Here is a 72,089-nt window from a genome sequence, read left to right as displayed (position 1 = left end):
ACATATATACACAATGAAGTCTTAGTCATGAAGAGGGATCCATTTATGGCATTTGGTGGAAAACAGGTGGAACTTGAAACCATCATGCTACATAAAATTAGCCAGATCTAGAAAGTCAAAGTGTGAATGTTTTCTCTAATATGTGAAAGCTAGGCTAAAATAGGAAAAGAAGGAGAAAGAGAGTAAGGGAATCGCAGAAGGAGAAGGGGAAGGGAAAGAGGAGGAGGAGGAAGAAGAGAAAGAAAAAGGAAGAGAGGAGAGGGAGGAGGAAAAAGAGTGTTGGAATTACATGAAAATAGAATAGAGATAGTGAACTAGAGTAAGGGGACTTGTGGGGAGGGAGGAATGACAGGAAAAGGGAACAATGGTGGAATGACTCAGACCTAACTTTCCTCTGTGAATATGCCACAGTGAATAGCGCCTTCATGCATATATACAAAACACTAATTAAACAAAAAGTAGAAATAAATAGAAAAATCAGAGGAATAGAGAGAAGGAAACTGGGTCAGGGAGGAAGGGAGGGAAAGGAGAAAAAATGATATTGTTTAATATTGGTTCCTGGTACATTCAGAGGCACTAAGAATTTGCATTTAGACAGGCTCCTCAATGGTATCCATACTCAAGGTCCCGCATGTTATACTCTGAGTAATCAAGAACGAGATTATACAACTTATCAAAGGTTACAAGTGATTTTCTGGTATTTCATTATGAAAACATTGACTCTAAAAAGCAGTTTGATTTTAACACAAATTTGCCTAGGAATGTAATGAAAACTGCTTTTCTGTTGCCCAATGGAAGTATGTTAACACAAGCTTCCATTGAAGAATATGTGTTCCTAAAAATTCAAAGAAAGAAAATTAAATTTTCAATCATATGTACCCAGCTACTATGTGAGACTTATAATACAAAGATCACAAGTCATTTCACTTTAAATATGAAAAATTTTTAACATATAAATGACCAAAATATTTGCAAATTTTAAAAACTACTTCATTTCCTCAATATTTGAAGTCAATGGAATAAGACAATCTTTAATTTATGTAGTAGTCTTTTGGAAAAGAATTTGAAATAATGGCTCCAATTTTGTCATTGTAGCTGTGAGTTTTTATTGGAGAATAGAGAAATCATTGGTAAGAAAGTAAGTAATATTGTTGGTATAGAGTCCAATCATCTTCACTCTGCATTTGTTGAAGCAATAGATGGTGTTCTACAGATAGTTTTTATGCATTTTAGCCATATCTGTGCATGGTTTACTCATCAAGAATTTACAGTCTTTTCCAATCCTAGATTAACAAAGTAATTAAACTTTGATAGGTGTATTTGCTTCTTGCTATCTTGATTTTCACAAATCTATTATAAAATCACCTGATTAGGTAGTTATAAAGACAGGTTGGGTCCATTTTTTTTTCAGCTTCCATAATGTGATCCCATAGTCAGCATTTCTTAAAAATCAAATGTGACATTTCCATGGGAAGCACACTGTCTCTCAAGGCTTCGATCTTAAAGTTGAGATGACTTTGATTTTTATTTTTCCTCTATTTTGTTCTTCAATAATCTGTTAAAAGGAAGTTGAGAGTTGGTGACAAGATATTGTTTTGCCTCAGGAATCACTGAATCTTCTTTAAGGCTCACATCACTTACTGATGGTTACTATTTAACATGGAGGAAAATTTAGAAATATACCAAGTCTTTCATTAATTTCAAATGAGGGCAGCAGTGTTCAGAGGTTTGTTCACATTTCAACAGCTGGTCTGGGTTGAGAAGGAGCAGGCAGGACTCCCACAGCCCAGCAGTGTCTGGACTCCCCATACTTCTCCTCACACTGAGGCAGGCTACAGGTTTTGACTCTCTTGAAATCTAATTTAAAATAAACACCTGTTATCTTTTACATTCTGAATATATTATTAATAGAGGTTTGTAATACAGATCAAAGAATTTTGAAATCATTTTCAAGAATATGAATTAGTCAGTATTTTGGTTTTGTTTATTAGTTGATACCTAGAATTATGTTGTGTATTGGCTAGTACTCAGAATATACTGGTTAAAGTGTCACATAAATAAACAAATGAAATATTTACAGTTTGACAAGTTATTGTTTTACTTCCATATTTTTTAAATTTTATATATATGACAGCAGAATGCATTACTATTCATATTACACATATAGAGCACAATTTTTTATATCTCTGGTTGTACACAAAGTAGAGTCCCACCATTTGTGTCTTCGTACATGTACTTAGGGAAATGATGTTATCTCATTCCACTGTCTTTCGTACCCCAATGCTTCCTTCCTTTCCCCCCTCCCCTTTTCCTTTTGCCCTATCTAGAGACAAGCTATTTAATGACATCAACTAAAAGAACCTTCCTCATATTAGAAAACATGATTATAATTGTGTTTGGTTGTTATTAGTTACAGTGCTGGGGATTAAGACCAGGGCCTGATAAATACTAGACAAGTGTTCTACCACCAAGCTGGACCCTCAGGCCTAGAAAACAGTTGCATTACTTTTTTCATTTTTTAAATATTTTGTTTTAGTTGCAGTTGGACAAAATACCTTTATTTTATTTTTATGTGATGCTGAGGATTGAACTCAGCACTGAGCACGCACTAGGTGAGCTCCCTACTGTTGAGCCCCAACTCCAGTCCAACATTACTTGTTCTTAATAGGTTTCATTAGATTCATAGGCATGAATTTATGTTTCTACATATTTTAATTGCTCTTTTCCTATTGTATGTGACAAGGTAAATAAATGCAAAAAATATAGAATTTAGGAAATGTTTACTGATTCTTCCTACTTCTCAGAGAACTAAAAAAAATGAAGTGCCACACCCTTGCCTGCCTTCTATGTGTGGCTCTTATAAATTGTGTATGTCTAAGAGACTGCTCTGCATCTTCATCATGACTTAAAGAGAAAATATCAGAACTTTTCACTATCAATAAATGTTAAGTGGTTTTATGAGTAATAGTGATTGTATTTTAAGTCTGCTATCCTGAAGTATTAACTAGTAATTAAAGACAACTTTTCGGATTGTTAAAGTGCACCAAAACCACTCCGTTCTTGAAATATCTTTACTGTGGTTTTGGAGTTTGAGTTTTAGTTACATATGGAAAAGTGTGCATTTTACTCTGTGTGTTGACTGACTTGAGAACTCACATTTCTTTGGCAGGCTTCATACATCATGGTTTACCAAAGCAATGTTACTTTCATCATACTTAATAACAATAGTTCTGAATCCCTAATGATTAGCCACAAGACTAAATATGTAACAAATATATGACCTTGTATTAGGAAAGACTGGCCAGAAGTTGTAACTGCAATTTAATAGCTCTGGTGCCAAGTGTAAAATACATAAACTTGTCTGAGTTTCATTTTCTCTTAATATATGAGGAACTAATATTAATTACACAAAATATTGAGTATTTAGTGAACATTATGAAAGTGTTGTATACATTTCAAAAATATATGTGTAATTTTTCAACATATCATTTTCATTATCTTCCTCAAAAAATGTTACAGGCATATCTGATTGTTTTTTCATTAATCTACAGAGAAAAGCAGCTCAACTCTCCCCACTCTCTCTCTCTCTCTCTCTCTCTCTCTCTCTCTCACACACACACACACACACACACACACACACACACTGCAATTTGTCATTCAGTTGCCTCACAAGTTCTAATAATGCTCAGAGCCTTTGACAGCTCATCATTCTATATCTCAAGCATGTATTTTGAAAGATTTGGGCAGATCCTTAAAGTTTTAACCAAGTGAAGATTAATTTCAGAAAATAAATTTTTTATATAAAAATGAAGTAAAATTAGAAGAGTTCAGTTTGCCTATTTCCTGTCCCAGTGCATCCTAGCTGCTATCCGAATGTCATAAACCTGTGTCTGAGAAACAACAGAAATGCACTTCTCACAGTTCTGGAAGTTAGTGAGGGTCACTTGCATTTTTCACAAGTGCCCAATTATTTTCAGTCTCTTCACATAGTAGAAGATGCAGAAACTTCTCCGGGATCACTTTTATAATGCCACAAATCTCATGCATGAAGACCCAGCCCTTATGATTTAATCACCACCCAGAGGTTCCACTTGCAAGCACCATCATCTGGGGCATTTATTTGAATAGATGAATTTTTAAGGGACGTAGCATTCTGAAGCTTCTCCCTTTGACTGTTATACTTGAATCATTTCATGCCAATAATTAGTTTCCATCCTTTCCGTTCACAAAATGTGTTTACTCAGCAAAATAAAAGAAATGATGAACATCATTTGATTATGGAGATGGAACAATATATTTGTCATCAGTTTCTAAGAAATCTAGGATAATACTAGATTATCTTGAATACTCATATCAGGGAAAATCACTTCAGCTTTCAATTTTTACTTCTTTTTGCTTGAGAGAAGATACCAGCTAATTGATATGAATTAAAACTTATTATAAAACCAAATGACATATTTTTCCTCTCAAATACTACTATTAAATATAATATCTTTCAATATCTTTAGAAACACTTATATACATCTCATTCATTATTAGAATATACAATAAGTGTATTGATTTTATTAAAAAGCTTGAGTGCCCAAAGAATTGCAAACAGTAAGAAACACAGTAAAGAGAACAGGATTTGCTCCAAAGATAGAACTATCATATGTTTAATTTCTAGAACACGAGGAAAGTTTTGCAAATGAACCCACATAAGTAAAGTTTTGTAAAGGTCATTTTCCAAATAAAAATAAAAACAAACAGGAATTTTACTTGGTCTTCTAAATCAACCAAAATTATAACACTTGTTATTTTTAATTTCTGTATAGAAGAAGCTAAAATTCCTTTTCTTTCTCCAGGTAAGGAACATTGTTAGCAGTACAACATTGTGGAGTCTAGTGTTTGGTAGTCCATTTTGTACAACCCAATCCTCAACTGTTATAATGTGCAATAGATTTGGAAAGAAATACACCAAAAATATGTACCAGTGTATGTTGGGGTATTGTCAGCAACTTCAAAAATTTTGCTCATGTTTTTCTGGACATCACTGAGTAGTGGTGTCAAAATATGAAGTTACAATAAGTTTACTGTGAATATTGACTTGTCTTTTATTTGAAATTCTAGAATTGAAACATAGTGCTATATAGTGAACAAATATGGCTGAGCACATAAGAGTCTGTTACTTAAGAACTTTTTCTTACAGTTAGAAGTTGCTCCACTTGCTTTTGGAAATAATGTCATATGTATGTATTTGTATAATTCATAATATAAGTATAAAATCATATGTATATATACACACACAGGAAAGTAGTCATATGGATGAGCACCACAGGAAAGGAAGTCTCAGGAATAGTTCAGAAAACTGTAGTAGGGGACATACCCTAAGGGCTTCCAGAGCCCAAGATCTCATAATTAGTAAACTTTTAGAGAAATTCACCTATGCTCAGATCTATTAGATTCCAAAGTCCATGGTAACACTGCATATTTGAGCCAAATTGCCTGTTTCACTTTCTTTTTGCTGTCGTGACAAATTACCAGAAACAAAACAGATTTGTGTGTCAAACTTGTAGGTCATAGGTTGAAAATGGATGCTTTTAGGATAGAATTAAGGAGCCACAAAGCTGCATTTCTGGAAGCTACAGAGTAGAATCTACTTTTCATTCTTTTCTAGCTTCTAGAGGATCCTTGAGTTTTTTAGCTCAGTGCCTGACTTCTTAATTTTCCAACCATTGATGAGTGCTTGAATTTTTTTCGTATCACATGACTGTCATCTTTCTGCCTTCCTTTTCCACTTTGAAGAGTTTTTGTGATTACAATATGCTCACCTGCCTAATCTCAATTTCAGATGATTGGCGACATTAATTCCATCTCCAACCTTAATTCCCTTTTGCCTTATAACTTGACATATTCACAGATTTTAGGAATTAGAATGTGAATGTGTCTGAGGGTTGAGAAATCTTAGTCTGCCTAAAATACTTCCTCATAATACAAAATATTTGTAACTGGTAGACCTAAGATCTGGCCTGTTCTATAAGGGAATGCCTTGCCAGTCCTATGACCCCTGTATTGTTCAAAGTATTTTCTCACTGCTTCTTGTATTTATTTCCTCCATTATTCTTAGAGATTTTTTTTATTCAGGAATTTCTAATGAACAGTATGATGACTAAACCATAATGATAATATCTAAAGTTTACATTTGAGCAATTCTCATTTGTAACATAACATATGCATTCCCATTTAATTTGGATCCAACTATTATGATAACACCTTCCAGATGAGAAAAGTGCGGTTTCATGATGATAAGCAAACTTCAAGGTCACAGCAGAATTAGCTTATGGGAATTAAGCTTTCTTTCTTGATGTTTCATTCTCTTTGCTTCCATGATAAAAACATTAACAAGATATTGTCTTCCTTTTGGCTATTCTCTTCCTCTTCATAGATTTTCCTGGACATCTTCATTTTCTCTCTCATAGTATATTATGGTGATATGAAGGATGTATTCTCAGCCTACTTCCCTTCTGAATGAAACATCATGTACAATGTCTTCTATGTTCAATGTGCTGAATACAATCAATATGGTGATAAGTTCCAAAGCTGCAGCTCTAGTATGCATGTTCTGCTTCCCAGTGTCAACTTATGCAAATAACTCACTTCTGAATTTCTGTAGTATAATTGCCTTCAGCCTGTCTATTTAATCTATTATGTAGTTTACCCCTTGAAGATCTGGAATGCAGCTCATCACTGTGCCTCCAGTGCCAAAGAGGTTTTATGATATCCATTACACAGTCACATGTTGTTTAATATTGTCAGCTGCTGTGTTTTCCTTTTGATAACTCAAGGAGATAAATACTGTTGGTTTTAATTTTAGTTAAAATAAATATGATGGACTATGGTAACAGACTACACAAAATGCTTTGATCATAGGCAAATATAGGAGGAGAAGGAGGATGTGATGGAGGAGCATTCAGCACAAACATCACTCCAAATACCAAACTTGAGTAGCATTGCTAAATCGTCTATGTAATACCACACTTGTGATAGACCCGTGAACCTTTAATGATATTTCTGTGAACACCATGGAATTTTCAAAGACCATGCTGGCCTTTATAGATGATCAGATATCTCTTTCCTTTACTTATAATATATCAGATATGTTCTGGTCCATCAATCTAAAATATCCTACTATTGTGACTGATATTAAAATCATAAGTATCCCAGGGTTTTCCTTTGGTTTATAACCCACTGTTCCTGTTTCCCACTGTCTTATAGAATCCCTGTTCCTAAACTGTTGAAGCAGAAAAGGAGAAAAATAATATGTACACTTTGACCTTCCAAACTCAGGTTCCATCATTTTAGTTTTATGGTAGCTTCAAATATTTTAACTTCCACTTGTTACCTGATAGGATATGATTGTTTGGTGGATCCTTGGAACATCATGTTGGTAGTTTGCAAAGTTGTGAATATCACAGGTCTGTTGCAACAGTGGCTAATAATTTTGGTTACAGGAATTAATGAAAAATAAGTGAAAGAGGAAAGTTATGGATTGAGAGAAAATAAAATGAAGGGAGGCAGTCATCTCACTTGTTCAAAATCACTAAAATCAGGTTCATCTTTAAAAATCAGTCATATTGCTGTCTGAGGAGGACTCAGGGAGCCAGTGTGCCTTTTGACCTGCCACAGCCACACTTCTGGATGTCTGCGACTTCTGCACCTTTGTCCAGCCCTCAGTAAGACTTCATGCCCCCAGAGTAAGCTAATTCTTCTTCCTTTGGTTCCTGCAATTGAACCCAGTGTTGCTAATCACTGAGCCACATCCCAGCCCTTGGAGACAGTCTGGCCTAATTGTCCAGGCTCGCCTACTATTGCTGCAGTCCTCTGGGGATTACAGCTTTGAGCATGCCCACCCTGGCCTCAGCTAATTGTTCACATGAAGATAAGACTAGCATATTGAGTCGCCAGTGGGGGTAGAGAACCCTGGTCTCATGGACCCTATTAGGCTACTAGGATGCCCACTAAAGAGGACGTGCAGGGGTGAAATGGGAATGTGGTTTCCCCTAGAGGCATTATTACTGGGTACCCTTAACTATAGGCCATTTTCAGAATGCCTAATTTCTAGTGGCCAGTAGGTTTGACATTCATGTTCCAATTGGGGAAATGTCCAATCCTAACCCTCAGCTACAGAGGGAATTCAGAGAGTTACAGACTTTCAGTGTTGCCTAGGTTCCCTGTGCCTTTGATTCTCCCTTTCCAAAGGGCCCCCAAGGGAGACTGGGATTGTGGGGAACTGCCAGAGCCTTAGCCATTGCTGAGATCTGCTTGGGAAGGTGGCTCCCTGCACTGGACATCCTCCGACCAGGGCCAAGTAGTTGGCATTGCAGGCAGGAACTACAACCCAGCTGAACATTGTCTTTAATAAACTGTTTTTTTTGAAAAAAAAATCAGTCATATTTTAATACTTAGTAGACCTTATATATCTTTTGTTCCACTGAACATATATTAGAGATTCATTTGGTTTTGCACAATAATGAAAAAGAGCATGTGTCTAGGATGATTATACCACATGAAAAGTCATTTTAATTGAATATGACTGTATTAATTAATTTATTTAAGAAGACATTTAAATTTATTGTATATCAACTGGGGAATATCCCTAATTCTCAATCTCAAGACACATAATGCATTGATTATTTGGTTTCTCCAACTTTGTAGTTCACAATCAATCACCAGGACACGAGTTCAAATGTGTGTTCCTAGGGCAGCCTCAGGAATTCAATCCATCAAAATGGAAAAAAGGATCAAGAATACTTGACCAGTGTAATTTCACATCATGCTCAATCACAAGAATGAGATCCTAATTAGAATAAGTTATACTCCATGTATGTCAAAATATATTCTACTGTCATGTATATTAAAAATAACAAAGCTAAATAATATGAAATAAGAAAGTATCTTCATGTTGTGGAGACAAAGAAAAAATTATTAAATAGCACAATGATCACTAAAATTTAAGTAATTTGTTGGTAAAGTGGACTATATTAAATTAAGAACTTTTGTTCATCAAATGTCACTAACAGAAGAGAACAAAGTTAGCCACAGAGAAAAAGCTATTTGCAACACATGTAAAGGATGGTCTGTCCACAATATATAAAAGTTTTTCAATCCCACAAAATATATACAGACAACTCAATATATCTTCTTTACAAATATATTATCCAAAAAACTAATAGCCTATGAGAGGTGCTTAGCCTAATTAAAAATTAGGGAAACACAAATTGAAAAAAAAAACCCATCTACCCATTAATTATCAATTCCAGCCCCGGCATATCCCCAGAGAAATTCAAGTATGTGTGTATAAAAAGACATTTTCAAGAATGTGTACAGCAATGTTATTTGTAACAACACCAAATTTGAAGCAACTCCAATGTACTCACAGTAGAAATTGTGGTGCACACCATTCAGTGAGATACTCTACAGCAATAGTGACTGAAAAAAAAATCTCAGAAACATACAACAGAAATAAATTTTCCAAACATTAATTTGAGCACAGAAATTCAATACAAGAGAACACATAGTATGTGACTTCACTTATATAAATACAGGAATAAGAAAAACTAAACCACAGGTTTGGAAGCCCACATAGTAATGAAATAGTGAGGGAATATTCTGTGAAGGGAACCTAAGTTTGGAGATGATGAAAATGTCCGATTGGTTCTAGTAATGGATTATAATGAGCAGTGTGCTTATGATATCTACACTCTTTTATGTGTGCTATATTTTATATTTTTTAATTCAGCAATTGTTTGTGGGATTGCACATTATTACAACTATTATGCAAATCAGTATGGAGGTTTCTCAAAAGACTAGGAATGAAAGCATATGACTCATTTATACCACTTCTTGTTATCTGTGCTAAAGAATTAAAGTCAGCATACTATGGTCATACATGCATACCCATGTTTATAGAAGCACAATTCACAATAGCCTAATCATTAAACCAGCCTAGGTGTCCATCAATGGATGAAAGGAAAAGTAAAATGTGTTTTATATATATACACAGTAGAGTTTCATTCAACCATAAAAGAGAATGAAATTTCAGGAAAATGGATGGTACTAAGAGCATTATGTTAGATGAAATACACCAAACTCAGAAAGCCAAGGGTTGTACATTTCCTCTCATATGCAGAAGGTAGAGAGAAGACTGAAAAAAATTGGGGGAATTTCCTGACAAGAGAAGGGAGACGAATAGAATAGAAGAAGAGGACCAGGAAGTTGGAGGAAAAAGGGAAAGGGAAAATATTGGGGAACAATGAAACAGATCAAAATATATTATTATATTGTATTCATGTACAAATATATAAGAATGAATCCCACTATTACACATAATTGTAATGCACCAATAAAAAAATTCAGCAATGCCCTAAAACAAAAAACAAAAAACAAAAAACAGAATTTGCATTTCAAACAAACTCCCATTTGGCACTTATTCTGGTGATCACATGTGTGACAATCTGAGTTAAAATGTCATGTGCTATATAGTTTATCAAAATATTACCGATGATTTTCTGATATCATTTCTGAGAACAAGAAATTATCTAATCAGCAGCAAGTAAGTGGATTTTTGCATAATTTTTCCTATGAATACTGTGAATATTTTCTCCTTTGTTCACTGTAATCATGTAAACACACAGACTCTGCTGAGGGACATGAGTCCCTAAGGATGCAAAATTAGTAAATTAAATTTCCAATCATAAGCACCCAGTTACTATGTGAAATATATGGCACACAGTGCCTTGGGTCACTGTTTACATGAGAACAGTTTTATCAGAGATCATCTCCTAATTACCGAATTTCAGCAAATATTTGCATCTAGTGCATGACTTTAAGTTTTCTAAAATGAATAGAATAAGGTAAAAGTTTCAAACAATGATCTGTAGGAAACACAATTGAGATTAGTAATGACTCAAACTCTGCCATATTGTTTATGATTTATTACAGAACAGGTAAAATATTGGTAAATGGTAACTAATATTATTGGCATAGAATCTTGCCATCTTGGAAGTACATTTGTTGAAACAGAGAACATGATGATCTACCCAGACAGTTTTCATCATTTCAACCATTTTGTGCTCTGTTTGCTCCAGAATGTGTTTCCCATTGTCTTCTCCTCACAAACATCCACAAATAGAGGGATTAAACTTTGTTGGGTCTATTCGTTTCCTGGTCACTTTGTTTTCATGAACTTTTATTGTAAAACCACATTGTTAAATTGATGTTAGAATCCATAGAGACAGATTTCCGGTGGTATTTTGAGTTTCCTTCTCATAGTGACCTCATACTGACATTATTTAGGAAAACAAAGGTGGCATTTCAGTGTCTTTAAATACACCAGCTCCCTAGGGGAGCACATCCTCTCTTCAGCTCAGCTTCCACTCAGTTCTCCTGACTCTTGAGTCTCATCTTGTATACAGGTAATGTACTTATGTACAAGGTAACACGAGGTCTCAGTTGAATCTTTTCATACTAAAATCAAATAAAAATAATCATGTGTATCATCTATTGATAATTTTTCATAAAGAAACAATTAAGGATTTGATGATTCCATGTCAGGATCTGAAGGTGAGTTCAAGACTCAATTCCTCTGTGCTGACCTCAGCAAACATTGTACCAAGTGAATGAGGTGGAATGAGAACCTGTGTGTTCCTTTTCCCTGTTTGGTAGGTTACTCAGAGTCTCCTTATTTTCTTGACTAGTTATATCATGTTCACTTTCTCAATAATGACTTTGATATGTGCCTTAGAGAGTAATTTTAAAGTTGATAGGAATATAATGTAAGTTCTTCATTTTAAAATGTTTTTCTCCATGTTGTAAGTTTTGCAGTTATTGTATTCCATCAGTGAATATTTTCCTTCATCTTTACATAGCCCTTTTCTGCATTGAAACAGATCTGTAATTCTTTAAAATTAACACTATATAATAGACTTCTCTGTGTTTTATATTTGTTTTCTTTATATTTTCTATTTCATTTTCCACTTTCCATAAAATAATATTTTTTTACGATTTCAAATTTTTGTCATTGTGTTTTTTGGGAAATATGTTCTCAAACTCCTTAAATTATGTATCAGTATATACTTATCTTATAGATGTATATCTATACATCTGTTTATTTATCATCTGTCCATCTTCTTCCATCTATATGTATAAAAAACACTTAGTTTTAATCTTCCCTTGATCCCCTATTTAAATTAACATGGGAATAAATTCCAGTTTCTCAAAGTAGCTGAAAGTACTTTTTTTCTGTACCTATTTTCAGTTAGAGGTTTCTTTTAACAATATTTTCAGTGGTCTAATTCTCAAGAAAGAAAACTGATTTGTCTTCAGTGACTCTATTATAATGCCTGTCCCTGTTGTTTATTGTGCTACTTTCTAAATTTTTTATATTATGCCTTCATAAACATCCATCATGGCATTATCAAAATTCACATAGTCTTACCACCATAGAAATGGTCTTCTTGAATCCAGTTCTGGCCTCCTCACATGCTGCACTATTTGCACTTTGGCCTGGTATCCTCTTTCACGTACTCTTATTTCTTATCAGTCTCCCCAAAAGTCTCTACTCATCCATAATCAACTCAAATTTTACTCTGATTATCTTTGTATATTTAAAATATCAACTCATGTGCTTTTATACTAATTTAATATTTTCATATCAGAGCACACCCTGTTAGTTGTCAGAGTTCCCTCCAATCCTTCTGTGATGTCGGGCCATGTGTTTCAACTATGTGTCAGAAATCTCTAGAATGTTTCTCAATGCTTTGAAGCACAGTGGGAATGCTAAATGCTTTTTACATGAGTACAGGAATGAAGAGTTATCTGATTCTCACTTGTGCTTTTATAGGACTCCAAAAAATATGAGGTTCCTGGTCTTTGCCTTTCTCCTGGCTCTCATGGTTTCCATGATTGTGAGTATGTCAGGGAATTGTGAAGAATGTGTTCTCAGTGACTATTCAATGCTTCTGAATTATTCCTTGTGATGTGAAATTTTACATTGCATTGATCAGAGTCTGACTTTATAAAATGAGTGTTTTTATATGTCCAGATTCTTTGAATTAAGCAATTTAACTTTACTAAGGTCATAGAATAAATCTTCAATGTATTATTCAAGGCACTCAAATCAAATTGCTTTATATAAAGGCAAAAATATTTAAAAGTGTTCCAGAAATAGTGAAACAGAGAGCTCAAGTGAAGTGTAGGATATAAATCTCTAGGTGATATGGAGTCAGAAGAGTTTGATCAAAGTCCATTAAAATCTAACCCAATTTTGTAATATGTCAAAAGAGGAATTTCAAGTCATTTTTCACATAGCTTATCTGCTCAAACACTCATTCCCAGCCTTGGAAATAAAATAAAATGAAGCTGCTGCTTTTCTTCCTTAAATAAGCTGTAGATCTACCAAAGTTCCAGTGCCAGGCTGTGTTGTGATTTACTGCTCTGTGTCACTGAGAAAGTCCTATACCTGAGGGAGATCTGTCTTCATATTCTAATTCCTCCTCCTTTCCTCTCCTCTTTTTACTTAGTGACTAATAGCATGTCTTCTAAAAAAGAAATCAGTCACTAGTTCTATGGATGTGTTGGGCAAAAAGTTGCTTATGAGACCACCATTTATCAAAATTTTTTAAAAAGGACAGAAGAGGAAAAATTAAAATCTAAGAAAAACAGAGAAAATAATAATAGCAGACTCTATCAGCCATTCAAATATTTGAATACAAGTAGGTTTTGAGTTACCTGCAGATTATCTATATTAAAATTTCATTTTCAATTTTCATCTCATATCTATGGTGCTATAATGTTTCTCCATTTCACACACATAGGAAATATGGGCTAAAGTAAAATAGGTATTTGGATATAATAAACTAATTATAGCAAAAGCTTAGTTTGTGCTCCTTTTAAAATTACATTGAACAAAAATAACAAGGTGAGTGTATCATCTACTCAAAATTTTACCTTCATTCTGCTTAATCATTATTGTGAGAAATTATGCCTTTCTATATTAAATCTAGATTAATAAAATTGAGATGTTAGCTAATTCCTCCTTTTCTTTTCTTCCTAGGGAGCTGATCCTTCTGACAGGGTAAGATAGTTCCAATTACTGAAAATATTTTACTACAGCATGTATGATATTTATTTCTTTGTTTATTTATTTATTATACTGGGGATTTAACCCTGGTTTGCTGTACTACTGAGCTACACCCCCAATTCTTTTCAATTTTTGAGAGAGAGTCTCACAAAGTTACTTAGGGTCTAAGTGGTGAGTCTGGTCTCAAACTTGTGATCTTCCTGTCTCTGCCTCCACAGCTGTCAGGGTTATACATGTGCACCATATCTGGCTCATCTGGCTCATAATTTCAATTTTAATCTTTTTCTTTCTTTTTTCCCCCACATTTTACAGAGACATCATAATCACAGAGGCGGCCACTATGTAAGTATTCCCCTGGTAATTTTGCAAAGTCCAAATATATTTTCTCCCTAGTGTCTATTCCATAAAAAGAAACACCTTTCTTTGAAATGTGTGTATATTGTGACTAAGTAATATAAATGTAGATTTCATTAATTTATAACACATTGGAAATGATCCAAATATTTTTTTAAAAATACTTCATCATTTATATATATATAAAATACATATAAATACATGAAATACATATATATTTTTGAAATATATATTTCATATTTAATATATGAAATATATATAATATATAATATGTATATATAATATATATACACATATATACATATATAAAATATAAATATATGAAATATATATAATATATATTAAATATATATAAAATATAAAATGTATAAAATATATATGGAATATATAAATATATATATAATATATTAAAATATATATTTATATAAAATATATAAATATATATTATATTTATATAAAATATATAAATATATATTATATTTATTTATATATTTATTTATATGTGGTGCTGCGGATCCAACACAGGGCTTCACACATCCGAGGCAAGTGGTCTCCTGCTGAGCTACAACACTAGTCCACATCCACGTATCTTGGATATTAATTTAGATGGACACACATAATGCTACTCAAAAGAAGCCAAACATTCGCCTGGAATTTAACTATTTTTATTTGATAGTTTTCTAGAAGTAATAAATGGTTTAAATTCTAATTCTATGAAATTTGAGATGTGCTTAATGAAGAATAGAGAAATATAATGACTTATTGAAAGTAGTGAATTTCTACCTTCTGATGATTTGAGGGTTATAAGTTTATTATTATTTATTATTATATACTATTATATATTATTAATTATTATAAACTAACAATATCAAATGATGTAAAATTTTCATTATTTGACATTTAACTGTAGTCCCCATGACCCTTTGTTTTGAATACTTTTGATTTTGATTTGACACCTAGTATTATACATATAAAAGGGATACAACATGGTTTTTCCTTTCTTCTCTTTTTATATTTGTAATTGGGTCTTTGTATGTTGCCCGGCAAATTTAGAGCTCCTGGTTCAAATGATCCTCCTACCTCAGCTTTCTGACCAGGTGGCACTGTAGGCACAGCCATCAGTGTTGCTTTATGTGATATATATATATATATATATATATATATATATATATATATATATATATATATATGGGTAATGATCAGACAGGGAGACTGATATATTTATCAGCTAAGACGTGTAGTACTTCTGGTTTAGGGAACATTAAAATTTTTCTATTGTAGCAATTTTGAAATATCTTTTTTAACCATAGCTGTTCTACTTATTCCATTGCAAACCTGTACAGTTAACCATCCTCTTTCCATCTTTCCATCTCTCTTACTGCTCCGAAGCTCTGTTAATCATTATTCTCATTTTTATTGCCTAAGATAGGACAAAATGTTTAACTTCCACATGTGACAGATGCAGTATGTTTCTCTCTGTTCCTGGTTTTTTCTTCATGTCCTTCAGTTCCCTTTATATTTTTATGCAAGACAGATTTTCATTATTTGTTTATTAAGCTAGAAAATATTCCATTGTGTATATATACATATTTTCTTTATCCTTTCATCTATTGATGAACACGTGGGCTGATTCTAGATATGGAATGTTGTGAATCACACGCCATGAAAGATGTCAGTGTAGATGTCTTTTTGGCATATTGGTTTCGGTTCCTTTGCATATACCCATTAGTATGATAGCTGGAACATATGGGTGTTCTATTTCAAGATTTTTGAGGAACCTCTGTACTGGTTTCCATAATGGTTATACTAAAATACATTCTTATCTGCATTGAACAAGAGTCCTCTTTTCCTTAGCAGCACCTGTTTTTCTTTGGGGGCGGGGGAGAGTACTGGGCATTTAACTTAGGGGCACTCAAACACTGAGCCACATCCCTAGCCCTATTTTATATTTTATTTGGAGACAGGGTCTCACTGAGTTGCTTAGTGCTTCCCTTTTGCTGAGGCTGGCTTTAAACACTGGATCCTTCTTTCTCAGCCTCCAGAGCCACTGGAATTATAGGCATGTGCCACCACACCTTGCCAATTTTTTTGTTTGTTTTTGAGAGCAGCCATTTTATCTAGAGAGAAGTGTCATTAATGTTTGGTTTTGATATGAATTTCTCTGATCTTAACGATGTTGAACATTTTTTAATGTATTTTAAAAAATTTGGATATCCTGTTTGAGAAATGTCTCTTCCGGTTATTCTCCAATTATTGTTATTATTTTTTTTATCAGATTGCATACATTTTGCTGTTATTTAGCTCCTTACATAGTCTGGAAATACGATGAATACTTTGCAAATATTTTCTCCTATTAGGCAAGTTGCCTGTTCATTGTGTTGATTAATTCTTTGGCTATTCAAAGATATATTATTTAGATATATATATTTTATGGCAATGTTTATCAACATTGCTTTTATAGCCTGTGCTTTTAGGTGGCCAGACTGGTATCCTGAAGCATTTCCACTATGCTTTCTTCTAGTAGTTTCATAGACTTAAGGATTAAGTTTGGGTCTTCAATCTATTCTGAGTCATACAATGAGAGGTATGGGTCTAGTTTCTTCTGCACATGTGTAAATAGTTTTCCAACCAACATTTATTGAAGAGATTGTTCTATCTTCCATAAGTTTTTTTCCTGTCTTTGTCCAACATCAGCTTGCCATGAATATCTGGCTATGTTTCTAGGTTCTTTGTTCTGCCCATTGTTCTAATAGCCTCCTTATGCCAATATCATGCTGTTTATGTTACTATTAGAATGTTTTGAACTCAGGTATTGTAATGTCTCTGGCTTTATCTTTTTTATATTATTTACTTATTATTCATGTATTTACTCACTTTTGCTTTGGAAAATTGGGGTCTTTTGGAATTCCATTATGATTTTCTGATTGTGTTTTCTAGTTCTGTGAAGAATGTCACTGGCATTTTTATAAGGAATTGCATGGAATCTGTTTTGCCTTATTTTGTTCTTATTCTATTCAATTCATCTAAAGCAGTTGAGAATTTAATCTATATTCACAAATATGACTGACAGACATATGTTCTAATTCTGTTAATTTGTTTTTGATAGTTCATATTGTATGTTCCTTATTCCCTCCTATTTACTTTTCTTTGGAACCCATTGCTTGAAGAGTTATTGGATTTCTTGGAAGCGTCTGTTATCTTGCTGCACAGGCCTGCCCAATTTTTATCTTAGTGCCTTTGCAGAACAAGCTGCTCAGTGTTGACCTCCCAGGTATTTCCATTATCAATGGGAACAGGCAGCATCTCTTGGCTGCTTAGCAAGGCTTAAGGACTGTGGAACTAATGGAGGGAGAGTCTTATTGCTTTCATAAATTCTTGGAAGGGTAGGGGTGGCAACATGGAACCTTTCATCAGAAGGCTGGGTGCAAAGTACAATGTTAGCTGTTCTCTTCTGTAGTAAAAGCAAGGATGTTGTAACCTATCATCTCCCTGATTGGATTGAGGATCTTTGAGGACCATAACCTTCTGCAGGGGTGAAAGCCCTATCTCAGGTGACTCTGGCATAAACAGAGACTACCAGGGGGCTCCAGCTCACTATTTCCTATCTAGTGAAGTCCTTGGTTTAGAGTTGATCTCAAAAAGTATGAATGTAGAAGTATGTGTGTTCTTCCCTTTATAAGCCAACATGTACTTCTGTGATATGAAATAATTCTATCATTTTCATGGCACTTGACACTCTGCCTCAAACATTTCATTCAATTTGGTGTTTTCTTCTTTTTATTGGCTTTCTTTTGTAGAGTGAAGTGCTTTAGGCACATATACGTATTTCTGATGTCAATAACTTATATTATTAGATTGATCATTTTAGTTTAATATGACTATCTCTTTACTAAAATATAAAATAGAGGAATTAAAATGGTACCACAAAAAGTTTAGAAGGAAGCATGAGGTTAATTAACAGATTAGGAAATTGTGTAGTAGAATCGAAAGCCAGTAAATACATTAGAATTAAAGAGAGAGATGGAAGGATTCTACAGAAGCTGGAAGTAGAAAATTTCTCCTTTCTCAAATAGTCCTTGATTGGCAAGAGACTAAGTTAGAGGTATCATCCTAAAGGAGATATAATGCCCAGAATGGTTGATTGTAATCACTGCTCTCACAATGTTGTCATTAATCTGGTTATGTTAATGCTTTGTCATTTTAATACTTTTAAACTTTTTTTAAAAAAATAAAACCTAATAAAATTTTGAAACTACAATCCTGTAATGGATATACAATTTCGTATTGATATTCATCACCTAATCTTTACATGACAATTATTTTGAAAAAGTCATTCTTACATTGTCTCAAATATCTCATGTTTTCTTCCATGCATATGCAGAAAAGGCATCCAAGAGATCTGAGCTTAGAAGATTCACCATTCTCATCATATTCAGACAATACAAATTCAGATTCATATTCCCAAGAATATCGTTACCCTCCTCCTCAGTAACCACTGTGCTTGATCTAAGAGGTAAGCTGGGTCTTAGACATTTTGTTTGTTTATTTTAAACTTCCTGGGCTCAGAATGCTGACAGTTAAAGGAAGAAAACAAAAATCCAACTTCAAATAAAAACACACCCAGTTAAGAAGTGTATCTTGGTAAAATTCTTCTGAAGAGCATTCAGTTACCTAAATGCTTCTGAGAGGAAGAATCTTCTGCTCTGGTTAAGAGACTGGTTTCTAGGGAGGGGGACACTTGGGTTTGTCCTGGCCTGTCAAACACTTGTCGGTTGACTTTGAGGGATTTTGAATGCTTTCTTAATATCAGCTCTGTCATCAACCAAATAGGTATTGTAATAATATCTAATCACTACATAGAATTGGTGAAACTTTTAAAAGATACAGAACTGGAAATCTCCTGACCCGATTGTGTCCTGTATAACTACAGGCTGACCTGCCAGAAGAGCTGGTTCTGGATGATGTTGGACACTGTTCCACCTAAAATACAATCTTTGAAAGTTGCTGCACAATCAGCATTTTAACAATATCCCTGTATGATCCTTCACACAATCAGTGTGAGAATTAAGGAATTCTAACATGGTATAGAAAGTTAATCCTTTTGCTTTGTAAAAAGTTTCCTATTTTATCTCTTTAGACAACCTATAAAGTTTCCAAATTCAAAGAAAGATTAAGTAGTTATATACAAATTCTGCCATATTTTTGGAGATAAAAGAGGAATGTCACAGATTTAAACATGTAACAGTCCATAGCAGTTCCAAAGTTAAATTGTATTTGTTCAGTTTTTTCCATTTAAACTTTCTGTTGCCACTCGTGAAGTAGAAGAGAGTCTACATGGTCTTGTGGCTAAAGATAATGACTCAAGCAAGGATATGTTAGAGTATTTGGGGGGTAAATAAATAAGATGAACTAAGTTATGTTTCAGAATGGGATGTACTAAAAATGATATAGATCTAGGAAATTTTTTACTTGTGGAAACTGGATGATAGCTTAAATTTATTCAGATTATTATTTAACAATTTTCAAGTGTTATCTCTGTGACATACTTTTTGGACACCAGGTTTCACTCAATAAAATTATCTAAAAATTTCTACTCAGCACTATATGAGAATATGAATGTTATAAAATAGCATTATAAACTTTATGGACAAGTTGTTATTTTCTTTTCCTGCACAGGCTTGACTAGAAAATCCAGTTACTACATGAGTTTTCTCATCCCTGGTATCACAGCGAATTTCCATAATGTTTTGACAGAAGGACCAACAACTGAAAAAACATGATTTGATAAATTCTCTGCCCTTGGTGACACTTGCCTTTCTAATTAATATTTGATAAGACATTTTCAATTTCAAATTGTTAAGCTGATTTTCCTAGTGATTCTGTGTGACGCAAATCCATTTCTTTTCTCAAAGCAATAAATTTGGAGCAATAAGTTTGATGTGTATGATCTTTATTTTCATTTTCATATTTACAGGCTTGATTGACATAATCATTGTATTATTTACTTCCTCTTCCCAGTTTTATATATAAGAGGACCTTGAAGCAGGGGTCAGGGGGCTAGGGAAGGACAGAGGGACTTTGGACTAGGCAGAGGAGAGTGAAGGAAGGGGGAGGGGGTATTGGGATAGGAAGGACAGCAGAATGAATCAGACATCATTACCCTAGGTACACATATGATTACATGACCAGTGTGATTCTACATCATATACAACTAGAAGTCTGAGAAGTTATATTCCATATATGTATGATGTGTCAAAATGCATTCTACTGTACTGTATAAATAATTAGAACAAATTTCCAAAATCATATATATAAAAAAAGAAATCGCTATATCCATGGTCTGTCATATTTCACATTCTCCAAATATATGGTCCCCAACATCAAGTAGACTCATTGTCAGAGTTATTCCAACATTTGATTTACTTGTTTATAATCTTCAGCATAAACTTCCAAGTCCCTCACATTTACTATCTCAGTCCCTACATGCAAAACAAAGGACCCAATGTCCCCTTCCAGTAGCAGGAAGGACTGAGAACAGACTCTGTCCTACCTCAAACAGTGGTGTCAGAATGGACTTTCAGTACGCAAGTGTATGTTGAGTGACAATAACCAGCAGCCATTGTTCTATGTGACACAGGCAGAGCACAGAATGAAACCCAAAATACTGCTTTTGTGGAGTTTGCTTGGCTTCTGAAAGAAGTAGACAAGTAAAATTATACATATTGTGTCAGGGAGGGACCTCAGTGCTTAACAAATGAAAGTAATGGTAAGGACACAGACACAGGTTTACATAGAATACTGTATTGTCTGAAATAGTGATTTTTGGTTTGGGATGTGAGGTGACCCCAAAAGGCCCTGTGTGAGACAATGCAAGAACGTTTAGAGGTGAAATGATTGATGTATAAGAGCTTTAAACTCCTCAGTGCTTTGATCAGCTGATGGGAAATAACTGGTGGTAACTGTAAGCAGGTAGGATTTGGCTGGAGGAGTTGGTTACATGTGTGCTTTTAGAGTACATGTTTATCCCTGATGAGTGAGGCACTCTGTCTGCTTCCTGATGGCCAAGTTCTGAGCTGCTTTCCTTCACCACACCCTTCAGCCATCGTCTTCTGTCCCATCTAGGGCCCAAAGCAATGGAGTTGGCTGTCTATGGACTGAGATCTCTAAATCATGAACACAAAATGCATTTTTCTTCCTTTAAAATTGTTCTTATCAGGTCTTTTGGTTACAGTGAGAAACTGATGTGATTCCATTTTTGAAAACAGCTTCTACTTCAAAGCCTGTCCTAAGGAAGGGGGTGTGACACTTGTCCTTGGAAAAACCCACAGCAGATAGCCACGCTGCTGAGTTGTTTGTCTGTAAATAACAGGAGAGGTCTGAAGCGCCAGGTGTCCCTGACTCAGTCAGGCTAGGTGAGGACCCATAGCAACCTCCTAGCAACTCCAATCAGCATAAAACAGGGAAAATACCTGGGATGCCAGATGACCACCCAGTAGTTTTTGGTGGTTGATAACATGTTGGGAAACCATGTAGTTTAGCACATACACCCCTCATGGCCTAAACCAATCAGTTCAAAGGAATCCCCCTCTTGTACTAACCAATCACCCCTACCCAGCTTGTTCCCACCAGTGAATGTGCTAATCAATGTTAAGAGTTGTTGTTTGATTTTCCCACTGTGTGGAATGATTTGGTGTGTGATGTTGTGACACATAGAGTATCCCCAAAAACCTATAAAATCTCACTGAACAAAAAACCAGGGCTCACTCCCTGGGATTGCTGCATAGGGAACGGTTGTGAGTCCAGGCTCAAGCTTGCAATAAAGATTATTGTATGATTGCATCGGATTTGGCTCCTGGAGGTCTATTGGGGTCCCAAGAATCTGGCATTACAACAGGATCAAATAAGGTGACTAAAACAGTGACATTTTTGAAAAGATATGAATTTAGGATGTGAGTGAGCACAGAGAAAGAAAATTTCACACAGAAGCAAGAGCAAGTGCAAATCCACTGTGGTAGAAATGAGTTTGCTGCATTAAGGGAAACTTCCAGGAGATCAGAATAGGGAGAGATGGCCAAAGTGGATAAAAATAACATTTCTTTCTTTTTTATATTTATTTTTAGACACACATGACAGTAGAATGTATTGTGGCAGAATTTATATACATAATGTATAACTTATTCCATTAGGTTCCCACTCTTGTGGTCATACATGATATGGAGTTACCCTGGTCCTGAATGCAAATATAAGGCTAGGAAAGTTATGACCAATTAATATTACTATCTATCTTTCCTCTCCCCTCACCATCCCTTCCCTTCATTACCCTTTTTCTAGTCTAATCTGTTTCTATCATCCTCCTTGCCAAACTCCCTTACTTTGGGCTAGACTCTACAAATCAGAGAGAATATTTGGCCTTTGGTTTTCTGGGATTGTCTTCTTTCACTCAGCATGATATTCCAGTATAATTCATTTACTTGCAAATGCCATAATTTCATTCTTTTTTATGGCTGAGTAACTTTCCATTGTGTATATATACCATATTTAATTTATCCATTCATTCATGAAGGACACCTCAGTTGTTTCCACAGCTTGGCTATTGTGAGTTGAACTGCAATAAATATGGATGTGGGTGTGTTACTTAGTATGCTGTTTTGATGTCCTTTGGGTATAGAAAGAGAAGTGGGGTAACTGGGTCAAATGGTGGTTGCATTGCAAGTTTTCTAAGGAATTTTCATACTCCTTTGCAATCTGGTTGGACCAATTTGCAATCCACCACTGATGTATGAGAATACCTTTTTCCCACATCCTTGCCAAGATTCACTGTTATTTATATTATTGATAATTGTCATTCTGACTGGAGTGAGATGGAATCTCAGTGTATTTTAATTTGCATTGCTAGAGATGTTGAACTTTTTTTCATATATTCTTTGAACATTAGCATTTCTTCTTCTGTGAAGTGTTTGTTCTGTTCTTTTGCAAATTTATTGGTTGGGTTACTTATTTTTCTGGTGTTAAGTTTTTTTGAGTTCTTTGTATATGATGAAATTAATGACTTATCTGAGATAATGGTGGTAAATATTTTCTCTCATCTGTAGGATTTCTGTACATGTTCTTGATTTTTTCTTTTGCTGTGAATAAGTTTTTTGGGCTGGGAGAGTACTTGCCTAGTAAGTTCAATTGCCCTGAGTTTAATTACCAGGAGAGAGAGAGAGAGAGAGAGAGAGAGAGAGAGAGAGAGAGAGAGAGAGAGAGAAAGAGAGAGAGAGAAATATAAAGGCAATAAAAATAACTTATTTTTTAATAAAATGATTTTGCAGGTTATTAAAGTTCTGTAGATGAAGTACAGATTTGAGTAAGATGGAAACCACTGGAAAAGAACATGACTTCATTTATATTTTGGAATGAAGGCAGGGTTTGAAGGAGTTTTACTTATACTTTGGCCTTACATAACACACAAGAACTTAATATTCCCATATCTGTTCATGCTAACCACTCATTTCTTATTTCACTTCTTTTTGGATAACAAATCCCTTTATTTCTTCATTCAATACATTATTAAAATAACTTCAACCAATTGGTTGAACATCAGACGTTAAGTGTTCCCATGGGCAAATTCTCCAGGCTTGACATTGTACCTATTGTTACATGGCTCCTTTCTCAGGGAAAGACAGATCTACCTGTAAATGTCCATTTATGTTTTCTAAGTGAAGAATACAACATAGCTTACAAAATCTTTCCTCTTATTTGGACCCACATCTTCACCTCTCACCCTTTTCCTACAAAGAGCTGTGATAATACATCATCAATGTGTGAAGCAGTTAACACATCTCAGCCAATAGTCAATTCCAGGAACAATCAATTTTAAAAATGATGTTTTTCACTTGGTATGATTACAAAAATCTTTCCAGTTCCACCCTTTAAGAATAATCCTTGTCTTTTAACTTCTAAATCTTGACTTCCATTGTTAATAATTGACATGACACTCATATTGTCCAAAAATGTTGTTTCATTTTTTCCCCATAATTATTGAAGAATTGCTTTCGGAAGATGTTCTTTCCAAGCTGGGTGTGATGGTGCACACCAGCAATGCAGGAGGCTGAAGCAGGAAGATGGAAAGTTTAAGGTCAGACTGGGCAATGTAGCAAAACCTTGTCTCAAAATAAAAATAAAAATAATAAGAAGAAAATGGGCTGCGGATGTAGTTCAGTGGCACAATACCTGTGTGCTCAATTCCAAGTAAAAGAGAAAAAATTTACTCTGAAGACTTTAATGGCAAAAATTAAATTATGATTTTGATGGTTAAAATAATGATTATGCTTTATTATTTATATCTGAGTAATTTTTATTGGAAATGTAGTTTGTACACATTTTTCTTTAATATGGCTACACCTTTGATGAGATATCTGCAGTTTAATGACATTGAGCAACCTCCACATTCAATTTAACATTTGCTCACGGGCACTATGTTTTCCTTGTTAAAATTTCACCACTTTGGCTTCCTTAACATACAAATTACCTGGAAATTCTCTTCTTTTCTCCTACTCTTTTTCTTTTCAGAGATTTTCAAGGGTTTCTTGATATTCTTTCACAATTGCATCAATGTTGTTTATGGGATCTGCCCTAGGTCAACATTCCTGGCTGATCAACAACCTGGGAAGTCCCAAATCAGCAGCTCCAAGTTGAACCTTTTCCCAATTTAAACTCATAATTAACTTTCTCTTTGGTTTCTCTCTGCAGCTGCCTTTACCCTTGCCTATTTCTCCAGTTGTACAGGAGGTCCCTTAAGAGAAGGAATAGAACTAGTCACCAGAGTTCACCAGCACCAAAGAGGTTCTTTGTCATTTAAGAGACATGTCACATATTTATTCATACATGTCATGTACAGAATTTTTTATTTTAGGAATTGTAACAAAAATAAGATTATGTTTAGTTAAATAATGATTGCAGAATGTTAATGCACTGGACCTTCTTTTAATCTCAGACACAATGAAGGAGCGGTAAGAGGAGGAAAAACACAGGATAAGGAAAGTTCAGTGGAAATCAGCACAAAAATAATTTCTTCCTGGGTTGCATCCTTAAGCCACCAAATTAATGACACTCCTGTGGAGCAGTAGCTGTTTGGTGATCTTTCCATTGTAGTAAAGTTGATGGCACTTTCCAAGAGCATGACATTTAGTGATAGAGGTTAATATATCTGTTTTATTTAATTATAAAATGTGAAGTAATGATCTCAGCCACAGATTTTATCCTAGAGTAAAATAGTAACTCTCATAAGAAGGATACTTCTGTTTACAGTTCATTTTTCTTGTTTCCCAAATTCATAACTGTATTTTCTAACATCTTATAGCAGGAAGTATGAGCCAAAGGAAAAAAAAATCCCCACTATTTTGTTGTTCCCACCTAAATATACCCTAGTGAAGTTTAATTCATGGCCGAGGCAGGATAATTTTACATTCAAATACAGCCTTGGCCACACAGACCCTAAGTCACTAAGTGAGACCTTGTCTCAAAATAAAAAATGAAAAGGGCTGGGATGTGGCTCAATGGTTAAGTGCAGCTGAGTTCCATCCTGGTACTAAAGGAAATATAAAAAGTTTACCTCTGTGTTTAAATGTATATAATTAACATTATCATTTTATTTATGTTGGTAGAATGCTGTTCTTTGTAGTGTCTTTAGAGCATTGTTGTTTAGAAGGCCATGAATATCAGAGATCTATTACAACAGTGCCCCCATAAAGTTCAGTAAATGAATTAGTGGAGAATGAGGGAAGAAAGTGAAACATACAATGTAAGAAAACTCTTGAGTTCCTGATTCTACTACCACAGAAATAAATTAACATGAAGCTGCTCATCCTTGCCTGCCTTCTGCCAGTTTTTCTTGGAAAGCATAAGCATAAGGAACTTTCATCATGTCTGCTCTGATTGCAAGAGAGAAAATCTTGGGATTATTTTCCATGAACAGAATACATGTTAGGAACACTGTTATCACTAGATCTGTTATCCTGATCTAGTGAGCAGCAAGACAACATAACTACTTCCTTTTCAGAGAATTAAAGTGTGCTAATTCCACTGTATTCTTAAAATTTTGTTGCTGTTGGTCTGGAGTTTGAGTTATAGTTTAATATGGAAAAATATGATTATACTCTATGTGTTGATTTTCTTGAGAACTCATGTTCCATTGGCAAGCTACATACATCATGGTTTGTCAAAATAATGTCATAGTTTCATCATAGTTTTAACAATAATTCAGTGTCCTTGATAGGTAGTCACAAAACGGCAATCTGTAACAGACATACAGCCCTTTTGGGGATGGATATATTGACAGGAAAATTTGCAAGTTAATATCTCTGTTGTCTAGTGAAAACTACCTCAAATTGAGTTTTGTATTTTGTTGTTGTTGTTGTTAATGTAGATGGACACATACCTTTATCTTATTTACTTATTTTTATGTGGTGCTAAGGATTGCAACCAATGCCTCCCATGCTAGGCAAGTGCTGTAGCCCCAAATTGAGTTTTATTTTTGGATCAGACGTGAGAAACTAATGTTTATATAAAATATTGAATATTTTGGTAGGTAAGGATTGGAATGTGTTGTGTGCATTTAAGAAACTAAATTAGTGTAATATCTCATCACATCTGTTATCCTCCTCAAAGACTATTACAACCATATCTTACAAATTGTTCCTTAATCTATAGAGAAAAAACTCAAATGCCCTTCCACCTCAAACTTGTCACCCAAATCTAGTCAGGTAAAAAATGTACTGAAGTCAGAATAATACAGAACATTAATGTTATATATAGGAAAGAAGAGGGTCCATGAAAATACCTGAAGGATAAAATGTAATCAAAGTTGTATAAGGAGAATTACCAAGCAGAAAAACATAACCAACATTATTGAATAAAATAGAGATGTCAGGGGCAAATTAATTTCTTTCTTCTGTAATTTTCACATCTGCAAGATGTTATAGTAATAGTTTTAAAAATAAATTGTGAAAATTGTATACATTTTCCTTTGCTTATTAAAATGGTCAGAGAATTTTAGGATACATATTTTCATTCTTATTTTTATTACCTGTAAATTCATTAAGAACATGGTTTATGTAAGGAACAAAAAGACAAGTTAGTTTTGAAATAAGAGAAAAATCAACATATTATTTGAAACTGGAGGGAAAATTTGCATTCAGATTAACTGTATATTCTGATAGGTAATTAAGCCTTCCTCTTGCACTCAGTAATAAAAAATAATGTACCTTTTTCCTTTGTGGAAATTATTGAGGTCATTAAACCTTCCAGACAAATCCTTTAAATATTTGATCATTTTTGGTGTTATTATACATGGGATTGTCTTCCTAATCTATTTTTTAGATAGTTCATTTTTTGTGTATGGAGACATATCTGATATTTGTATAGTGATTTTGCAGCCTGAAATTATACTGAGTTTGTTTATTCATTCTGTAAATTTTTTTTTTTGGGGGGGGGGGCGCCTTTATGTTTCTTATAAACAAGATCATGTCATCAGCAAACAGTGAGAAGTATGACAAGTTTTCTCCTTAGTTTTCTGCTTGGAGGGCACCTTTTATTTTTATTTCCTTCTTAATTGCTCTCTTTAGGGCTTCCAGTACTACACTGAGGAACTGTGATGAGAATGATCATTGTTGTCTGTTCCTGATCTCAGGGGAAAGTCTTTTAACTTTTCAATGTTGTGTATAATGTCAGTTGTGGCCTTGGTATATGTAGCTTTTATTGTGTGGAGTTATATTCCTTTTAGACATAACTTCTTGACAGTTTTATTGTGAAAAGATTTTGAATTTTGCCAAATGTATTTTCCACATCTATTGAGATAACTGAATGAGTTTCATTCTTCATTCTGCTAATGTATTAAACGAAATTTATTGATTTTTTAAAAATGATGAAACATATTGATGTCCCAGGAATAAACCTCACTTAAACATAGCATGAATCAAAACTGTTCTTCTTTAATTCATTCAAAAACTTTCCCCCATGTTTTTAAGCACCATAGCTATTAATGAGTTATATGGAAGCTCCTCAAACTCTGTTACAATAAGTATTTAATACATAGTTAATGAACACATATATACCAGATATTTATAAGCTTCACTTCTCAACTGAGGTTCAGTTCTAAATATCAGCCTACTTGACATTTATATTTGAAAGTCTTTCTGCTATAATCCTCTATTTAAGACTAGATTCCAAAATTTCTGTGAGCCAAGGAAACCAATAAGCACACTACAGAAATGGCAGGTGACTATGTTTTTCTGAGAATTTCCATTTTTTATTTCTGCATAGAACACTTTAGGAAAAGACTTCTCTACCTTTCTTGTGTATGAAATATGCAGGGATTCCTGTTAAATGTAGATCCTGATTCAATAGGTCTGGATGTGATTTTAGACTCTGAGTCTTCAATATGCTCCCTGTTGGGATGGTATTGGTGCTGCTGCTCTAAAAACTCACTACCTTTTAGACAGAAGCCTTTAAATAATGTCCATGGACAGTTAGAGGCAGGGCATCCCAAAGCTGCTATTATACACAATTCTGATTAAAGGTTTATATATACTAAAGTTAATATTCTTACCCATATGATGATATGATTAAGTATATTATGCCCATTTTTCTCAATGAGGAAATGAAGGTTTAAGAGAATAAGTTATTGGTCAATAACTTTAAGCTAGTAGCTATCAAAGACAAGATAAATGACTGATTCTTTTTCCTTCTAGAACCCATCCCTTAATCATAGAGTCATCAGCTTTTTCATGGAGTGTTCAAACATATAACAGTTCTCATTTTTTAATGAGAATATTTTTGTTTATTTGGTTGATTGCTTCCTTCTCTATCTCAAACAAATTTTTAAAATTTGTCCATTGTTGGGGAAGTATAATAAAAACAAAATCTTTTGTCACTCCAGAAACCTCTCCATAAAACCATAAGAGAAAGGAAACAGATTCTTATTCAATGAACTTTAAGACAGAATATGAAATCCATCACAGCCAACTCACTAAGCAAATTGAGAGGACAAGAAGAAATCTCATTGTGGTGCATGTCCAAAGTCCCTGTGAATTGGGAGGCTGAAGTAGATTCAAAACCAGCCTACGCAATTTAGTAAGATTTTGTCTTAAAAAAAAAAAGCAAAGAAATCTCACCAGGTAGACACAACTGTTTACATACATGTTCTTAAGATAAACAATAACTATTCCTCAAGTAAGACTTGAAGACACCATTTTTTCACACATAGTTCATCCCAAATTTGTTTGGTAATTGGGTGATCATCTTTGTTAAAGTGTTGGGTTGAGCCAAAGGAAAAATAAACTTCTCTGGCAACATGGAAGGAAGCAGATGGCCAAAGTTAAGTTCCTATCTTCCCACAAAAACTGGGAGATATGTACTATGTTCCTTGATAATTTCATTTCCAGTGATGGCTTTTAGATCCTTGAGAAAGTTATTCTTTTAAAGCTGGAAAGAGTCTTGTTTTGCTTTTAATAAGGTTGCTATTGTAGCTCATAATGGTAAAATGTTTAGGAGGTTCATGTATTTGCATGTGCACTCACACACAAAGATTGACATTATTTCAAAGAAAGAGAAAGAACGTATAAGATTTTTAAATTAAATGTTCTAAGAAAAAGGAGAAGTCTTTTTTTCCCTTCAAGGAACATTTAAGCTTTTAAATTTTAATTTGTGTTTGCCCTTACACTGCCACAATTTTTACTTCTATGGAGTAAAGGCATTTAATGCTAACATCATTAAACTCAGTTCTCTCCATAAGCATCTCCACTGCTTGTAGTGTGATAGTCAAGCCAAAGTGACTCCAGTTTGTTTAGTAACTCCGTTTTGTAAAAACCATGCCAAATAGAAAGGTCATGACTGGGGCAAATTGTTCTTTTCCTTTTGCTATAGAAACCCTTAGGAACATAGAACTACCTAATGGGGCATTGTTTCTGTAACTGGGGTGACTGGGCTAATTGTGACTGGCTAAGTATTCCGCCTCCTGACTGCACTCTTCTGCTTTGGTAACCTGACTTGCTTGCATTGGATAGACCCCCAAATGTCCCTTTTGTGGTTTTCAGGCTTATAAGGAGCACCCTTGCAATTGTTCAGGGCTGATAAGGGGAATAACTTTATTAAAATTAGTAATTATATTTTGCTATTTCATTTTCTTTCTTTTTTGGGGAGGATACTGGGGATTGAACTCAGGGGCACTCCACCATTGAACCTCATCCCATCCCTATTTTGTATTTTATTTAGAGACAGGGTCTAACTGAGTTGTTTAGTGCCTCGCTTTTGCTGAAGCTGACTTTGAACACTCGATCCTCCTGCCTCAGCCTCCCAAGCCTCTGGGATTACAGGCATGGGCTACCGTGCCCAGCTCATTATTTTTCCTTTATAACAATAAAATAGATATACCTCTTTCCAAAATTCAGCATCTTAATAAGTATGATTTAATAACTTTGCTCTCAAGGAAATATATGTCCTTAAGCATTATTCAAGGAAATACAACATATGTAGATTTTGTGATATTTTGGATAGAAACTAATATAAAAACAAAGACACTAAGAGGCATTTGGGAATTGAAGTTCCAAAGAACTGTTATTCTATAAAAGAAAAAGTTTAATGACCAATTTCAAATGTAGCTAGATTCCTATTTTAAAAATAGAGTTATTATTTATTCCTTCTTTTTAATTCACACTATAAAAATGTGAGAGTATGATCCACAGCCAGAAACAAGAAGAATAATAGTAAAGGAAATACTTTTTTTTTTCCGAATCTCATATTCCATGAAAAGTTGGCTTTAGCAGACATACGGGGAAGAACATGTCCTGCTGTTTTGCAACAAGGGGAAAAGGAGGCTGATTCATAGTGGAGTAAGGAGAAGGGAGCCTGGGATTGATGACCCAATCCATGTCTTGGAAACTGAAAAATTATTTTGGTTAGAAAGACAAATACATAATGAAGAGCTATTGCAGTTTTATAAGGATGGTGCCACAGGATGCAATATTGCCAAGATTTTAGTCTAACTTTGTATTTTAATTTTTTTAAATTACTTCAATGAGTAGAAAAACATCTCTTGACTGTCAACCTACACTAATGATTAAAATGGGAACCTAGAGACTCCTAGAAGAGAGCCCAATTCCTAGAAGACTATTTTATTATCTGCAAAAAACATCTATATAGAATAATATATTCCTCTTTTATTATAATAAAAATATAAACCTGAAAATTTATAATGACATGTGAGTTCACAGGGATGCCTTCTGTGTAAGAGGAATTCAATGTTACTCAAGGTGATTATATTTTAAATTGTGAAATATAAAAATTGAAATATCTAAGAGGGAAGTGGTATGTTAGTCCAAATTGGTAGGTAAAAATTCAGGATCATACCTAAAGATTTGTAGCTTTAACACTGAGCTACATCTGCAACCCTTTTTATTTTTTATTTTGAGATAATCTCACTGAATTGCTAAATCTCATTAAGTTGCTGAGATTGGACTTGAACTTGCTATCCTTTTGTCTCAGCCTCCAGAGTCTCTGGGAATACAGGTGTGTACCAGTACGCCTGGCTACAATTTTTAAATTGAAAAAAGGATAGAAAAAAAAATAGCTACAGTCAGAAAAAAAAATAGAAAAGAAAAATGATGAGTTGAGAACCCTACAGAACATCTATGTTATAAAACTAAACAAAACAAAACAAACAAAACCCAGTGAATTCAACATATGTGGAAGAAGTAGTCAAGGAAATAGAATTGTAAGCATTACTTTGCTGTTAAGACTCTAACAAAGGACCAAATACAGTAGTGCTCTTGGGATAAGTTACAATAGCCTCCACTGTGTGATTATTAGTGACTGTGAGAATGAATAGAGACAATAGAATATTGGTCACACTGCACCTGAAAATTACTCAGCAAATTTTATGTGTCAGTGTCATTAATGCTACATTCACTATAAGTGACTGTGGTGAAAGGAGTAATAATACAGAAAAGGAAGAGCTTTCCTAGGGAGTGAAAAGTGGAAGAGATGGTGGCTGAGGACAGGGGCAATGCTCATACTTAGAAAAAGTCATGAAGGGTCAGACTGGGGGGCTGATATCCTTGATGATGTTTTTTTTATTGATTTTTTAAAAAATAAATGACAGCGGAATGCACTACAATTCTTATTATACATATACAGCACAATTTTTCATATCTCTGTATATAAAGTATTTGACACATATTTGTGTCTTCATACATGTACTTTGGAAACTGATGTCTATCACATTCCACCATCCTTGCTAACTCCTGTCCCCTCCCTTTTCCTCCCACCCCTCTATGTTTTCTAGAGTTTGTCTATTCCTCCCATGCTCCCCCTCCCTACCCCACTATGAATCAGCCTCCTTATATCAGAGAAAAGATTCGGCATTTGTTTTTTTGGGATTGGCTAACTTCACTTAGCATTATCTTCTCCAACGCCATCCATTTATCTGCAAATGCCATGATTTTCTTTTCTTGCTGAGTAACACTCCATTGTGTATATATGCCACATATTTTTTATCCATTCATCTACTGAAGGGCATCTAGGTTGGCTCTACAGTTTAGCTATTGTGAATGGTGCTGCTATAAACATTGATGTGGCTGAGTCCTGTAGTATGCTGTTTTTAAGTCCTTTGGGTATAGACCGAGGAGAGGATAGCTGGGTCAAATGGTGGTTCCATTCCCAGTTTTCCAAGGAATCTCCATACTGCTTTCCATATTGGCTGCACCAATTTGCAGTCTCACCAGGAATATATGAGTGTGCCTTTTTCCCCACATTCTTGCCAACACTTATTGTTGTTTATATCATAATAGCTGCCATTCTGACTGTAGTGAGATGATATCTTATAGTAATTTTGATTTGCATTTCTCTAATTGCTAGAGATAATGAACATTTTTTCATATATTCGTTGATTGGTTGTTATCCTCTTTTGAGAAGTGTCTGTTTAGCTCATTGGCCCATTTATTGATAGGGTTTTTTTTTTTTTTTGGTGCTTTTTGAGTTCTTTACATACCCCAGAGATTAGTGCTCTATCTGATGTCCCCTGGTGTTCTCTCAGTGCTCAACTCTTTGGCACTTTTCCTTCACAGTATGTGTGCACTTGCTTCAGTGAATTTGCTTTTACTGTGTCTTCTATTGGACTTGTATTCCTCTCTTTCACACATTATTTCACTTCTCTGCTCAAACTCTGACCTGCCACCATTGTCTTTCTTGATCATGCTATCTAAAATACTCTCCCATTGCCTATTCTTTAGTGTGGTTATCATCACATGGCACTCTGTATTGCTTCTTTTCATATTTGTTCTTTTCCTCCAATGATTAAAATGTAAACCCCATTGAGTAGGGTCTTTGTTTGGTTTTCCAGTATAAAGCAACTAGAAATACACCTGGCATATCATAGTTGTATTATATGACATCTAGAATAATGCCTGATCAATGTTTGTTGAAAGTAGTCTAAACCCTTGATAGATGGCCTCTAAATGTTTCAGTACTCATTAGATCTTCTTCTTATGGTGTGATATTGTGTGTTACCATCTGTAAGCATAGGTTGTGATTTGAGACTTGAGAACTCTGGTGGAAGTTGCCTCAATGGTGCTGAGAATGTAAGTTATGGTTGAGGCCTCCAAATATGTAGCATTCAAGTACATCAGGTATGAGAGGCACACTTGCAATTAAGGGCCCCAAATACATACAAAATTATTTTCGTGCTATCCAAGCCAGTTTCAAAATTAAATAAAGTTAGTTGCTATAGAACAGGTTATTCTAGTAATAGTGATGTGGTCTTTGAGACTAAGGAATAGAAGAAAGACCATACAGCTAAAAGTGCATTTGATATTTTAATATTTTGGCAACATTATTGTGTTCTATATCTCAGAAATAGTGATGAAAAGACCTCAATTAATCATCAGTACAGTTAATATGAACACACAATCCAGGTCTGACATATCCAACATAAACCAAAAAGAATATTAACAATATAGAAAATATTCCACACAAACTTCTTGTAGTTCAATATTGTTGTCTTTTCAACAAGCACATCAAGAAATGTTGATAGTAGGAGATGATGTGATAGATGAGAAAACTATATAGAAATGATTTTTTGAGTCAAACCTATGAATAAAGAGAACATATTAGGTTATCCAAAATGTATATTCTGGAATATGTAGATATAAAATTCTTAGACATATTTATGTACATAATACACATATACATCAAACACATAGACAGATCTAATATAATTACTTATAGTTATCACTAATTAATGGTTTCTAGTACCAGATGAGTTGTTACTAAGAATTTATTTCACAAGTGACTAAATTATGTTTAAATAGCTAAATTCTATACAGTATCATGCAAAAAAATTTCTATTTAATAATTCTACTAAATTAAAATATAATTCTGAGAAAATGTTGAAGGAACATTTTAATTATTCTTAATTTCTAAGTAGTTTACTAGGCATAAAATATATTTAATTTCTAAAATAATTGACGATTTCTTGACTTATTTGGACTAATGATTTGTCAAATAATTATATTTAGCAAAATGTCCTTTCAGAAAAATTTACCAAAACTCTTCAAAAGTAAATCCTTCACAATCCATTTGATTGGAAACCTTTTTATTATAGTTTAGTTTCATAAATATTTTGCCAATTTCATTTACTTTTGCCTTAAAGTATTCTGACATCCTTTGTTTTGTTTACTTCTGGTTTTACTATTGGTTCAGGCCTTAATCAATTAACTTTTTCTTTCTACTACAATATTATGCTTATAAGTCTAATATTGCACCTAGTAAAATTCTTTGTAAATTTATTTCTCCTAGAACTGAGGTTAAGGAAGGTTGGGTCATTATTTCAGTGTTTTATATTGTTGGATCCATGATAAGCAATTGCAAAATAATGAAAGACTAAATAGCATTAAAGTGAATATTGTGATTTATGAAACTTAAATCTCAGCTTTCATCCTTAGTGATTCTGATGATTTTTCTCAATTTAATAATCTGGAAAATTTGCTGACCACTTTCTATTATCAGGAGACCCAAATGAAAGATAGGATTAAATTATACACATATATGCACACATAGCATTCCCTAACAAAAATAAAAATTTGAGTTTAGGGGTGTAAGGTGAAAGGAAACTGTCAAGAATGAACCAGTTTGGCCACCCATGTTTAGGGAGATTTCTTCTCAGAACCTTTTTGTTGGCTGGACACATCTATCCACAAAAGAAATTGTCTGTAATTTGCTTTTAAACATTTATAAAAAGCTCACATGTGCAAATTACACAGATACCTTCCATCTGTGAATCAAAGTTCATAGAAAAAGTTAAAATATCTGACAAATCAAACTATGACTTAAAAGTTTAACTAAATTTTTTAAATGTGATTTTTCTTTAGTGTTGTCTTTTCAGCTGAAAATCCTGTTTGAATCGATGCTTAATATCCAGGCCTAAAGGGACTTACCTAAGTTCAAGAAGCAGCTGTTAGTTCAAGAATGTTAGAAGTTCCTCTGAAAGAAAAATAAATTATGAGATATTTTAACTCACTAAAGATATTTGTGTGTCACTTGAATTATCTAGGGGATATATATATACGTATTTACACATGCACTCCATATTTAACAACATATTTAGGAAATTAAATTCCAATATAAGTACAATTCTCTGTCACCATTGCTATGATTATGTATATCATTATATTTGAAGCATATATTTTGTATTTCATTACTGGCCTTGACATATTTATTTCAATTCGAATTGATTTTTATGTGAGAATGTGGGATTATTTTATTTCATTTCTTTACATCATGTTATTGTTTTTATAAAAGATAATAATTATAATTTTATTTTATGATTTAAAAAAGGCAAACATACCACAATGGGAATATATGGGTAGGCAATGTTCTTAATGTGAGCCCAAGAATTTACAGCTATCCGCTGTGGATGAATAACCTGGAAATATTTGGGGACGGCGAATGTTTGAAATTGGTTGATCTTGATCTGCAAAGAAATACAGTTGTTAACAGTAACTTCACATTAAATCTCCTCCAGGGTTCGCAAGAAATCTAGACAGAATCAAATTAAATATAACTTTAGGTACTTAGGCAATTTCCAAGTAGGTCCCAATGAAAGCAGTTTACTAATATAAAAGTTGCTGTAAACCTTTCTATATTGTAGAGTGACTATAAAGTCCAAGAAATCCTCTAGTTAATTCAGGCACTCATATAAAAATTTCTAAGAGGAAAAAAAAAGCAAATGTGTATGTAAGAAGGTGAGAAAAAAATTTTTTTGAATAAGCAAGATAAGTGTATCCTTTTATCATTTATTTTACCATATTGATCTTTAGGACCAGAGAAGTTCAGCATAATTTCTCATGATTTCCCTCTCTGGAATGACTCTGATGCAGTTGCTTCATCTTTCTAAGCATCATTTACACTGCAGAATTCTAGTAGTTAATATTCAGAGAGCATTCTGAATAGTACCTGTCACATATTATATGTACAAGGTGTTTCCCTCATGTTTAAGTTTTTTAACAGTCTGTTTCATTTACCTTATCATAGATTATTGTAGGAGATAAATACAAAATTAAACTTCTAACTTCCTACAGTTGAATTTTCAGTTTTTGTGAGTGGAAAGATATTTTTGAACTCCCAGGGAATGACTGTTAAATGGCTTCACAGCAATGGATGGCAGGTAATGGATACAATGGTAGACTGCTTCTGGAGACACTCTGAAAAAACATAAAGGTCTTCACAGAAATCAGAACTTTCCCAAGCAAGGTAGCTCTTTATGTGGGAGGACTGTGGTTTCAATGAAGAAAATACTGCTTCTAGTATAAAAGTTTTAGAGGAAATTTCTAGAGTGTATAGCCGAATGATGATAACAATGCCTATGCTAATAATACATTCATTGTATTCCCAGCATTCTATTGTAGACTTTGCATATTATCTGAAATGATCATTACAAAAAGTCTTTAGAATTAATAGTGTTACTATGTTCATTTTTCAGTTGAAGATACTGTAGCTAACAGGAATTAAGTACTTAAAAATGTCACAGAACATATATGAATATACCACAGGGAATTTCACCATTATGTATATCCATAAGGCACTAATTAAAAAAAACCCTATAAGTAAATAGCAGAAAGATCAATAAGAGTAGAAGGCAGGGAACAGGGGGAGTACTGGGAATGGAATTAGAGGATATTATATTCCATGCTTTTATAAGTATGTTGAAATGAATCCTAATGTATTGTATAATTAAAAAGAATAAATAAAAACCAGTTATATTAAAAAAAATTAAAAAGGTGATGTATACAGAGCACCTGGCATGACCTGGCACAAGGTAAGTGTTCAATAGGCACTACTTATATTTTAAAAGGTAAATATATAACAAATAATTATTTCCACAAATACCAAGGCTCTGAGATGGGTTCAGTTTGTTTTTCATGGGGAAATAAGTGGACATTTAAAAATACTCAATAAACAATGTCACAGATAGAAAAGGCAGTGGACTTGGAGTTGGAATATAAATTGCCTGACTACAAACCTGTGTCTTTTTACTGAGACACTTATGTCTTTGGACCATAAGAGCTGGTTACAGAATTGCCTGTGGTTTGAAAATAGTCACTTAAACACCTTAAAACAATTTGAGAAATTAAGTCATATCATAGTATTCAAGAGAAGTAAGAATGCAGTTGTGTTCTATGGGTAATCTCATCTAGTCCATTTGAAATGAAAACACATTTCTGAGATTTGCATGTGTTCCAGAATCAATCAATAATTGCTCAAAAGTATTTTTCTTAAAAAATAGACCCTTATTTATTTTTAAAGAAATTCATACCACAGCAATAATGATAATTTATTTTGAAATTATTCCCATATTTCATGGGAAGAAAGTTATGATTTTATATACGTGTATATATATTCAATTACTTGAGTTATAAGTTTGTAAATATGTATTATCCATAGTATTTCTGTTATTTTTATTATATGTTTTGATGTGACTTTGTTAAAAATTGGCAGCTATTAATTTTCTGAAAATTATTGCAGTAGAAAAAGTGTTATTTCTTGATGGATTAGTTTTTTCTTTAACTTAAAACAAAGTGCCATTTATCCAGCCTCACTAGATGAGCTGCTAGAAGTGTCCTTGATAAATAAAAAGAACAATAAAAAGAATAAAAATATGAAGACCAAGTTAATTGAGGAGAAACTTTTTTCAAAAAACAATAGTGTGATAGAGCTTTTGGTTTTACCAACATGATCATCATTCTAATGGACAAAATGGAACAGCAAAAATGTATTTTTTTCTTCAAAAAATTAAAAATTCCATATTTTTTGTTAAAATAGTGTAAAACGTAGACAAGATGTATATGAAGATAGAAATCTTTAACTGAGAGAATTAAGAACAATTAAGAAAAATGTAGTCAAGGGGCCTAATAAAAATTGTGCTTTTATACAATGAAACTGATTTCCTTATTTATTAAAAGGAGTTCATAAGCATGTTTCTTCTTCCCATTAAATTTTAAATCAAATATAGTTGTATATAAATAAACACCCTTACCAAATCAGCAATCTTCTTTAAGGTTTCCTTAAATAAAGAATACACAAGTTAAACACATTGTTTAGTGTTTCCACTTTATTGATAAGACAGATTTTATTTTTGGATGTAGCAAGAAAAAAACCATTGAGAAAAATAATAATTAGTTTATTTTTAATGCTCAAATTATATCTGAGTTCTCCAAAGAAAAAAACACATATTCATGACTTTAATGGAATGTAACATGGAGTGTTTTGCCTTTTTATGCATTTTTGAATCCTCAAGATATAAAATCATGCAAGGGAAATAGTACTTGCTAAATGCATGCTTCTTAAATGAATAGATTGATAAGTTTAACTTAATTAATATATTAATATATTAAAGAAGAATTTAAATAATACTGCATTTATTGCAATTTCATTAAATAGGTATTTCTGTATTATTCATACATATGTTTTGGGTAGGGTTTATATAAAATTTCTGTTAGATTAAATATCATAAAAATATTTGGTAAATATTTACACAATTAAGCAGCTAGAGTAACAATAAATTTTAAAATTCTGGGAATTAATAAGAATTAAAACTGCTAAATAATAAGATCTCCATTTCTCATAGCAGGAATACTGAATTTAGTTCATCAATTAAGTACTGCATATAATCAAGTTAAGTAAACAATGCTTATTATGTATGACATTTTAAAAAAAACCTTAAAATTTATTTAATTGTATTAGTTAGGACTTACCTCTTGGGAGATTCTGGTAGGTTCCTTAGGGGAAAAAAATAATTACATATTTTTCAAATGTTGTTTCCTACCATGCTATTTTTGGTGTTTTAGAAGGAAAATAAAACCCAACAAAATTAACCAAATTTTTAAGTAACATTTAGGGTGCCTTTAGACATGTATTCTGAAGCATTGGTAGGAAGATTTCTGGAAATTAGCACTAAATGTATGAACTCAAGTCCTTACTTGGAAGCATAGAAGGGACCCTCTTGGTCAGTTTGTACAACCTAAAACAGACACCATGACTCCTGAAGTAATATGATTATTCAGTGACTTCCAGTAAAGGAGATGGTATTGAACATTTTTGCTAGTGTCTGGTAGTCACAAATATAATTCTGCTAACTTTGTTACAGTTTTAGGCTGCTCCCCTAAAATGACTTTTAACATTGCTACATTTTTAAATTTCCATGTTCTCTAATTCTATTACTCTAACCTTAACCATAAAATAATTTAAAGACAGTCTTATACAGAATTTAATATCTGGTACTGGATACAAAGATTTTATTTTCATGTGAAAGCACCTTACCTCTGTGGAGGAGTGTTCCTCTTTTTTCTATATGTAAAAAAAAAAGGTTCAATTTTAGGGCTTAATCAAATAGCCACCTGGAATATGCATTGTTTTCCATGGACAATTTATCTGAATCTGAGCTTTCTTTGCAAAATCCCATACTTTCCAATGATAGCAATAATACGTGATTCTGTGTGTGTCAAAAATTATGGGACTAACAATATATCTCTTATATTTAAGAACTGGATTAGGTGTTAGGTTATAGATTTTTAAGTTGTTGCATTTAAAAATATAAAATACTGTATATGGAAACCAGCTAAAGAGTATTACAATGTTTTAAGATATTATATATTTTCTGGTAAGGAAATATGCATTGTTTTATAATACATACTGAAAACAATAATATCCTGCACATATCTTCTAACATATAGTAAAGAGAAGCTTTGAACAAGCATTTTTGATATAATTATTTGACTTAAAATGCAAATATAGCAAAATAATAATATATTAGCTATTTTCAAGTAACTGGAATTTACTGTTAGTTAAATAAAAGTATTTTATTAAAAGATGTAATAGAGGTCATGTACAGAACAAAAAGTTAAGGAAGAGGTTGGTTAAGACTAGTACAATCAAAGAAGAAACTAATGTTCTATTAAACTCAGGGCAATTGATCACTGAACTATCTTCTCTTTTTTTAAATTATATATTTTTATTTTTAGGTGGACACAATACCTTTATTTTATTTATTTTTATATGGTGCTGAGGATCAAACTCAGGGCCTCACACATGCTAGGCGAGCACTTTACTGCTGAGCCACAACCCTAGCCCTCTTCTCTCTCTTTGTTTTTTTAAGAGATAAATGAAGTAGCAAAACTCTGAGATTTTACTTTTTGGGTCTGGATTGGAATTGTCACGCAGTAATTTTTATTTTATTTACACTAAAATTACTTAGGATTTTTCATATATATATAATTTATTAAATTCTCATGATGTTGACATAACTTCATATAGTTTCTTTGTTTATCAAAAAAATCACTTACTTACCTATATCATGTATTGAAATTGTGATTACTCCACTTACAAGAAAATAATGTTCATAAATATTACAGAATTGTTTTGCAAACAGTGGTCTAATTATACGTTAGTCCAGACTTTTGCTTACTAATTTCATTACTTTCATGCATTCTTAATTATTAAATATTTCAGATGATTATTAGCAAAATGGTGAAATTCTATGCTGATTTAAAGGCTAACTTTGAAATTTACCATTTTAGCTGTGGACCTTGCTCATGCTGCTTCAGGATTTGCCTGGCAGGGAAATGAATCCCCAGGAATAAAAACTAAAATGTATGCATTTCACCACCAGTGAATATAATTCATAGAACATGAAGGATAGTTAACTGACTTGTTTACCCTGTTTATGACAGGGTCACCACTTCCTTTATTTATTAAGAGCTGAGATCCACTAGTTAATCTATAGTCATTGATTCTCAACTCTGCCATCTTCTGGACATAATAAAATTGATTTTGTTCTAGAAGGAAAGAAATATATCAATACTTATGAGAACCGAATATGATCAGAGCATATCTGGACAAAATCAAATGAATTAAATTTTTTATTTAGATAATAGTTAAATTATACCAAATTGACCAAATAAAAGACATTTTAAATATAAAATTCACTATAAATATGAATAAAGTGAACTTCAGAATTGAAGCAAATCATCTGGATAATTTAGGATTCTAGTGAAGTAAAGTTTTTAATAAGTGTAAAAACGAAATAATGTATAAGAAAAAAAGTGGAGAATTATGTTGAAATTCATCTCACTTTGTCAATATTTTTTCCATATCTGGTTGAAGAAGGCTGGTGCTTAGACTGAGGGACAATTCAATTTATATTCTCCTTCGCCTGGGCTAGTTGTTGACCTCTCATGAGCGTCATTTACCTTGAAGTCTTGTATGAAAGACATGCCAAATGATTTGTATAGCACCTGTCATGTGTGTCCAGCTGAATAAATAATATAGTGTGCTCCTACTTTGATTTGGCAATGGCTTCTTGACCATAAGTTATTGTAGTAATAATTATGGAATCACCTAAAATGGCAATTTCATTTTTGGCTTCTACTTCATACAGATGGATAAGTAAGTTGATGTGTAGAATATCAATATGTTTTTAAAATTGGGCATAAATGTTGGCTAGACAGTGGTACAAGAAGAGAATTTGATTAGAATTTAGGGAAAAAATGAAAAAAAAAACTATTGGGAACTTAATTTTCTGTACAACAGTTTTATTTTAGAGTTTTTGTTTTGAACTACTCAATATGAAGCTATCTCTGTTTTAAAAGATTTAGAATACATTTTCTGCATATATATATAAATTTAATAATAATTGGTATCTTTTCATGCATTTTTTGAGGTTTCTGTTATATAATTTATGTATGTCTTCTGACATCACCCTATAAAGCCTGCTGAAATATTATTACTAGCTTCATTTTCATTTAAGGAAAACATAGTTTTAAAGAGATTAAGTAAGACCTTGGGGACCTGAAGTCGGAAATGAAATCACCTGACTTTGAAGTCTCATTCTTTCTTGTACTGTACATTTCTCTTGTCCACAGCAGCCAGGTAACATGACCTCATAGGGCTTAGAATGAGAGCACTTAGTAGCATTTGACCTTAACTAATCAATTCTTGTTGCTATTTTAAAAAGAAGCTGAGTCCTGTTATTTTGTGAAAACTTTGAATAAAAAGTGAATAAAAGTATCTCATGAAATTTTTATTGAGAAAAAGTAGCTGAGTGACTAATTATGTGATTATATGATAAAACAGTGGAGGCTCAAGTAAATTACTTAGTTTTCTGAGATTTGTAACTCTTCTAAGTTTATTTGGATTTTTTTTCAAAAAATGCTGTTTTCATTATTATTTATTAAGACTACATTTTCATGTCATAGTCATAATAGTAAAAAGTAATTTTATCATAAAATTGGTGCTAAATATTTTTATTGAGAAGAAATGATGTGATCATCTTGAAGAGAAAGAATTGTAAAATATATTGTTTTATTTGAAGTAATAAATTGCATAAAAAACTTACCAGCTGTTTTAGGTAGACATTTTCTTCCTCAGACTGCTCCTTTTTCTGTTAAAAATCAAAGCACATGTAAGAGAAATAAACAACAAATATATTACTAGTGATATTAATTTAATTGAATTGTGATTACTTACTTTTCTATTTTTGATGAAAACAGACTTTGACTTTTATAATATTCCTTAGTCATCTAATGCTCAAACTAACAGTATAAGCATATTTCCTTTAATGATGGTGGTTCCTTAATTTCTAAGGGCTACCTAGGAAAGCCATTCATATCCAATAAATAGGAAGCACAGAAAGGGGAAGAGCATATGCCCAAGGTCACTTAGGCTTTTAGTGAATGTGGAACCCAATCTTTAGTATTCTGAACCCAAATCTCAAGTTGTAATTTAGACCCCATATTCTATTTCCTCCTCTAGAACTTGTTCCTCATGTTTGAAAGAGTTCCTTAAGCCCAAAAGGCTTTATAAGATTAAAGGGAGATATTAACTAAAACTTTGGCAACTGATCTCAGTTTTTTAAAATTTCATTTCCTTTTTAAAAATGGAAATGATATTCTTTACTGCTATCCACTTCAGAGACTTGCTGTCAGAATCAAGTCAAAGACATGTAAGTGAATATTTAGGACAGTTGAAAACATTGTAATTACTGTTAGTTCTTTCTAATAGGTTTGATTTAAAGTTTGTTTTAGAAAATGTTATTGAAATTTGCTCTACTATCTACATTGATACTGACTGGATATTTTTCTTCTAGTTAACTTATTAAAAAATAATAAATAAAAACAAGCAAAAATGCACATCTCACCGGAATGGAAATAGCATGATTGACATTTTTCTTAAAGCTATTCCATGGGTTCAAAACTCTCTGCTGATGACGATAAACCTGACGGTATTGGGGGAAGTAAGCGTGCTGGTAAAATTGTTTGATTTTGTTCTAGAAGGAAAGAAATGTACATATGAGTACCGAATATGATCAGAGCATATCTGGACAAAATCAAATGAATTAAATTTTTTATTTAGATAATAGTTAAATTATACCAAATTGACCACATAAGACATTTTAAATATAAAATTCACTATAAATATGAATAAAGTGAACTTCAGAATTGAAGCAAATCATCTGGATAATTTAGGATTCTAGTGAAGTAAGGATTTTAATAAGTGTAAAAACAAAATAATGTATAAGAAAAGAAGTGGAGAATTATGTTGAAATTCATCTCACTTTGTCAATATTTTTTCCATATCTGGTTGAAGAAGGCTGGTGCTTAGACTGAGGGACAATTCAATTTATATTCCCCTTCGCCTGGGCTAGTTGTTGACCTCTCATGAGCGTCATTTACCTTGAAGTCTTGTTTGAAAGACATGACAAATGATTTGTAAGGCTCCTGTCATGTGTGTCCAGCTGAATAAATAATATAGTGTGCTCCTACTTTGATTTGGCAATGGCTTCTTGACCATAAGTTACTGTAGTAATAATTATGGAATCACCTAAAATGGCAATTTCATTTTTGGCTTTTACTTTCTACAGATGGATAAGTAAGTTGATGTGTAGAATATCAATATGTTTTTAAAATTGGGCATAAATGTTGGCTAGACAGTGGTACAAGAAGAGAATTTGATTAGAATTTCAGAAAAAAATGAAAAAAAAGCTATAGGGAACTTAATTTTCTGTACAACAGTTTTATTTTAGAGTTTTTGTTTTGAACTACTCAATATGAAGCTATCTCTGTTTTAAAAGATTTAGAATACATTTTCTGCATATATATAAACTTAATAATAGTTGCTATCTTTTCATGCATTTTTTGAGATTTCTGTTATATAATTTATGTATGTCTTCTGACATCACCCTATAAAGCCTGCTGAAATATTATTACTAGCTTCATTTTCATTTAAGGAAAACATAGTTTTAAAGAGATTAAGTAAGACCTTGGGGACCTAAAGTTGGAAATGAAATCACCTGACTTTGAAGTCTCATTCTTTCTTGTACTGCACATTTCTCTTGTCCACAGCAGCCAGGTAACATGACCTCATAGGGCTTAGAATGAGAGCACTTAGTAGCATTTGACCTTAACTAATCAATTCTTGTTGCTATTTTAAAAAGAAGCTGAGTCCTGTTATTTTGTGAAAACTGAAAAAAAAGTGGATAAAAGTATCTCATGAAATTTTTATTGAGAAAAAGTAGCTGAGTGACTAATTATGTGATTATATGATAAAACAGTGGAGGCTCAAGTAAATTACTTAGTTTTCTGAGATTTGTAACTCTTCTAAGTTTATTTGGATTTTTTTTCAAAAAATGCTGTTTTCATTATTATTTATTAAGACTACATTTTCATGTCATAGTCATAATAGTAAAAAGTAATTTTATCATAAAATTGGTGCTAAATATTTTTATTGAGAAGAAATGATGTGATCATCTTGAAGAGAAAGAATTGTAAAATATATTGTTTTATTTGAAGTAATAAATTGCATAAAAAACTTACCAGCTGTTTTAGGTAGACATTTTCTTCCTCAGACTGCTCCTTTTTCTGTTAAAAATCAAAGCACATGTAAGAGAAATAAAAAGCAAATATATTACTAGTGATATTAATTTAATTGAATTGTGATTACTTACTTCAGTGACGTCAGCAGATTCCTAAAGGAACAAGATGAGAAGTAGCTTTACTTGAATGCGTAGCAGTAGTTATCATTAAATAATTTTACAAGAAAATTAGAGACAATTCAAAAAAAAAACATTCAGAGTTTAACCCACTAGTAGTAAGATATTAAGTCATTTATTAATAATTAAGCAAGTTAAATATTTATTAAAACTTGGTCTCTTTGTTATTCTCTTTGTGCCAAAATAACAGCATGAGTTAAATATGTTTACTTTTTGAATAAAAAGTGAATAAAAATTTATGAATTTTACATTATTTAGAGAATTTCTTGTGTTTTATGGAGTAAGGCCAAGTGATACCGCCCTCCCCACACCAAACAAAAAATAAATAAAAGAGAGAAACAATATAGACCCGACTTGGTAAAGTGAGACTTAAATTGGTGAAACTGAGGTATGCTTCCTAAGACACTGACTATGAAGAATTTAGATGTTACTTATGGTCACAAGGCCATGATCCATGATGCTGCTGCCAGCTCTTTCAAGACTCCCTTGTAACCTGACTATTTCTATCAACAGAGGTGTTTCAGGTTTTGGCAATCTGCATAATTTCTAACCCAAACTCTGTTTAAAGTTCTAAAAAAAGGTTTCTCAAAGGTTAATGTGTATTAGTACCACCAGAAGCCTTGCTAAAATAGTTTGCTTATCCCCAATCCAGAGTTTCTCATTCTGTAAGTTTTCCCATAGGGCCCAAGATTTTGTTTTTCTCTTAGTTTTTTTAGAAAGTGCTGCTGATGCTACTTATCAGGGAACACTCTCCTGTTTGAGAACCTCACCTCTAAATCACATTAAGGTTTCCAAAGTAAAGCTATGCTTAAGGCAAATGACAATCCCTTGATTTCGCTCAGACTTGATTTAAAATCCAATTTCCTATGGAGTCAGATATATATAATATAAGAGGTAGAATAAATGATATTTCTTCTGAACATAGTCAATTTAAGTCTCCCCAATATGGTTTTGAGTCATTTGCAAGTTGTTCCCATTTCTTCCCTAAATATTCAGATGTGTATTTGCTAGAGATCATCACATTATGTAGAACAGTATTAGAAAGCTGCTATTTCCTGACAGCAATGTTTTTTGATTTCAAAGGAAATAATATCTTACCTCACTAGATGAACTGTGAGATGGTACCTTCAAAAATAAAAACAAAAATTTAAAAAATTTATAAGAAGAAGAAATGGAATCCTCAACAGTGTTCCTCAAATATCAGTACCTGTTTTAGGTATGTTCCATATTAATTATCTACCTAATCATTAATTAATATGGAACTTCAACAGAAAAGTTTAAATAAAAACATTAAAATCAGGCTTTATAGGTACTAATTGTTTATCACCTTTGAAACACAAATGGGAGAAGCAGGCATTATCTGTTATTTCAAAGGCAGTATCTCCATTGTGAGAGTAAGGGAAAACTTGTAATAAAACTAATGCAGTTGGAGTAAAATTATAATTTTTAAGGATTAAAGTATTACTTTCTGGTTTAGTAAAAGAGGAATACTATTAATCTTTAAAATTAAGCATAAATGCTGTCAATCTAATGATGTTAAGATTAATAAAAGCATTTTACCATTTCATCTATCTTGCTTGTTGCTTCCTGGTTTAAAAAGAGTTAGACATATCTTTATATCATTGTTTTTAAATGTAGTCTACTGAATATAAAGATAAAATCCATCTACCACAGAGAGAAGCATAATAATTAATTCATTTTTTGTGGGTATGTATAATTATATAAAAAATTTTCAATTGGAAAGAAACACGTTGTGAATGGTGAATTGAAATGTAAGTACTATGAGGGAGGAATTTTGTGGGCTGTATTCACTGTTTAAAAAACAAATTTACTTAAGCTTAAAAGAGTAAATTTTAATAAAAATATTTAATAATGTAAATAATTAAAGTCACAAAATGACTTAATCTCTGTTCTTTGTGGAAACTTAGGGGGAGGTATTTAGTGGGTTAGCTGGTTCATAGACAAATTAATATTTTTCAATTGAATTGTTCATTGAATTAGGAAGGGCAAGTGCCTGTTTCCTTCCTCATTTTCAAATTTCTTTGTCATTGAATACATTTTAATCTATGCTAATTTCAACTAGACTTATACAACACAATATGATCAGACTTGAAATCAAGGTAGCATGCCTACTGGATTAAAAAAATTGGGGGTAATTAAAGTCCTGATTCAAGAGGACTTTATAAATAAAAGAAGACTTTATTTATAATTTCCTATAATTAATTCAAGAGGACTTTATTTATAATTTCCTATAATTCCTGAATAGCATTTTTTGGCATAAAGTAATGCTTGGAAAATATAAAATGGTCGTTTAAAAAGTTCAGAATGAAGGAAAAGTGAGGGTCTATTAATAAGAATTCCATGGTGCTGGGGAGGTGGTTCAGCGGTAGAGTGCTTGCTTCACATGTGTGAGGCTCTGGGTTTGATCTTCAGCACCACATAAAAATAAATAAACAAAATAAAGGTATTGTGTCTATTTACAACTGAAAAAAAGTAAAAAAAAGTAATTTTTTCAGATGGATGACACTTTGAAAACACAGTCACAAATGAAATATAAATATGTTTTTCTGAGATCTTTTCATGTTATTTCACAGCAGTTAAGACAATAAAAACATCACCTATTTGACAGATATTAAAAAATAATACATTGGTAATGGAAAAATAACTCATAATGGACATAAAATACATCTCAGTAATCATCACAAAGGCATGAATAGATAATTTTACCTGATTTGCTTGGAAGACCACATTTCTGTCCTTCTTACACTTCTGAAATAATAAATGGCATTCATTTTTACAGCTATATAAAATGATAAATTATTTTAAAATATATTTAACATATGAAGTTATGACTTACTTCTTGCTCAATGCTGGCAGATTCCTTGGAAAAAGAAATTGATAATGAGTTTTGATTCCTTATTTGTGGTTTTTGGCACTATTCAAAAAAGCATTAGTTCACACCCATTATACAATAATTCAGAATAAAATACTTAACCTTTGACTACATTGCCAAACTTTTACTCTCATGGATAATTAACTCATTACTTTCCAGTAAAATAACTTGTTCTGTACTGTCAATGTTTTTATGTGAGAACCCATCACACATTTTTGCAAATGTCAACAACAAAGATGGAAGGAAAAATTTTAATTGTCCTCTGCATATATTTGTTTTCTTTTATCTTTGATTTTTATATAAAATACATATCAGGAGAACAACCAATTCTTTGGGTGACACCTGAAGAGATTTGGGTATCTGTTATGTATGTGTGGGTACAAACACATCCAGAAATCAATGCCAAATATAGTTGCAGATGTGCATGAGTCCTTATTCTAGAAGGATTGGAATTGCATCTGTAGTATCTGGAGTGCCCACCATTATTTTTGTACTAATGTCACAATTATTAAATGACTATTGGGAATGAGATAAACCAGAGACTTGTTTTGTACTATTAGTTGTCAGCATCTGTCTTCATAATTAGTGCTTTACCTCACTGGAGAATCAGGGCTTTATCTCCTACATAATTAACAAAAACAAACACAAATTTATGACTTATTGACTGCAATGCCAAGGTGAATCTCTTTCTCTGATGTCTAATGGCAATAAAATTTTAAAACACTGTGTTGTGGGTAAATTCATTGGAATTTGGATTTCTTTGACAGTTGGCTTTGGGATAGAGCTATCTTAAACCTTAGAAACATGATGAGAAGTGAGAATGGTTTCTCCAGAAAGTTCTGAACTATATTACAACATATCATGGAGGATAAGTTATCCCTTCTTCCTTCTTCCTATTCTTATATATTTAACCTCTACAACATTACAGCAAAGACAGTTTGTAGAATAACTGTTAACCTTTATATTCTGTGTAGGCAGAGCACGTTATCATTGATCACAGATTACAAGGCACACACTTGGTCTCTGTCCATCACTTCCAATGTTCGTATCCTTTTCATGTAGTAAAGACTTCACTCTTTTTATAGATTTAAATTAAAAAAAAAACTTGTATATCCATATACTTACATGCTTTGCCAGAGCAACAGCCAACAGGCAGGCAAAGATGAAAAACTTCATGGCTACTTTGTCCTGCAGAAACATACAGAATATCTAGAATATATTTTTATCTTCTGGAGATTATATATTATTTATTGTCATCTGTTACTAATTTATCTATTATCTTTCTACTCAATGATGAGAAAAGGGCAATGAATGTCAACAACAGGAAATAGTTTTGAGAATTTCATAACTACAGATATGAATATCATAGTTTATTTCAAAAGACTTTTCCCATCTAAAGGGCATAATTTTAAGTTATGCTTGCTAAAATGTGGAAGGTCCATTCAGATATAGTCAATTACTAGGATTAATCTTCACTGATGGGCATTTTGTGATGAATTATTATCATAAAGATAAAATTTAACCAGAACTCCTTTTAATATCATTTTTTTTTTTTTTGGTGAGCCAAGACATGCAGCCAGGTTCACTTACAAATTGTAGAGAGATGCAGGTGGAAATTCCCTGCTAGAATCAGGCTTCCTTCTGACTGCTGAAGCTTAAGCAAGCCCCTGAGTTCCACCAGGCCTCATTTAATACATCTAACAAAAGTGACCTTAGTTATAATCTCTGAAATCACTTTCCAGATAGATTGACCTCTAATTCTATGGCTGTAAGTCCACAGAACTTTTGACAAACTACAGATGAGTTAAAAGAGAAATAAAGGTATTCTAATGTAATTTTGATATATTTTACTCCTTATAATATGCATATTTAAAATTCACAAAGGATATTTTTATTTTTTACCCAAGCTATACCTAAATTTTTTTGTGATTAACATCCATGTGAATATAGAGGGTGAATACATATAGGAACTCAATTATCTGCATTGATATTTGTATATTATAATTTTCCATAGTTTCCAAATTCTTTGGCACAAAACATCTCATCTTTATACTGAATAATAACAATATAATGTTGACAATATATTCACTTACTCTGTAAAGATTAAAATAATATTTTCATACATATAATATACATAGGATATTTTACAATAACAAAGCTTTAAGTTTTTCAGATATATTTTATTGCCTTTCATTCATTATCTCAAGTTAACATTTTTCTAATCAATTATACTTAGAGGCCATATCTTACCTATGTGTAGCAAATTAAAACATGGAAAATATTACTTCTTAATGAGAATTAATTTGACATAGAAGAAAATTTCAAATAGCTGTCGTTATTAAGCAACTGATACATGGCAATCATTGTGCTAGATTTTTCATAATCTTATCTGTACTTTTCAGGATAACAGTGTATGTAGCTGTGTAAATATTTTATTCTCTAATTTTTAGATGATAAGGAGGTTCAGGAAACATAAACAAAGTAAGCAGTTGCAAGATTTCTAGAAACCTTAGTATCTTGGTCTCACCTTCAAAATAAAACCTGAGCACTTCATGAGACACAATCACAATGAAATCCCCAGTGTCTAGATATTAACTATATTTAAAAGCATAGAAGATGAATCACAACCTTATATTAATTAAAAGAAAATTTATGAAGCAATTTATAATACACTGGCATTAACATCTTTACAAATATTTTTATTTTTATTGTGCAGAAGATGTCATCAATTTTGAAATATTTTTCATAAGTACATGGTATAAGAGAAAGAAAATGTAAAATGTTACCTTGTTTCCCCAATGGAAGATAAGAAGATGAGGCAGTGGGATAATCTATTGTGGATCGCTTTAATACTATTTAAACCTTGTTCCTTTATGATATGGTAATTTTGTGGTTTCAAGTACCTAAAATTCCATTTAAATTCTGAGAAGTCAGTATGATTAGAAATTTTCTTTCCAATTTTTGTTCCATGGATTCCAAGGAGTACTTTAGCAAAGTTTGATTTAGAACATGATAAAAGGAAAGAAGGAGGTTGTAGTATTATAATGGTTATCTGTAATATGAGTTCAGATTCACTTGTTCCATGAACTAGTTTTTTGATTCAAGATAGTGTTTTTTAATTTCCTACTGTCCCATTATCAAGTTTTGCACAGCAGATATTTCCTGCTACACTTATTGCCTCAATCACACTTTCCTGAACACATCAATAATCTCACATCTCTGTAAATCTTTATCTTTGCTCTGAATGCCCTTTCACATTCTTACATGATAAATTCCTATGTGCCCTTTAAGATTATTTTGCAATTTGAACACAACTACAAAAATATCTTGTGCATCTCATACAAACTCAGTTCCTTATATTGTTTGTGTTCAATTCTCTATGTACCTAATAAAGAGAATGCATAAAATTTTGTGTTGGTATATGCTAATATAAAACTGTTTGATGTAAAAATCATTGAGTTCCTAATATATCCTAGGAACTCTTCTATACACTTTGTATAAAGCCAGGAAGAAAAGAAAAATTCTAGACTTCATGGAAATATATTCTAGAAGGGGGACATAACAAAGATGACAAGTTATATATGTAGCTAGTGATAAGTACTAAGGAGAAAACCAAATTGGAAAAGGGGGATAGAAAGTCTTGGTAAGGATAGAGAGTCAACACTAGATTATGGCCAGAAAACCCTCCTTGAGCAAAAGAGCAAAAAAATAAAGGAAATGAGAAAAGAAATAGGCAGATAGAGGACATTGGAGAACATGTATGGAATATTTTTTAAAAATACCAAACAGAACATTGTAGGTAGAGTGAGAAATTTTGTGGACCTGAAGTCAGAGTAGCAAATGGATAAGATAATAGAGGACTTTTAGAAGAAATATGCGGACTTCAAAATCCATTTACTCTGGATTTTAGCTTCAGTCCTGATAGCATATGAAAAATGGATTTTCCCTGTTACTTTAAAGAATTACAAGAATAACAAAATATAGGATAAGAAAATGTTCAGATATTACTAAGCAAGAAATGCAGAAGAGTGATCCCTGGGAGAAAGGGAAAAAACAAAATGAATACAATGATATTTAAGCTTATTATCTGGAAAGAATTTACACATGGCTGCTGAGGAATATGGGGCCTAAAGAGAGTAATGAGGAGGTGGGAGGAGGAGGACACAGAGCAAGGTGGGGTGTCCCTTGCCTTCCACCAACTAGCTGAACCTGAAAGAGATGTGAAAACAGATCATCATGTTTCCAATAAAACATGTGAGAACTCCAAAACCAAAATGTCATTCACTGCTTGGAATGATGAAGGATCAGTTCAGGAAGGTAGGTAACCACTGGCACCAGGTGCGTGTCCACCAGAGTCTTCTCCAACTTCACAATTGTTAAAGTTGAAAAGCCTCCTGTTTCTTATGCAATGGACACTGCTTTATTGCTTTTCTCTTATGGCCAAATAACTATTGAAATCTGTAAATGCCAGGACTTGCAGGGATAGAGGACCTACTTATTTTAAGGATATAAGTCGGATGGAGAGGAGATCCTATCCAATGGCAATGACCAGCAGTCATCTTGGGTGGCTCTTTTGATCTGTTTTGTCCTTCAGCACTTACTAATTGTGAGCACCTGAACAGGGAATGTTGTCTCTTCACTGATGACTGATGGTGTGTCATCACAGGCTCTGCTGTCTATCCTCCCAGAGAAGACTTACTCTTTTTTCTATGAGGCATATTGCAACCATGAGTCAGAGACTTTCAATTCATGGTCCCTCTAGAGTACTAATCTCTTTACACCATTGACTTTTCCACTGATGACTATGTGACATGTTCCTACTCAATGTAAAAGAAGTGGTCCTTTCATGTAAACAAGGACTGCACTTTTAGAAAAACATCCTGGCTATATTGTCAGTGCAGGAGGAAGACCATCTCTGTCTTCCAGAAGTCATGCTCACTGATGTGTGGACCATGGCAGCTTTTGCTATGAGAATGACACTGTGTTGGCTCTTTTCCCTGAGATGCAAAGGGACAAGACAATCATGTTCAATCCCTTTAAGGATCCTTTCATCAATCCCTGAAACACCAGCTGCTGATATACCTGGGATACCAGGAATAACAGGATGGTAGCACAATGGCCAAGATATGCTTCTTCCTGTCCTCTGACCAACTGCAGCAGCTGTACATGTGGAAAAAGAAGCCTCTGGAGGAAAACCATGTTTATTGAGTGGACCAGTGAGTCTGTAGTGACACTGCAGGTCACAGATTCACCTCAGATTGCTTCTTGAGGTATTAGTTTGGAAACTCAGATCAGCCAGCAAAGAAGTAAACTACAAAGTCAGCTGAATCTAGGATCTCTCATTGACCTGCTGCTGATACTGCTGTTGAGAGAAATTGTATAGGGTGTGTTTTCACAATCCCTCACTAGCCTCTTGTGACATTTCTTTGTGGTGTACTCTAAAGTGACGACAGAGATGATTGCTATGTTTGAAAATATGTTTATGGACTTTTGAGTTCTTGGGAACTTCTGTGATCTCTTCCATAATGCTGCTCTGCACAGTGAAGTCCAGTTTCCGTGCTCAGCTTCTAGCAATAAGGTTGCAAGGCAGACCCAGTGCTAGTTCAAAGACAATGATAAATGCAAGTACAGAGAGTACACAGACATTGTGAGCTGATTGCTGGGTCAGCTCCCCATCCGTACCCAGTCTTAGAGTGGTATCTCCTACCTGGTTTTACCTCTCTTTAGCTCTAAAGACAAGTGGATGTCAGTCACAGAGCAACCCAAGATTTGTGGAGAACATCTCATAAGGTTCTATGCCTGGGGCTTTGCATTGCTCAAACTTGAGATCCAGGCAACTTAATGTGCAACTCCATGAGATATAAAATTTGAGGACTCCTTGCCTTCACATTGTACCCTTTTGAGCATTTTTGCCATTTCTGTGCAGAGGATTCATGCTGAATATGTTGTCAAGTTCCATATATGAAACTGCTGCATGTAGAACAGCCAGGTTATTTGGTCTTTTAGGACTTTGCCTGCTTAATGTCAGTGGACTGTAGAGTCCATGCTGCTGACTGCCAGCTCTGTGGGTTCTGTACTGGTGTACCTCACATGTGAGAGTGCTAAGAAGGAGCAGGGGACTCAACTTATAGGACTTATTATTGTGTACAGTACCCCTACTGATTGATTTAAAGTCCTATTGCCTTTTCCCTGTGTGAATTCCCAGGATTAATTAAATCCATTCTATTCTTGTTTATTTAGGTTATGTGTTTATTTTTTTCTGTGAACATAAAAAGCATTATATACCTCAACCCATTTTGTGTCATTTCTTTTGCATTATTGTATGTACCCAAAGTAGGAAAATCTTTATTCATTAGAACTTTGAACATCGGTCTCACTTATCCAACAAGCAGAACCTTATTTATGAGAAAAAAATAAAGCCTTGATATTTTCTAACTTAAAAAAAAATCCAACTCAAACCAAACAAACAAACAAACAAGCAAAAAAACCCTGAAGAATCAAGAGACTAGGTGATCTAGGTGATTCTCTTGGGAAGATATAATTGAAATTAGTAGAGGCAAGTGTGTAAAGTTAACCCAGAACATTAAAGTAAAGTAAATTTCAGACAGGAGAAAATCACTCAGAGAAAGAATTCTGGAGACCTATACAAGGTTGAGATAGTCTTCTACAGAGTTTTGATTAGCACAAGTAAATGTGGAGAAAATCCATGAAGCTTGGGAAAGAATATTAGAAAGCAGTCGGATGTATAATTTCTAAAGCTGAAAGAGGACTTGGAAAGACTGTGCTGACACAGGAGAGTGGCATGCAGGTGAAATACATGCAGCATTGTTGGAGTACTTGGAAAAGTTTTGCTTTGGTAGTAGGTTAAGTTTAGTTTTAAGTGAAAAGTCTCTCTACTTCTGATTGCCTAATAAACCTTAAAAGTCTCTAAAATGCAAAAGAATTCAAAAGTAACTTCATTATTATCCATAGAACAAATCAATAACATTTAAATTAAGTAAAAAAAAAATCCAGTACCCAAAAAAGAAAAAAATCTCAATGCTTTCTACATAATTAAAAAAAATACTAGGCATGGAACAAAAATGAAAATATGGTTTATAATGAAACCATAGTCAATCAACGTAAATAGACTAATGATAGAATTTGTAAACAGGGTATTAAAATCTCATCTTAATAATTATATCATATTTGAAAATATAAAATCTGAAATGAAAAATACACTGGATTGAACGACATATGTAATTTTACTGAAGGTGAAGAAGAAGGGTTAAAAAGAAACTTAAAAATTCTAATATTAGGAAAACTAGGCAAGTGTAAGAACATGAATAAAACTAAGTACATCATAAACAAATTGCTTATGAGCAGTGATAAAGAGAACATTTACAAGTAGCCAGAGGAAAGATAAACATGGTTATGTACAGAATAATAAATATGTGAATGATAGCTGATTTGATATTATAAAAATATTAGTCAGAAGACAGTGGAGAAATAGGTATCAAAATAATTGGAGAAAGGTCAGCCTCTTCAAAAATGGTGTTTGATATTCATTTTTAGAAGATATGAGAAAGGTCATTATGTTGATCCCTCTTACCATGTATCAAATCACTGAAAATGGACCAAAAACTTAACTGTAAGATCTGAAACTATGAAACTGCTAGAAGAAAACCAGGGAAAAAAACTTTAAAATGTCTTTATAGGCAATGATTTTATATACCATCCCCAAAGCACAAGAAACAAAAGCAAAAATTAAATTTAAAAAAGAATTATATCAAACTAAGAAGCTCTGCATAGCAAAGTAAATAATTGACAGAGTAAAGAGACAACCTGAAGAATGGGAGAAAATATTTGCCAGGTATTTGTCTGATGAAGGATTATTATCTGGAATACCTTAGAACCTTAAAAAATGTCCACAAGGAACAAGTAATTGAATTAAAACTTGATCAAATGGTCTTAATAGACACTTCCCAAAACAAAACCAAAGGGCAAACAAGTATATGAAAAAATGATCAATATCATTTGCCACCAGGGAAATGCAAATCAAAACTACCACCTCACCTCAATTAGAATGGCTATTATCAAAGAAACAAAACAAACAACAAGTGTTGGTGAAAATGTGGGAAACAGGCAGCTCCATACACCATTGATGAGAATATAAATTAGTACAGCTATGGAGAACAGTATGAAAATTCCTCAAAAAAAATATTTCCAGCTTTCTCACTTCTGTGCATATATCCAATATATTCAAAGGAAATAAAGCCAGCATACCCAAGAGATAGCTGCACACCCTTGATTATTGTGACACTATTCATAATAGCTAAGATATAGATTCAAAGTTGTCAACCATCAATGGATAAATGGAGAAAGAAATTTGGTGTATGTACCAATGTGTTTTTTTTTTCTTAATCCATAAAGAATGAAATCCTGCCAGTTGCAGCAAAACAGATGGTACTGGAAATCTTAGGTTAAGTGAAATAAGTCATACACAGAAAGATAAATAATGCTCTCTCTTAAATGTGGAAGCTAAAAAAAAAATAGTCAACCTGAAAGTAGAATAATAATTACTAAAGTGCAGTGGTAATGGAGGCATAAAGGGAGGTTGGATAATGAGTAGCAAAAACAGTTAGAAGGAATAAGTTCTCATATTCTAGAACCAGTGGAATTACTAGTGTTCACAATAATCTATTATGTATTTTATGAAGTTGTAGAAGAAAGGAGTTTGAGGACTCCAAACTTTAAGAAATTATAAGAAAGAAATGCTAATTAGCATCTGACTTGAACAGTATGCATAATGTATATATTTGTTGAAATTTTACATTGAACCTCATTAATATGTACAATTAATTTTAAAAAGAAAAATCAAGAACCGAAAGAAAAATAATGCCAAACATTTTATAACCAATGAAAAAGTATTTTTAAAATAAAGAAAAAATAACTTTTTCAGAATCACAAAAACTGAAAGAATATCTTTCAATATTGTATTGCATGACATAAAATTAATGGAATTCCTTCATGCAGAAATAAAATGAAATCCGAATCTACTCAAAGAAAGCAAATTAGAAATGATATATATGTGGGGGAAATATAAATTATGTATGTATGAAACTTTTTAAAATTTGACTTTGTTTAAAAAATTAATGTTTTCTGTGGGCTTCAATATGTAGAAATAAAATGTATGATAAAAATAACACAAAGGCTGGAAAATAAAAAATTGAAAGCTACTTTTGCAACATTCCTATGTTATATACATACTGGTAAACAGCAATTACTGTTGTTTGTATTCTTGATAGCTGTCATTCTGACTGGAGTGAGATGAAATCTTAGATTGGTTTTGATTTGCATTTCTCTAATTGCTAGTGATGATGAACATTTTTTCATATGTTTGTTGATTAATTGTATATTTTCTTCTGAGAAGTGTCTCTTCAGTTCCTTGGCCTGTTTATTGATTGTTTTTTTTTTTTTAGTGTTTAGGTTTTTGAGTGCTTTATATATCCTAGAAATTAGTGTTCTATCTTATGTGCTTGTGGTAAGGATTTGCTCCCATTCTGTACACTCTCTATTCACCTCACTGATTCTTTCTTTTGCCGAGAAGAAGCTTTTTAGTTTGAATCTATCCCATTTATTGATCCTTGGTTTTAAATCTTGAACTACTGGAGTCTTATTAAGAAAGTTGGGGCCTAATCTGACATGATGGAGATTTGGGCCTACTTTTTCTTCTATTAGGCGCAAGGTCTCTGGTCTAATTCCTAGGTTCTTGAACCACTTTGAGTTGAGTTTTGTGCATGGTGAGAGATAGAGGTTTAATTTCATTTTCTTACATGTGGATTTCCAGTTTTCCCAGCACGGTTTGTTGAAGAGACTATCTTTTCTCCAATGTACGTTTCTGGCGCCGTTGTCCAATATAACTGTAGGTATGTGGGTTAGTCTCTGTGTCTTCTATTCTGTACCATTGGTCTATAGGTCTATTTTGGTGCCAGTACCATGCTGTTTTTGCTACTTGCTCTGTAGTATAGTTTAAGGTTCTAGAATAGAAATGCCACCAGCTTCACTCTTCTTGCTAAGGATTGCTTTGGCTATTCTGGGTCTCTTATTTTTCCAGATGATTTTCATGACTGCTTTTTCTATTTCTATGAGGAATGTCATTGGGATTTTGATTGGGATTGCATTGAATGTGTATAGTGTGTTCGGTAATATTTTGACAATATTAATTCTGCCTATCCAAGAAAAAGGTAGATCTTTCCATCTTCTAAGGTCTTCTTTAATTTCTTTCTTTAGCATGCTGAAGTTTTCATTGTAAAGGTCTTTCACCTTTTTATTAAGTTTATTCCCAAGTATTTTATTTTTTTTGAGGCTATTGTAAATGGGGTGGTTTTCCTAGTTTCTCTTTCTGAGGATTTGTCACTGATGTACAGAAATGCCTTTGATTTATGAGTGTTGATTTTATATCCAGCTACTTTGCTGAATTCACTTATTAGTTCTAGGAGATTTCTGGTGGAATGTTTTGGGTCTTCTATGTATAGAATTATATCATCTGCAAATAGTGATAATTTGAGTTCTTCTTTTCCTATCCATATCTCTTTAATTTCTTTCATCTGTTTGATTGATCTAGCTATTGTTACAAGAACTTTGTTAAGTAGAAGTGGTGAAAAAGATTATTGTCATTCCAGTTTTTAGAGGGAATGTTTTCAATTTTTCTCCATTTAGAATGATGTTGGCCTTTTACATCATTATTATATCTTTTTTTTAAGATACCTTTTACAATGTTGAGGTATGTTCCTGATATATGATCATCTCAATAGATGCAGAGAAAGCATTTGATAAAATACAGCATCCCTTCATGTTCACAATGCTAGAAAAACTAGGGATATATGCACGGTCAATTTTACTTTCAAGATTATATATTTTGTCTTTATTGTCTGAGGTTCTGTCTTCCAAGTGGTCTAGTCTGTTGGTGATGCTTTCTGTTAAATTTATAATTTGGTTTACTGAGTTCTTCAATTTGAGAATTTCTGCTTGGGTTTTTCCCACATTCTTTAAGTCTTTATTGAAGTGATCTTTCACTTACTGTATTTTTTCTTTGACTTCACTCCTTATACTGTCCTTTACTTCACAGATCAATTTAACTATGAACATTTGAACTCCTTCTTGGACATTTCTTCTACTGTGTTGTCAGTGACTTTTGCTGAAGAATCTTGGTTTGTTTGGGGTGCTTTATTCCCTTGTTTTTCATGTTGTTTGTGTGTTTTCCTTTCTAGAAGGATGGACCTAAGGCAGCACAAATTCTACCCTGTAGACCTATAGTGTCCCTCACCTTTAATGTGAGACCAATATCAATAGCATCCAGTGTGTGTATAGCCTTAAAGCTAATAGCTCCCACTAAGGCATCTATTGCTTTCTCACATTAAACCAAAATGATGAATTCAATAACTATGTATAGTATAAACAGAAAATTTGTTAAAATGGTTTACAATTTCAAATTGTGGATGAAAGAACAGAGTTAGCACTGTACATGATGTTTCCTAGGGAGGAAGAGAGAAGCTAGAAGTGAAAATTCAGAGGAAGTGTGGAAAAAGTGCCAACAGAGATTGGCTGTTGGTTGAAGAAATGTTGGAAAGAAAATCCAAGAAAACAGAGGAAGAGAGAGGAAGAATATGAACAAAGAGAAAAAATTAAAGACATAAGAATACAACAAAAATTCAAAACACCAGTCATATATCATTGTCCTCCACACACTGATGCATAAAAAAAATCCTGTACCAAATATGGTAGTGATATTAACAAAGCAAAAATAAAATAAATATCTCTGGAAAGTTGAACTGTCTCCATCAGTGTTCAAAAGTTTCTCAGCCCTGTCTCTGATGTCTCTCAGGATCACCAGACCCAGATCAGCCTTCGCAGACCCAGTCACTATCCCACAGATCTGAGCTTCAGATACCTCAGGCTCTACCATGCTACAGTCCCAAGATCTCAATGCTGCTCCTACTTGCAGAGAGACCACCAGGAATACACTCATGTAAAGGAGCAACCCCAGATGCAGCAACAAGACAAGGGCCACCAGCATTCACAGCAGGAGGATCTCAGGAACCTCCAAACCTGCAGGCATCCCTACAGTGGACCTGCAGGTCTCAGCTGGAGTCCCCAAAGAGAGGCTTTTGTGGTGGTAAACCTGCTGGCACTGGCCCCCGGGCCCTGGCTGGTGTGCCAAAATGCATGTAGCTACATGCAACCAAACCTGGAGTGTCCCCTGCAGCTGTCCTCTAGGCTGTGGTAGTAGTGGTAGTGGTGGTGGTTGTTGGCAGCAGGCAGTGGGTCAGCAACAGCAGTGGCTGCAGCTGTGGGGGCAGCATCACCTGGTAATCTCTGGGAATCAGAAGTGGTGTCGCCATCAGTTGGGGCTGGGGCAGCGGTGTTTTCTGTGGCATCAGCGAGTGATTGCAGCTGCAAGGGCAGCAGCACCCAGAAAGACGACTTCCGGGTGATGTTGAGGTGGCAGCAGTGGCATCAGAGGCAGCTGTGATGGAAATAGTGGTGTAGGCTGCAGCTGATTGGACAGGAGACCTCTGTTTGTCATTGGCAGTGACCTTGGAGATAGGGTTGGAGGTAGCCAAGGCTGTGCCCAGAGAAATGATGTCAGGGCCAGAAGGGACATCTGTAGCAGCTGATAAAACATTCTCATATTTAAGGTGAAATTAACTTAAATATGACTAATACATTATATGTCATCACGTAGTTATTAGGAAACTCTATTAGAAATTTAATTTACTTTCTTTAAGTTTTTAGGGGTTTAGTTTCCTCAATGTAAGTCATGGGTCAACATGATATTAGAGAAAAAGAAAAAAACAACAACATATAGTTTTTAACTATATATCAAAGCATGTGTGTGTAAAAATACTCATCCTTCCAACAGTCAATATTCTCAGAAATGAATATCGGATAATCATTTGTAACCTTCAGGCAAGTTACATAACCTGATTGTAACCCATGGGAAAGGGAATATCAGGCAGCACAACCTGGGAGCATGTTTGAAATGCAAATTCCTAGTCTTCCTTTCCAAACCTGCTGAATCAAAACCTAGAAGTGCATCAGGGAAATGCATTTTAACAATATCTCCAGGTGAATTTTTTGTGTGCTCTAAAGTTGAAGAAAGTAACCACATAATGGACTATAAATGCGTTGTGTATCTTTCAACTGATGCCATAACTAAACCTGTGGTTTAAATTTGGATCAGATATTTTAAGGAAATAATTATTAAGCAAATCTTATACATTATGTTGTAGGAGCCCCATTGAAAAATATGGTTATTTTCTGGGAACAGTTTATGAAAAATTCTGTGACATTTATTTACTTAATGAAAAACAATATCATTTTCCTTCTATAATTTCAAAAATGAAAAATAATGTAACTGATAGCATGTGACTGTCTTAGATAATATCAAAACTGTTTGGCATTGTTGATACATGGTGACTAGCTCTATTCCATCTCTTGAGGAACCTCCTGTATAATTGGTGAAACAGGCTAGGGTAAAGGTAACCACAGAGAGAAATCTAAGAGAAAGTTAATGATAAGAACTTAAATTGGGAGAAGAAGGTTCACACTGAAGCTGCTGATTTGGAATTTACCAGATTATTGATTATCCAGGAATGATGTGTAAATTCAGATTAATAAACCTAGGATAGATCCTACAGATAGCATAGAAGTAATTGTGAAAGGATATTAAGAAGCCCATGGAAATCTCCAAGAAGAAAAAGAATGGCAGAGGAGAATAGAATTTCCAAGCAATTAATATTAATATTATGGAAGCCAAGTAGATTAAATTTCAAGAGGAAAAGTTTAATGCCCACAAACAAATGTTACAGTGAACTTGTATTTTGCTTAAATTCATAAAACTGCAGTTTTATTATTTGGAAGGTGTTATCATAATAGGTATAGCAGTATTAAATGAGAATGTGTATAAATCAAACTGCCAGTGGAAATGGCTCAAGTATAAACTTTAAGTGTCATTGTCATTTTTAGCATCACGATTTTAATTTGTATCCTTATAGTCTTCATTGGAAAGATCATCCTCATGAAAACATTCTGTAAGAATGATATAGAAAATGAAAAACAAAAGATCAATCAGAAAATGTCTTTGGACCACATGAGTATCATCTCAGTGCTCATGAATGCAAGGAGAGAGAAGTTAAGAAAGATTTCTGTACAAAATAATGGACTGGGAGCTTAAAATGTTCATACCAAATAGACACATATCATTGTCCAAAGTTGATTGTTTTCTGGAGTTGACTGCTGAGTCAGATGTGTTAGCTGCTTCACCTAATTAATGACGTATTACCTCAACTTTTTGGAGGAAAAGGATGAGAGGTGTAGGTGTAGGACCAAATACGAGGAAAGATTTTGTAAGCAATGTTGTATTCCTCATTTAGAAAATATGAAATGAATATTTGCTTGTAGATTTGTCTTTCTTTGTGAGAGGAGCAGTGTAAAAATAGGGAGGATGTCAAACCTAGATGTGTAGACAATAGGAATACTTGAAGATTGATTCCTTGATGTTTAATGATTGGTTGCAGTTATTTTAAGTATTATTGAGTGAAGAAATAAAGACTTTGATTATCCAAAAAGAGGTGAGATAAATAATGAGCAGTTAGCATAAAACAATATGGAAATAGTAAATATCTTGAGGTTTATGTAAGCTAAAGTATAAGTAAAATTCCTTCAAATCCTGCCCACCTTCCAAAATACTAATGAAATAATTTCCTTCTCTAGCGGTGTCCATCTTACCCACAATCTGTACTTCATCTTCAGAACTTTAATTGTCAGCACACCCCTTTTTATGAAACCTAAATTATTTTTGTCTACTTCTTGCCACCTGTTCTGTTCTTCTTGAAGTTTCCCTAAATTAAGCAAAGTAATTTCTACCACAATGAATTTGCACTTTCTCTTGCTTTTGCATGGAATTTTCTTGATCCTAATATTTGCTTGATCCTAAGTCCATATGCTCTCAAACATGTCACTCTACCAGAAAATACACCATCCTATATAAAACTGTCTCTGTGCCTATGCCTTTCCTTCTAGTTTTAAGCACACATGTCACTCCCTAACATGATAATTTATTCTCACTTTATTCAAACATAAAGCAAACTCTGTGAAAGCAGGTTTTTGTGTTATATTCTAGGCTCTGCCTGTGGCATGTAAAAGAGTGCCTGCTAGTGTCACTGAACAAAAACTTGTGGAGTGAAATTCCATTCTGACAGCACTGATGGAAGTAGTAGAGGGTTTGTTCTCAGTGTGGCCTGCTGCTGGAAGGAGATACTGGGGTTATCTTCTTGCATTTAGGGACTGAGACAGGAAGTGTAAGGTACACGGAGATTGAGGATACATGCAGTAGAAAAAAATGAATGATCAGATTGAATGTGGGAGTAACTAGGTCAAATAATCTACTGGAGGTTGGGGAGCAAATATTTGGAGAATATGAATGTGACAGACTACATGGAATTAATTGACTTCAAGGACCTCTTATATAAAGTTGCTTTGGTGTTACCCAAATGAGGAAAAGGAAGTGATTAAGGGAATTCTTATGTCAATTTAGCAAGTAAATATGAAAGCATAAATTAAGACCATACACATAAGATGATGCTTGAAATTTATTGATTTGAGAAAAGAAATTAATTTTTGTTACACAGAATCATGAGTATTACCAGCTTAACAGTTTGAAACTGTCTGATCAAACATTAATTAGAAAGGTAAGTATAATGAAGAAAATATGCTAAATCATGGTTTTGTAGCATTCCAGTGTGTTTTTGATAATTCTACCAACACATGATGGGAGCTTGCTGTGATATCAGGGAGAAAATACATGTAGTAACTGCATTTTCAGGTCAAACCTGTGAAGAAATAGAAAATAACAGATTATCTCTATAATTTATAATACTTTAATAAGAATTTTATTTTGCCCTGGTGTAGACTAGCAACTTATTGATGATTTTAGTGAGTATAGTCAAGTGTCTAAAAGTATATCTCACACAGAAATGACAATGAAATATTATTAAATAAAAATATGAAGAAATTTAAGATATCATCTAACCTCTACAATTGCACTTTGTTTAGGTTTATTGCCAATATATTTCATTACACCCTTAAATATATTCTAGACATTTATTTTATACTTATCCACCACACATAATATTCTAATGTATCTTTTATTGAGTAAATATCTTCAGCTGCTACCTAATGCCTAATGTTCAAATTCTTCTCCTTCATTAATGACAACGGGAAAATCATTTGAAAATAATATTCCAATGCAATTAAAAAGAAAAAAATGCAGATTCTTATTCCAAAGGTCTAGATGTGGCTTCATGTTCTAAATTTGTCACAAGTCTGCAGATGGTGCTTGTGCAGCTGCTCCAGATATTAAATTTTAGGAGGGAAAGTTTGTAACAGCATCCAGGACAGCTCTAATGGCAGGGCATCCTGTAGCCATAATCTTTCACAACTCTTATCAAGGGCTTTTGTGTGGTATGTCTTTTAACAGTCTATCTAATTCTATGTAGTGATTACATATTATTATAATTTAAAAACATTTTAGTTGTTGATGAATCTTTATTTATTTATTCATTTATATGTGGTGCAAGAATCCAACCCAGTGCATCACACATGCTAAGCAAGTGCTCTACCAGTGAGCCGTAACCTCAGCCCATGATTATGTATTATTATAATATCTATTTGGTTAATGGCAGAACTAATGTTTAGGAAGTGTTCAGAATACGTTGAGGTCAGCAGACCAGTGGTTGTCAGGTCACTACCCTGGTACCTTCTACCCCTAAACAGCCTCTTAGCCAGAGCAGAACAGATGTTTCCTCTCAGAAGCATTTAGATAGATGAATCGTCTTTAGAAGAGCTTCTTAACTGGGATTTTTTTAAAATTAAAGTCTAATTTTTGTATTCTTTTATAGCTATAGGTATTGATATGGAAAGTTTATATATCTATATCTATATCTACATCTATATCTATATCTATCTCACAGGACCCAGCTCACCTCTTTATCATCTCAGTGGTTACTGAGGAGGAGGGTAAGGAAATTCCTGGGAAAATGAATCCGATTGTGCACTCTCTGGATATGATGGGAATGATGGTGGATCTTGTACCAGATCCCTGCGATATCTTCTCTGCATATACAAAGAGAAATGAGATTTGAGACGTTAATGCAAGTGCTTTTCAATAATTGTCATTGAAAGTCTATATGATTTAAATCAATAAGACTGTATATGTTTATAAATATCCATTATATGATTATGTTTTCAAACTTTTAGTTAGGTTTTAACTTTTTATATAAAAAAGTTTTAGAAAGATAAAGTGATAAAGCATTTTTATATACTGTAACTGAAAGTGTTTTGGTTCAATAATACTTATGGGATCTCTGACTACAGCCAACAACTTAAAGTGGACAATGAATCTTTTTTATATTATTTCCAAGTCACTACCTTGCCAATCTTTGAATAGTATAGGAGGACAAATCAATAGCAGAAAGTCTTTCACTATGAAGGATATCCTATAAAATTCGTGAAAACAAATAACTTACCAGATGTAGAAATACTAACTTAGGGATACAAGAAACGTGAAAAAGTAAGGTAACAGCATGTTTCCAAAGGAACACAATAATCCTCTAACAACAGATCCCAAAGAAAAGTAAACAAATGAACTTCACAAATGAACAAGAGAGGAGAAAGCGAAAAGGGCATATAGAACTATCAGAAACAGAATAACAGAATGACAGTGTATGTCTTTACCTCTCTGTCATACCCTCAAATAGAGATTAAATTCTCAAATGTTTTAGATGGCTGAATAGATTAAGAACCAAACACAACAAAGCAGATTCCATGTAATTCCTTATCAAAATATCCATGACATTATTCACAGAACTAGAAAATACAATCACCCAATTCAGAAGGAACCACAAAACAGACAAAGCAAACTTGAAACAGTACATTTTTAACCCAGGTATTATAATGCCTCCAGCTTTAATTTTGTTGTTGTTATTGTTTTTATTTGTTTGTTCAAGTTTGTTTTGCTTCAATTGCTTTGTTTAAATTTCTTTGCATATATGTTCAGTAGTTGGAATACATAGGCATGATACTGGCATAAAAATACGGGACAAAAAAACAATGGAGAAGAGTAGAAAATCCAGAAGTAAATCTGAATATTTGTGGCAAACTGATATTTTAATATATGATGAAGGAAGGAAGAAAATGTAGTACAGAAAGGAAAGTCTCTTGAGTAATTATGGCCTAAAAATCTTATTATGCATATGAAGAAGGAAGACACTAGACCCCTATATATAATTACATACGAAAAAAATCAACTAAAAATCAATTAATGACTTAAAACAAAAGCAAAGTTGATGTACACAATTACATCCATCTATAAGATATCTTTTGAAAAAACAAGTGGAGTATCAACAGAATGAAAAGGCAAACTGCAGAAAGCATATTTGTTTTTCAATTTCCAGAACGTGGTAGGAATTAAAACCAGCAAAAAGCATTTAATCTGAATTTTCAAAAATGAGTAAATGGCCCCAACAGGTATTTTTCAAAACATGACATATAAATTAATAACAAGAATATGAAAAAAAATGTTCAACATCACTAATCATCAGGAACTTTCATATTAAAAGCACACTTAGATGTCATCTCATTCTGGTTAGAACAACTATATAAAAAAATACAAAGAACAGGTGCTGGTAAGGAAAGAGGGATTAATTAAATTACTGATGAGAATGTAACTCAGTAAAGACGTTATGGAAAGCAGCATAGAGATTCCTCAAAAGACTAGGAGTAGAACACCTATATATTCTAGCTACCCCACTACTGAACATATATGCAAAGAAATTGAAAACAGTAAGTGGAAGAGACGTTACACTTCTTTGTACAGTGGAGTACCATTCACAATATTAAAGATCTAGAATCAATGTAGGTGTTCATCAGTGGATGAATGGATAAAGAAAATGGGTATACAATGGGTACACAATGGAATATTTTGCAGACATAAATAGGAAATTCTGTCATTTCTAACAACATCGAAAAAACTGAAGGACATAATGGAAAAGCCAGAAATAGAGAGACTAATACTACATCTGTCACTTATATGTGAAGCTAAAATGTTGATCTTAAAGAAAGAGATGATGCTAGCGGTTTCCAGAGAATGGGAATGGTGTAGAGAGGAGGAAATGGAGAAAGGATGGTTAATGGGTACAGAATTGCAATTGAATGGGTGAAAGAAATTCTTGTGTTCCGTTGTATGTTAGGATAACTATGGTTAACAACTCATAATTAAATATTTCAAAATTGCTACTGTAGAAAAATTTTGAATGTTCTTTACAGAAGAAATGATAAACATGTGAAGTGATAGGTATACCAATTACACATTGTACATACGTAATGAAAAGTCATATTTAGCTGGACCTGGTAGTTCTGTCTACAGTCCCACCTACTCAGGAGACTGAGATAAGCCTCAGAAGGATAGAAAGACTCCATATTAAAAAATTTTTTAAATGTTGCATATACCCCATTTGCATGTATACTTACTGTGTGAATCAAAAATCAAGATATATTAAAATAATTAGAATTGAAAATACACATTAAGTTAAATGTCAAATAAATTAAATTTTCTATTTTATTTAATATGTTTAGTTTAACCTATTAAATTTATAACTCTAAACCTCAAAATATGAAAACTCCCATATTATATGTCATCACTTGTCTTCATTCTTCATTAGGTATATCTTATATTTAATATAATTAGCACTACAACTAGTCTTTACTTCAAGGCAATTTTTATCTGACAAATATTGTTTAGTTCTAAGGGACAAAATGGGATTTTTCAGAATAATGCTACTTATAATGCTATGAATTTCTATCTGAATTATCAAACAAGATGTGTTGGTCTTTTTTCAATGCGTCATCAACAAATGAAATCAGTGTGTACATTAATCATTTATGATACATATTAATTTCAGAGGAAAGTATTGTTTTTTCACATAAAATAGATAACTAGGAGAAAATATATAAGGACTTTACAAAATTACCAGAGGAATACTTACATGATGATGATGATGTCTGCCTCGATGTCTGTAATGGCTCTGTAAAAATTAAAAGGGTATATTAAAATTCAACATATGTTTGATTATAGAATTTTCTATTGAGTGTACATATCTTACCTCTTCAGAAGAATCAGCACTCTGGAAAAAGAAATAAGGAATACATTATCATCTTAATTTTATAATTCAAGATATTCTCAAATAAAAATGCACCATTTTCCACAACTATAATTAAACATAATGAAGGCAAAATCTTGAGTGGATGACACACTAAATGTGCTATTTTATAAAGGAGAGGAAACCTAGGCATTTCATGATTACTTTACATATTCAAATAACTATTTGCTTCTGTCCATATTATATGTGTGAAATGGAGAAAAATTTTATGACCACAGATAAGAGGTGAAAACTGAAAGTGAAATTTTGGATTATTTTTATATGGGTAATTTATAATTAGCTCAAATGCTGTTAACATTCAAATACTTTATTGGATGATAGAGTCTACCAGTCTACCTTTCTCTATTCTTTTTAATATTTTATTTTTTTTCCTTCTGTCATTTCTTGACAAAATGTGATAAATGATGTTCTCATAAGTAATTTGTTGTCTAAAATATCCATAGAATTAGTGTGCTATTTTAGAATTATTATTATTTTTTGGAATTTCATTTCCATTCATCAGATGTAAAGGAGAGAAAGGAAGAGGAGAAAGAAAGAAGAAGAATATCAAGAAACACCTCCAGAGATGTGAAGGATGTTCTTTGTAATACAGAGCAGTAAGTGAAGACAAGCTGGTAGAACTACAGCTTATTTAAAGATGAAAAACAGCAGCTTCATTTTAGCAAGGCTGGAATAAGTGTTTGTAAACTTGAGTAGATAGACTGTACAAGAATTGACTGAAAATAACAGTTATTCTCTGTGTAACACTGAAATTTAAATGTTTTCTTAAATAAATGAATTCAGAACAAATTGGATTAAAATTAAATTTTTTTGTTTTGTTTTTTCATGTAATCATCCTAGATACATGTTCTCTTGTCATATGCAAAGTCAAAAAATATCAAGTATATTCTCAATGGAACAAAAGATAAACAGGGTTCAATAAGTATTAAAATATGTTGAAGTTTTAAAAATAAATTCAGCTTTAGTAATTTTCAAAATATTAACAAATTGCTTTCTTTTTTCCCATTCCTTCTCTGTCCTTAACTTTCCTCCTTCCATTTTATCTTGTTAATTCATTTCACTAGCAGGATTAGTGACATTGTGGTGAATCTATGGTATTCATGGCCTAGTAACTAAGCACTAATGCTTCAAGGCACCACTAAAGGACAACATTTTAACCAGCCAACAAATTGAGGATAAAAATTATTTGAAGCTACAATTAAACTTAAATCATTGATATTAGAACACCAAAATGTAGGCAGTATTACCCTCATGTTTCTACTTTGACAGTATAAGAAGAACAGGGACAGCGTATGACAATGAGAACCAGGAACAGTACACTATAAAAGGAAACTCCTGCGCTAGTTCATAGTCTTATCCTCAGGAACAGTATAGGTCATTTTAGACAACTGATGGACAGGAATGTGTCTGATATTATCTAATTAAGTATAACGGGCATTTTATTATCTGTAACCAAACCATGGTCTTTGAAAATGCCATGGTGTTGTTTTACAAAAGAAATATCATTGAAGGTCTACAGGTATATCATAGGTTTGGTATTTCATAGGTGCTTTAAATATGCTTCTCAAGAATGGTTATTTAGAGTGATATTTGTTATGAATGTTCCTCCTCCACCCTGTCTTTTACTGTGTGTAGCCTATGATGAAAGCCTGCTGCAAATTTTCGCCAAAATTCATCTTAGTTAACTGAAAAACAAATCTAATGGTATATCTATTTAAATTATTGGAAAGAAATACACTCCAGCAGACAATATTGAAGAAAATGTAACTGTTGTGCATCATAGAACTTTTTTGGCACTAGATTGCAGTGGCAAGCTGTGCTCCTGTTCTTTAGGGGACAACCTTGTAAATGATGAAATAGGTAACAGAGGAATATGAATGGTGGCGACATAAGGTTAAGGGAATAATTCTATAAAACAGACTCACTGTCGTGATCCCCCACATGCTTTTACTTTTAAAAAGCAATTACCTGCAGTCTTGGCTTATATCAATAGTAGATGTCACATTCCTCAGAAACAACCTGTGAGCTGCCAGAGAAATGCAGGCCTGAAATGCTGATTAGAAGAACACAAGTTACCCTGAAGTGTGTATGGGGGTACTTTTGTGACCCATTCACAGATCAGTTTCTAGCACTCAGCAAGATAAGGATAATTTCCCCAACTATAAAATCTCTAAGTACAGGTTTCAATCAGAACAGGTCAGTATGGTCCAAAGTGACCTAGAGTTGTCATGGCAATGGGGAACTTGAAAGTCTAATGTCATCCTGTTGTCAATAAAAAGTCAAGAGAGGACCTGGGCAGGACTCTGGAAACTTCCCTGGGACCCACGATAAAACTAGAGAGAGGGCAAGAGAGGCAAGCTGTCCTTCTACTCTCTGAGAGGACCTACTATCTTCCTTGAGAATGTCCCTTTCTCACTTTCCTATTCCTTCCAATAAACTTAAGCTTGTTTACTTTGAGCGACATGCCTGAAATCTTCCTGGGGTGTGAAGGGGAGTCTCCATGCCACCCCAGTTTTCTAGCAGATCTCAGCTCTGTAACAATAGCATAGTTTATTATAGAGAAAATTTGGTAAGCAACATTGTACTCTACACCTAAAAAAACATAAAATGCAGATTTTTATCCTATAGATTTGAGTTTTCTTGGTTGAACAGCATTGTAGAAAATTTAAAGATTCCCAGAGGGAGAATTTACCAAACAGGCTGAAATTCAAATTCAAATTGCCTCTGCCCTTGACCTTTCTTTCTACTTCTTAAGTGTATTTTGCACTGCCTATGACACTATTTGTTTCTTTTTACTTTTCTCAAATACCATGCAAGCTCCAAAAAGGCAAACTTTTGTGTTTTTCTTCTTATTGTATCTGCTGCAGTTAGTAACACTTCATAAGC

The 72,089-nt window shown here is 33.2% G+C and overlaps 1 protein-coding gene and 1 pseudogene across 1 annotated transcript; one reads left to right on the top strand and one right to left on the bottom strand.

Annotated features, from left to right (window-relative positions):
• Positions 1–34,591: 34,591 nt before the first annotated feature.
• Positions 34,592–50,118, bottom strand: LOC139706357 (alpha-S2-casein-like A). The gene is made up of 10 exons (XM_071614004.1): positions 50,068–50,118; positions 47,148–47,174; positions 46,005–46,025; positions 45,874–45,918; positions 44,199–44,327; positions 43,398–43,442; positions 40,325–40,351; positions 39,042–39,068; positions 36,354–36,479; positions 34,592–34,597 (listed from the first exon to the last, which is right to left on the bottom strand). The coding sequence occupies exons 1-10, from the start codon at positions 50,116–50,118 to the stop codon at positions 34,592–34,594; spliced, it is 504 nt and encodes a 167-aa protein (XP_071470105.1).
• A 2,963-nt stretch (positions 50,119–53,081) lies between these two features.
• On the top strand, positions 53,082–61,155 carry LOC114104670 (DET1 homolog; annotated as a pseudogene).
• The last annotated feature ends 10,934 nt before the right edge of the window (positions 61,156–72,089 follow it).

This window comes from Marmota flaviventris, chromosome 7 (assembly GCF_047511675.1).
Source record: "Marmota flaviventris isolate mMarFla1 chromosome 7, mMarFla1.hap1, whole genome shotgun sequence".
Lineage (NCBI taxonomy): Eukaryota > Metazoa > Chordata > Mammalia > Rodentia > Sciuridae > Marmota > Marmota flaviventris.
This window is presented reverse-complemented; position numbering and strand designations above follow the sequence as displayed.

What these genes read in the sequence shown, in the direction of transcription:
- LOC139706357 (XM_071614004.1), bottom strand. Translation starts at nt 50,118, where the DNA reads ATGAAGTTTTTCATCTTTGCCTGCCTGTTGGCTGTTGCTCTGGCAAAG. An exon ending in ATGTCTACCTAAAACAGCTG is followed by an intron (nt 44,328 to 45,873) that starts GTAAGTTTTTTA and finishes CTTTCCTTCTAG; the next exon opens with AACAAAATCAAACAATTTTA. An exon ending in ATGTCTACCTAAAACAGCTG is followed by an intron (nt 40,352 to 43,397) that starts GTAAGTTTTTTA and finishes TTTTACATATAG; the next exon opens with AAAAAAGAGGAACACTCCTC.